The sequence below is a fragment of the Silene latifolia genome, chromosome 6, assembly GCF_048544455.1.
Source record: "Silene latifolia isolate original U9 population chromosome 6, ASM4854445v1, whole genome shotgun sequence".
NCBI classification, from domain to species: Eukaryota; Viridiplantae; Streptophyta; class Magnoliopsida; order Caryophyllales; family Caryophyllaceae; genus Silene; species Silene latifolia.
The window spans coordinates 131673136-131745224 of record NC_133531.1 but is presented as its reverse complement, the minus strand read 5'-3'; the positions used below and the strand labels follow the sequence as shown (position 1 = coordinate 131745224).

The 72089-nt window shown below is 38.2% G+C and overlaps 1 protein-coding gene and 2 non-coding genes across 3 annotated transcripts; 1 reads left to right on the top strand and 2 right to left on the bottom strand.

The window, feature by feature from the left end:
* Window positions 1-26092: 26092 nt before the first annotated feature.
* Window positions 26093-27130, bottom strand: LOC141588695 (uncharacterized). Its single transcript, XM_074410124.1, has 2 exons — window positions 26783-27130; window positions 26093-26728 (listed from the first exon to the last, which is right to left on the bottom strand). Exons 1-2 carry the CDS (start codon window positions 27128-27130, stop codon window positions 26093-26095), a joined length of 984 nt encoding a protein of 327 aa, XP_074266225.1.
* A 16519-nt stretch (window positions 27131-43649) lies between these two features.
* Window positions 43650-43757, top strand: LOC141589526 (small nucleolar RNA R71). The gene has a single exon (XR_012520460.1). It is a non-coding gene; the product is annotated as a small nucleolar RNA R71 (small nucleolar RNA).
* A 17515-nt stretch (window positions 43758-61272) lies between these two features.
* On the bottom strand, window positions 61273-61379 carry LOC141588958 (small nucleolar RNA R71). The gene has a single exon (XR_012519923.1). It is a non-coding gene; the product is annotated as a small nucleolar RNA R71 (small nucleolar RNA).
* Between the last annotated feature and the right edge of the window lie 10710 nt (window positions 61380-72089).

The following is a 72089-nucleotide window of genomic DNA, read 5'->3' as shown; positions in this document are numbered from 1 at the left end:
CTTTTTTTTTTTTTTTTTTTTTTTTTTTTTTTTTTGATGAATAATAATTAAAGTACGAAACATGAAATAAAATGATACATATAATACAAATGTTATGATAGATCTCCTTTCCCACACTTGAATGGAACATTGTCCCTAATGTTTCAAAGGACACTAAAATAAATAAGAAGAAGATCATACCATAAAGAGTCAATGAGAACTGGAAGGACCCGCACGGTCGTGGGTCGCACTAGCACATGCTGCTCTCCTAGCTACCCTTGCTGCCTCTCGCTCTTGTATGCCAGCCAACATCTCTTTTGGTAAAGTAGAAATCTCACTAGGATAACGTTTCAAGTAGAACTCATGCAAAGATCGCTGATAAGCCAAGGACTCCAAAAGATGGTCGCCAATCTCCTCCATAGTATCATCGTGGCTCTCCAATCGATCCTCTAGCCTCCTCATCTGAGTACCTAACTGAACCAAACTAGCATCAACACTGTTTCTCCATCCATCCACTGTAGTACACCAACTAGAGAAACCACCCCAACCACCTCCCTCAGAATGAGTCGGTTCCCGTACCGACTCGGTCCACTGGTCCCCAGCCTCTCTGTCCTCACTAGCAAGTCTCTCATCCCTCTCAAGCATAGCTACATTCTCATCTCCATCATCCTCCGACCCAGACACAGTAGCTGGAATAGAACCATCCCGAGCAATGTAGAAATCGCTCGCTTTCGGACCAAATGGAAGAGGATCCCCCACAGGGCGAGGGAGTCTTAAGTAAGATATGCGGTCCGAACTATACAACAAAATGCCGCATGGTTGCCTCCTACTTTTGATACGAAACATGGAAGCACCACGGAGGCCATCCAAAGTAAAACTATAGTCCCCTACTACCTCCGAGTAAGAAGCAGATCTTTTGATATTGAAATGTTTGCATAACAGAGTAATCATACCCCCTTGAGAAATCTTCCCTGCAACCGCCTTTCTATTAGTAAGGCACGTATCAATAAACAAAGTAGCCCAATCCGGGATACCCTTTGCCTTAGGAATCATTGCCCATAAGTAACTCAACTCGGACATGTTAATCTTAGTGGGTTCACCATGGACCAAAAATGTCATAGATATAAAACGGTGCAACAATCGAAGACATGGGTTGGTAATCAAATTACTTAAGTGGCCTGCTTTCTTTTCTTTACCTGTAATGGCTTCCCAAAAGGTCTTCCATTGTGACTCAGTGAGCAAAGAAAATTCCCCATCAGGAGGTAGTCCGATGTGAAGGGCTGAACACAAATCATCTAAATCAAGCTCTCGTTCCTTCCCACCAAGTTTAAATGTAATCCCAGTCAACTCCCCATTCTCATCCATCCTTTTCTCCAAAGTTGCCAAGAACTCATAAGTGTAAACTTTGTAAGTAGGACAACATTTCTCTAATAAAGGTCGAAGCCCACCCTTGGTCATGAGTTTGTCCCTAATGTCATACAAACCTAAGTCTTTCAATGTGTCTACATCGAAAAACTTTGTAGTGAGTACCTTCCTTTGCTCAAGTTTCTTAAACCTTGTCAACTCTTCACTAGTCAAAGATTCCTTACCCGTAAACTCGGATGGTGTTGCCTTCTTACTAGGGGTCCGAGATGGAGGTGCTTTACGCTTCTTAGTCGTAGAAGTAGAAGCACCTGCCTGCCCTTTTCTTTTTCTAGCCATACCCAAGTAAAAGTAAACCAAATTTCTCCTAGACAATTCCACAAACACCTTCAAGGCACTATCAATACTTCCTCTAATGTCAAAGTTCAAGCCTTCTACTCTCCACTATAATCCCACAATATGCAATTAGAGAACAATGACACACCAAAGAGCATAATAAACTTCAAACAATGTACCCAACTCCAACTTATGCCAACAAAGTAAGCACACAAAGTTTACTAACAACAACAACAACTTTAGAAAACTAAAGTTAGGTTAAACAATGAAACGAATTCAAAGAAACCTGAATTTGAAGTTGAATTTAAGATGTAAACTTACCAACTTCTAATTCGTTATTGCAGGGGAAATAAATTACCGTCAATTCCGATTAAATTAGGGCAGATTTTTCGGTCCAAATAGAGAGGAAGGAACGACAGTGGTGCTGTGCTGCGTGTACTCCTGACGGGCAGGTGGTGGCCGGCCGTGGTGATTCTGGCCGGAGGTGATGGTGACGAGCAGGTGGTGTCGTCTGCTGGGTATCGTCGCTGCTGCTGCTGCTGTTCTGTCGTGTTTCTGTTTTTATTATTTCTATTTTTTTTTTTATTTTTTTTTTATTTTATGAAAAGGAAGTTTTTGTGTTGTGTGTGAGATAGGAAAAAGAGTAAAAAAAAGAAACATGAGGTTTGGGCGGATGGTAGGATAGCAGCCTGGGTGGTGGGCTTGTACGGGGATAGCCGCCCAAAATTCCATGAGGAGACTCGCCTATGAGATAGGCGTGTGTGTACTGTGCAACTTTTTTTTTTTTTTTTTGAATACCTCGCTAATGTCACTCAAATTCCCGACTTGGGATGGCAGCTCTCGACTCTCAACACTCCACAAATGTCATAGAATTTTCCGACCTGACAAAAAGAAAACACCATTAAAATAAAAAAATAAAAAAAACTAAGTTAAATTAACGAAATAGATTAACAGAAAATAAATAACTTGAAAGAATTAACTAAAATAAAAATAAAACCCGGGTTGCCTCCCGAAAGCGCTTTTGGTTATAGTCGTTTGCTCGACTTAGGGGCGAGATTTAGTCTTCATAAATAGGCTCGTAGAGAGTCAAACTCTCTACAGTCTCAACGTGAAACCCCTCGTAGTAAGGCTTTAACCGTTGACCATTCACCTTCAAAACCTTGTTAGTAGCCAAACTACGTATCTCAATAGCTCCATGAAATGCCACATCCGTAACTACATACGGTCCAACCCAACGCGACCTTAATTTACCCGAAAACAGCTTAAAACGGGATTGAAAAAGGAGCACTTTTTGACCAACAGTGAACTCCTTTCTAGATATCATTTTGTCATGTAGTAATCTCCTCTTTTCCTTGTAAATAGCCGCGTTCTCATCTGAGTCATTTCGTATTTCCTCAAGCTCTTGTAACTCCGATTTTCGACTTTCACCCGCTTCTATCATGCTTGTATTAAAACTCCACTGCCCAATAAGCTCGATGCTCCAACTCTACTGGCAAATGACACGGTTTACCAAACACTAATCGGTAAGGATACATTCCTATAGGCGTCTTATAAGCAGTACGGTATGCCCACAACGCATCTTCCAAGCGTTGACTCCATTCCTTACGATTGGGATTTACCGTCTTCTCTAAAATAGATTTTACCTCTCTATTAGACACCTCTGCTTGGCCGTTAGTCTGCGGGTGATAGGCCGTCGAAACCTTGTGGGTAACATGATACTTCTTCAGTAAAGCACCAACTGTTCTATTGCAAAAATGCGTCCCACGATCACTGATTATAGCTCTCGGAAATCCAAACCTAACAAATATGAAAGACTTGATAAAATCTGCAACCACTTTAGAATCATCAGTCTTAGTGGGTATTGCCTCTACCCACTTCGATACATAATCAACAGCAAGTAATATGTAAATAAATCCAGAAGAGTTAGGGAACGGTCCCATGAAATCAATCCCCCATACATCCAAAATTTCACAATATATAATGGGGGTTTGAGGCATTTCATTGCGTTGGGATATATTCCCCACTCTTTGACAGTTGTCACAAGACTTACAAAACCCATGAGCATCTCGAAACAGATGTGGCCAATAGAAACCACAATCGAGCACCTTCTTTGCTGTTCTCTTTGACCCAAAGTGGCCACCACATGCATGAGAGTTACAAAAAGTGAGAATAGAAGTCATCTCACTCTCAGAAACACACCGTCTAATAATCTGATCAGAGGAATGCTTCCATAAGTATGGATCATCCCACACATAATATTTCACGTCACTGCGAATCTTATCTTTCTGAGCTTTAGAAAACCAACTAGGAAACTTGTTAGAGACCAAATAGTTAACAATATTAGCATACCAAGGTTCGATAACACGTAAAGCAAATAAAGTTTCATCAGGAAAAACTCCCTTTAGCACCTCTAAACCTTGGTCATGGTCATCATTCCTTACCAACCGGCTCAAGTGGTCTGCAACCGCATTCTCTGCAATTTTCTTATCTTTCACCTCAATGTCGAACTCACTTAGGAGGATAATCCAGCGGATTAACCTCGGCTTGGCTTCCTTCTTCACCATCAAGTGGCGAAGTGCAGCGTAATCTGTATAAATAACAACTTTAGTACCAAGCAAGTAAGAACGAAATTTTTCTAAAGCAAACACAACAGCCAACATCTCTTTCTCAGTAGTAAAGTAGTTGCGTTGTGCATCATTAAGGGTCGTAGATGCATAATTAATAACATGGGAAACTCTCCCATTCTTTTGACCCAGGACCGCTCCAAGAGCATAATCGCTCGCATCACACATGATCTCAAAAGGAAGAGACCAATAAGGGGCCTGAATAATCGGAGCATTTGTAAGACGGGTTTTCAGCTGATCAAATGCCATCTTACAAGCCTCATTAAACACAAAGTCAATCTCCTTTTGCAGCAATTTGCATAATGGTTGTGCAATCTTGGAAAAATCCTTAATAAACCTTCTATAAAAACCTGCATGTCCAAGAAAGGAGCGAACTTCACGCACATTAGTAGGATAAGGTAAACTCTTAATTGTATCAATTTTAGCTTTATCTACCTCAATCCCCTTACCCGACACAACATGTCCCAGAACTATACCATGCTCAACCATGAAATGACACTTCTAAGAATTAAGCACAAGGTTAGTTTCAATACAACGCTTCAAAACAAGTGATAAATGATTTAAACATGCATCAAAAGAGTCACCATGCACAGTAAAATCATCCATGAATACCTCAATGAAATTTTCCATATACTCAGAGAAAATACTAATCATACAAATAAATGTTGCGGGTGCATTACACAACCCAAATGGCATGCGCCGATACGCGAATGTGCCAAAAGGGCATGTAAAAGTAGTCTTCTCCTGATCCTCAGGAGCAATAGCTATCTGAAAATAACCTGAATATCCATCCAAAAAGCAGTAGTATGCTTTTCTAACGAGTCTCTCTAACATCTGATCAATGAAGGGGAGGGGAAAATGGTCTTTCCTAGTTACCGTGTTCAGTCTACGGTAATCTATACACACCCTCCACCCATTCTGGACTCTAGTAGGTACTAAATCTCCGTCTTTATTCTCTACAACAGTGACTCCGCTTTTCTGAGAGACAACCTGAGTGGGGGTAACCCACTTGCTATCAAAAATAGGATAAATCATACCTACTTGGAGAAGTTTCCATACCTCCTTTTTCACAACATCCATCATAGGACGATTCAACCGCCGCTGCGGTTGCCTTACCGGTTTTACTTCATCCTCGAGCAGAATCCGATGCATGCAAGTTGATGGACTTATGCCTTTGATATCAGCAATAGTCCAACGTATAGCTTGTTTGTGCTCCTTCAACACCTCAAACAACCTCTCTTCTTGTTCCCGGTGAGCTTACTAGAGATAATTGCAGGCAATGTATCTCCCTCACTAAGAAACACATACTTCAAGTGATCAGGGAGTGGTTTCAATTCTACAACGGGTGCCTGCAAAATAGATGGTAACAAGGTTTCACTAGGCACAGTTAGTTTTAAAGGAGGTGGCTTTGTGTGCATGAATGACACCCCTGTCAACTCAGTAGCTCTTTCCTGCAGGTTAGTAGGTAATAAATCATCAAAATCATCTCCTACTATACCCTTCTCAATCACAACCTGGTACTCATCTGGATTGTCAAAATCAAAGGTATCCTGCACTAATGGCACAAACGTATCAATAAGACATAAAGAATGGTCATCAGTGGGGAATTTCATAGCATCAAAAATATTATACTCCACCACTTGACCATCAAACTCCATAATAAGAGAACCGCTAAAAACATCAATCTTAGTTTTTGCAGTTTTCATAAATGGTCTCCCTAACAGTATAGGGGGCAACATGTCTATCGTGCTCCATATCTAGCACATAAAAGTCCGCAGGGAAAGTCAATTTATCAACCATAACTAATACATCCTCAACTATTCCCTTTGGATAAACATTGGACCGATCCGCCAATTGAATGACAACATTTGTTTTACTCATAGGTCCAAGTTTTAATGTCTGATAAATGGAATGGTGTGGACATGGGCCATATCTCGGTCTGTGGATTTGGGCCACCTACCGATCTGCGGTCACGGGCCACCTGCACGCCAAGCCAATCTGTGGACATGCAGCGGTCTAGAAAGCCACGCTCAGTGGCGTAAAAATGCTTTCGACCGGATCGCTTTAGATCGGTCGGTTTCATCTCAGTAAAGGTCTCGAAATGATAAGAGATGTTCAGAGTCGCCACCAAGCATTTGTGGGATGCTTGGAACCCGTTCGAATCCACTTTATACCTAGGTCAACCAAGGCAAAAAGCGGTGTGTGGACATGGGCCACGTCTCGGTCTGTGGATTTGGGCCACCTACCAGTCCGTAGTCACGGGCCACCTGCACGCCAAGCCAATATGTGGACATGCAGCGGTCTTTTAAAAGCCACGCTCGGCGGCGTAAAAATGCTTTCGACCGGATCGCTTTAGATCGGTCGGTTTCGTCTCGGTAAAGGTCTCGAAACGATTAAAGATGTTCGGAGTCGCCACCAAGCATTTGTGGGATGCTTGGAACCCGTTCGAATCCACTTTATACCTAGGTCAATCAAGGTAAAAAGAGGTGCTTGACATAGGTACTAAAGATAAGGACTCGTCCCCCTTTAACATTCTATGCCAAAAATGACTCTCATGCGCCCTAGATAAGGCCATCCACTATCCAAAGGTTCTGAGTAAGGGGTGAGGGTATGTATTGGGAAGCCCTTTAATCGGACACCCAATCCCGCCCGCGTTAGCGGCCTCTACTGATCTATCGTGGTTGTTTAAGTGCAAAAGTTGATAAAACGGTGTAAATGCATGAATGCACATCCAAAAGTGTTAACCTAACATGTGAGCTTTCTAAGTCGGTTTGTTAATCCAAGTATCAAGTATAAGATGTCAAAGTTGGATTTAGATTGATTTGCATGTGAAAACGGAAATTAAACGTCCATTTTCCAAGTTCGGATTATGATGCTTAACACGATCCATTTATTTGAAAAAGGATGTCAAACGACAAAGTGTAAAAACGTAAGCTCATCAATCTGATCCGTCATGTATTTTGATTAACCGTAATCGGGATTGTCCTAGACAAGTGCCAAAATAGGACAGAACGATGCCAGGCAGCCCCATTGGGGTGCGAGCTTATTGGCGAGGGCAGGGCTCTGCCCAGGTTTTGAAAGATAGAAATAGACAGGCTCTTGAGGCGCGAGCCATGGGGTGAGCCAAGAGGTGCCTCCTAGTTGTTAAAATGGTTGTTTGAAATGCTTTTTTTGTAATGAATGATTTGTAAGTGTTGTTTGCATGACTCGGAATAATTACTATTATGTTAGTAATATTCGTTGTCGGACTTGCATGTTTGAAAAGCATAGTTTACAAATAGAAATGTAAAATGTTTGATTTGAACTAAATATGTTAAGTTCATTTATTTGTAATTAGTCAAGTTTGTCATCGTACTCGGATTAAACCGACATGGTATAAAGAACCAAGGATGATTATGGATTATGACTAATATGTTTACAAGTGTAAATAAAAGAGAAAAATGGTAAATAAAGAAAAGGGTGTTAAAATACCCATTAAAATGTAATTAACCAATAATATCACCGAGTCACAGAATAAACCGTCATGGTATAAAGAACCAAGGATGATTTTTATAATGGTCAAAATATGTTTATCATAAAAATGAATTAGAATGGTAAATAAAAGAATAGAAATTCCTTTAAAATGTAATTAACCAATTAATATCACCGAGTCACGGATTTAACCGTCATGGTATATGGAACCAAGGATGATTATGATTTATGGTTAAAAAGTTTGTCATAGAAATGGTTTGAAACATTTGAAACGGTAAAAACCGATTACAAATAAGAAACTAAATAAAGAGGAAAGACGAGAACAAACACAGATGAGTCTGACCTGGACACCTACATGAGGCGCGAGCTTCCCTGCATAGCAAGGAGCTCCTGTCTCAGGCCAAACCTCGGTTTTGGCTCGTCTAACCTATATTTGAATCGTGTTATGCATTGTTCATGCTTATAGACCCATAAAAACAGTAAATACATGAAATAAAGTGAGTTGTTTACACCCTCAAACTTACGTGTATTGATATTTTGCGACTAAGACGACTTTAAAGACAAGTTTTCTCGTAGCGACTACTCACGATCAAGAAGTTTAAAAGAGTACCTTAAAAAAGGATTTTGTTTTGAAAATGTGTTTGAAAATATTTTAATTAAAACATTTTGATTGATGTTGAGTTGGTCGAATGGGTCGGTCGAATGCACGGTGACGGTACCAAACAATATGTGTAAGGCTTGTGTTTACGATCGGTAGGTCGTAAATATGTGTCGATTTTGTGACTTAGGAAGTCGGGTCTAGAAGTTTAAGAGAGAGGTGAGGGGGCGGACACTCGCGTGAGGATTATGTTGTGTGAAGGTTGGTATTTATAGAGAAATTTGAGGAGGTAGGTCGGTTGTGTTTGCTTAGAGGCTAAGCAGACACCTGCTTTAGGCGCGAGCCACCCCGTGACTGAAAGGGGTGTATTGTCCCTTTCAATTTGGACGTGGCCAATTCTCCATCCATTATTGATTTGTGGTAATCAAATAGGATGTCGTGTAACAATATGTGCATCTAATAAGATGATTTTGGGTGTTACTTGAGGTAGGTGATTTGTATGCTTGACTCGGATTTGACCCGTGTGAGTCGGGATTTGAGTTTCGAGTCGGTTTTTGGCCTGGTGTCAGTTTTGACTCTAATTAGCGTCATTTTAATGGACTCGGGTTGACTCAGGTTGACTCGAGTTGCGGGTTTCTGAGTCGGTTTTGGGTCCGAAGACGGTTTTAACTCTAAATAGTGTTATTTTAATGCAAATGAAGTTAGAAAACTTTTGAAATCATTTTTCATATTCGAGTAGTGCATTAAACCATCTCATGTATAGCCAATCCACGCACACATATCAAAAACATGTTATAGTCCGATCATCATCGGGTGGTTTTTGAGAGGTGCAGATACTGGGTATCTACACGGTGTTTGACATAGGTACTAAAGATAAGGACTCGTCCCCCTTTTAGTATACTATGCCTAAAATGACTCTCGTACGCCCTGGATAAGGCCATCCACTATCCAAAGGTTTTGAGTAAGGGGTGAGGGTACGTATTGGGAAGCCTTTTAATCGGACACCCAATCCCACCCGCGTTAGCGACCTCTACTGATCGATCGTGGTTGTTTAAGTGCAAGAGTTGATAAAACGGTGTAAATGCATGAATGCACATCCAAAAGTTTAACCTAACATGTGAGAGCTTTCTATGTCGGTTGATTTAATCCAAGTATCAAGTATAAGATGTCAAGTTGGATTTAGATTGATTTGCATATGAAAACGAAAATTAAACATCCATTTACCAAATTCGGATTATGATGCTTAACACGATCCATTTATTTGAAAAAGGGTGTCAAATGACAAAGTGTAAAAACACGTAAACTTGTCAATCTGAACCGTCATGTATACGGATTAACCGTAATCGGGATCGTCCTAGACGTGCTAAAAACGAGGCAGAACAGCGCCAGGCAGCCCCTTTGGGGTGCGAGCCTATTGGCGAGGGAAGGGGCTCTGTCCTGGCTTTAAAATATGAAAACAGACACTACCTTGGGGCGCAAGCCATGAGCCGATCCAAGGGGCGTCTCCTGGTTGTTTAAAAGGTTGTTTAAAATCGTTTTTTATGATTAATGATTTGCAAGTGTGATTTGCATGACTCGGAATAATTACTATTATGTTAGTAATATTCGTTGTCGGATTTGCATATTTGAAAAGCATAATTTACATATAAAAATGTAAAATGTGTAAAAGGAAAATGTTTGATTTGAACTAATTATGTTAAGTTCAATTATTTGTAATTAGTCAAGGTTGCCATCGTACTCGGATTAAACCGACATGGTATAAATAACCAAGGATGATTATGAATTATGACTAATATGTTTGCAAATGTAAACAAATGAGAAAAATGGTAAATAAAAGAAAAGAGTGTTAAAATACCCATTAAAATGTAATTAACCAATAATATCATCGAGTCACGGAATAAACCGTCATGGTATAAAGAACCAAGGATGATTTTTGTAATGGTCAAAATATGTTTATCATAGAAATGAATTAAAATGGTAAATAAAAGAAAAGGATTTCCCTTAAAATGTAATTAACCAATTAATATCACCGAATCACGGATTAAACCATCATGGTATATGGAACCAAGGGTGATTATAATTTATGGTTAAAAAGCTTGTCATAAAAATGATTTGAAACATTTGAAATGGTAAAAACCGATTACAAATAAGAAATGAAATAAAGAGGAAAGACGAGAACAAACACGGATGAGTCTGACCTGGACACCCACAAGAGGCGCGAGCCTCCCTGCACAGCAAGGAGCTCCTGTCTCAGGCCAAAACTCGGTTTTGGCTCGTCTAACCTATATTTGAACCGTGTTATGCATTGTTCATGTTCATAAAGCTATGAAAACAGTAAGGACATAAAATAAGCGAGATATTTACACCCTCAAACTTACGTGTATTGATGTTTGCGTGGTAGACGACTTTAGAGACGATTTTCTCGTTGCGTGGTAGACGACTTTAGAGACGATTTAAAAGAGTGCCTTAAAAAAAGTTTTGGTTTTGAAAATATGTTAATTAATACATGTTGATTGATGATATGAGTTGGTCAAATGGGTCGGTCGAATGCACGGCGACGGTACCAAACAATATGTGTAAGGCTTGTGTTTACGATCGATAGGTCATAAACACGTGTCGATTTTGTGACTTAGGAAGTCGGGTCTAGAAGTTTAAGGGAGAAGGAGGGGGTGGACTGTCGCATGAATATTATGGTGTATGATGGTGGGTATTTATAGAGAAATGTGAGATGGTAGGTCGGTTGAGTTTGCTTGGAGGCTAAGGAGACACCCCATTGAGGCGCGAGCTACCTCGTGATACAATGGGGCGTACTGTCCCTTTCACAAATTTGGATTTTGCATTTGTTCTAACCAATGTTTTGTTGGTTGTGATTTGTGGTCTTTGAGGTTTGCTTAGCCATGTAAGATTCCTCTTGGGTGATATTTGGGGTAGGTATTTTGTGTCTTTGACTCGGGTTTGACCCGTGTGAGTCGGGATTTGAATTTCGAGTCGATTTTTGGCCCGATGTCGGTTTTGACTCTAATTTGGGTCATTTTAATGGGAATGACATGATGAAGATATTCATGGAATTATTTTCGACATTCGAGATTTGGGTTGACTCGGGTTGACTCGAGTTACGGGTTTCTGAGTCGGTTTTGGGTCCGAAGACGGCTTTAACTCTAAATAGGGTTATTTTAATGCAAATGAAGTTCGAAAACTTTTGAAATCATTTTTCATATCCGAGTAGTGCATTAAACCGTCTCATATATAGCCAATCCACGCACGCATATCAAAAATACGTTATAGTCCGATCATCATCGGGTGGTTTTTGGGAGGTGCAGATATTGGGTATCTACAGAGCCCCCACTTTGACTGAGGCTTGGACAGGGCGAAAGTCAAAAGTATGATCTCCAGGTCAATCGAAGATTACAACCTGAAGACCATTGCGACGTCGAGGCGACTGTAACACCCCCTCATACCAAGGTACCTTACCAAGGACTACCCTAGCATGAGAAGCCGTTACCATCTCGGTTGCCCGAGGTTAGTATATCAAAAGCAACAATCCAAAACAACTATATTAAAGTATAAAGAGTTTAACGATTACATTATCTCAAACCAACCCAAAATAAAAGTGTAAGGGCCTCAATACAACTGAAATCAGAGACAGCTAAACTCGTAATAGCGGAAGCTAGACTCGAAGTGATGACTCCCAATAACTGTCCCATAGCTAAACATCTGCATTACCTGTCATAATCGCTCACCATCCCCGAATGGATCATCGCAGGTTTTACAAAACAACAACACGGGGTTAGTACTATTTAATCAATATAAGACAACAAACAATACAACCACCTGATCATCCTCCATCCCCGGTCTCCCGATCTCACACAGTAACCGACTACACACCGAAGTGTGTAGCCCTGCCAGATTACCCATCGCAACAGGTAATCCTCGCCGCCAGTGGGTGACTGCAACCCATCCCTACCTAGTCCAGCTCATCAACGAGCGACTAACAATCTCTGTCCCTTAATGTGCACATCTCCTCCCGTGACGGGTTCCACGGAGGGCGAACTAGGGTGTGAAGCCACTCCCGGAAGTGACTCCACCATAATCACACACACAGCATCACAACTGTCACAACACCACAACCGTCACAACACAATCACACCAACACCGTCACCTAGGGCTGCACAAAAAGTGGTTTGAACCGGATAACCAGACCGGACCGGACCGGTCGTGACGGACCGGACCGTTAACCCTCCGGTCCGGTCTCCGGTCCAAACCGGTCTAAACTCGGAGAAACCCGGGCAAAGACCGGAAGACCGGAATAGGGAGGTGTCATGTTTTTGAAATTCTGAAACAATGAAAGGGAATATTCTAGAATTTTAGTATACAACGAGTCAACGACTCTTTGTGTTTGTGACTCTTCAAGTTGCCAAATTTATTAGGCTAGTTTTTCGGAAATAGGATTATTCATTATTTTCAATCCATAATTAAGAGATTTTAACCTAAATTCTCTCAAATCTTTAATTCTTTCCATCTTTTCAATTCCATAAACACTGTAGAGTATCCGGTCGTCTTTGTCTATTTAGATGCATATACCTCTTCGGCTCTTCCTCATTGTTAACTTGCTACTCTGCTTTAACCTTCAAGAATTAAGGATTAATCGATCAATCTCTACCCCAATTCAAAATTTTCTGAAATCTATTGCATGCAAACTGAAATACAAGAGTAAGAGAGTACAAACTGAACATATGTTGATAAGATTCATGATTAGTTCAATCAAATTGAACATATTTGATTGATTCCATTTGCTTCCGCTGCCGAATCAATTAAATAGGAAATGATGTATAACACTTCATATACTTTGAGTATGATGAATTGTTACAAAATCGAATTCAAGTAATAATTACCAAGTAGCCATATAGATTACCCTTAAGTGCTTGCAGAAGCATTAAGGATATAATGCAAAGTGTTTTTGATGCAATTTTGTGTAAGAGTGTTACACAAGTGACAATTGACAATTGAGATTGCGCATGGTTTCCGACAAAACCATAATCAAAACACATTAGGATGGTTAAGATACCATTGTGGCTATGTTATTTAAGAAATAGATTTTCTAGAATCGTTCTAGGCAATAAAAAACAATGAGAGATATTTATAACGGAAATTGAGTACACTTGCAATCATGAGATGTGCAAGAGGATGAGTCCCGCACACTGTGAAAACAGTGGGAGCTATTCTTAGGCTAGAGGGCCTATGTCTTGATTGGATCTCGACACGTACTCAGAAAGTTTTGTGATGCAAATGTATACATTACAAAGAAAAACGAGTATGTAGTAAGGTTGAGTAAGGTACAAGAAGTTGATAAAACCTACTAACCAAAGCCTTCTCATAGGCTAAACATGATTAGTCATGTCATTTCAATTGAATTGAAATGAACAACTACATACAAGATCAAACTAGATTATAGAATATGAAGTAGTAATCAGGCATTGACTATTCATATGTGATAATCACATTTGTCGTTCGAGTTTTTACTTTAAAAACTCCTTTTATACTTTGTTACATCCAAACGGGTTGTGGAGACAACATTGAACCCCGTTAAAGTGAACACGGATTAGCATTGTATTCGCCCATAGTCACTTGTATGAGGTGACGTCTCGAAGTGACTAGAGTGTGATGAGATTGATGGCAATTTCAAGTTCCATAGAGTCATGTGAGATGACTAGTCGATCACATAGGCAGACTGTTAGGAACACTTTGTCGGGCAGTGACCGCTTATAGAGTTCTGGCAAATTTATATAGCCTGGTCGTGGCGAGAGCTACTATAGTATTCTAATGAGTCGATTCTTTTGACTAAAGACTGTTCGCCTAAGGTGGCACAGTTTCAGATTAACTTTGATTTGTGTTACTACGACCTTCGTAAATGGGGTCAAATGGGCATATTTTGGTTTATGATGGCTGTGGCTAGTCGAAGGGAATAAGTGCGATAGGAATTGTCCCCCCTGTCAGGGTTAAAACAATATCTCAGGGCCACTCAAGGAGTAATGAACTGGAAATGCGTGGCCACGCTCGGAAGGTATCTATGATAGATAAATCCGGTCAATCAGTTATTCTCCAGATCGAGGAAACCACTCTCGATATGATCACTTTCAAGTACGACCCGAAATACACCTTGCATTGAGTGGGAGATAGTAATAGGACAAGAGAATTGGTGACGCACACTTGTCGAGGACAAGTGGGAGATTGTTGGAATATGTGTCCTCCGACAATAATGCGATCACAATTGTTGATCATAATGATCACATGTTTAAATCTCATTTTAAGAATACATGTGGGATGTAATATTTTTACAGTCAACTGGTCCACACATATCGGTAATGATTGGTGACTAGAGTTTGACATTATTTTGTCGTGCGGCGGTGGTGATCAGTTGATCCCCTTAGGTCATACCTATAGGGAAATACTCTTAATTGATTATTTAATTAATCGTATACCGATACGAGTTAATTAAATTGCTTAAAATTGACGGATGATTTTGTGAGTATAATTAACGTATCTTATTGTAATATGATTAAATGAGACACGGTCTAAGTAATCGAATTGTTTTATTACTTAGATGAAATTATTGTTTACAGAAACAATTGAAACGGAATGAATAAATTATTATAAATACATAATGTTGTAGTTTATAATTCGGAAACACTTTACGGTACAAGTAATTATGAATTACTAGGTTAATTATATAAGTGACATATTTTATTAATATGTTGATTTTTAATTGTTAAAAATACATTTGATATACCTAATGTCATGAAACATGTTTCATGTGACAAATTGACAACTTAATGTGTAAAATGGATTTTCCATTTTACATCATATGTGCCGAAATAAGAAAGGAGTATTAGGCTTATTATTGTGTTAATTTTTAGTGGAAAACACAATCATGAAAGCTAACTACTAGCCATGCACCCTATAGCTTTTGAGAAGAGCAACTATTGCATGCATAGGCTCCTCATAAAGCCCCCCCCCCAACCGGTTTTCCATGTGAGGAACCCATATGGTTTTCTCTATTATTATTCATTCATTTTAACAAAACATTTTCTAGTGTAAGAAAGGTTTTTATCTCTATCTTTTGTGAAAATCCTAGAGAAATAAAACTCCATCATCTATTCTCTCTAAAACCGAAATACATGAGAGAACAAAAATTATTTTGTGTCATATTTTAAGTAAAACTAATATTGTTACTAGATCTAAATAATATTGGTTATTATGAGTTTTCCTTGGGTATATGCTTTTGGGAGGGATTCTATACTTGAATCCTTGTTCTTCCATTTGGAGAGCTCAAGAACAAGTGAGTAGGAGAACTCACTTGTGCCCATATATCCGAAAATCATATGGTGAGATAACGATTTCTTCACTTATCTATTTTTAGTTTGCATGCATAAGATTTGTAATTAATTTTATGACTAAATTAATTTTGAAACATATATGAATATGTTGAGTAATGAGATATAGATTTCTAACACTATGACCCCATGACACCCTAGTGCTTTTAATCAATTGTTTACATCTCTTTTTAATCATCTTGCTTGTTTACTTTTTATTGCTATTTAGTTTAGTGATCTTCTCATCTCAACCCCAAATCGTGACACCCCTAGACACCGCTACGTACAATCGAAAATCCTACATCAACACCCGTCCCTTGGGATCCGACCTTTACTTGCCTCTTTACTAATAGTAGAATTGTTTGTGAAGTTATAAATATTGTTTTGGTCTAGGTGCTCCTAACGACAAGTAACCGAAAAGAAAATAAATCCCGACCACGTATTCGCATGTTTGCGAAACCAAACCAGATCGTAGTTCTGAGCTGGTTATTGAGGATTGAAAATTAGAAATGTTGTGAAAGGAGTATGCGGTTGTGCCCTTGTAATAGGACTGCCTACGTATTCGCCTGTTTTGCGAAATCAAACCAGATCGTAGTTCTGCGTGTGTGTGCAATGGGTTGCAAATTGAAGGCGTGAAAATTGAATGTTTGTGGGGGTGTGGTTGTGCCCTTTTAATTGGACTGCCTACGTATTCGCGTGTGTGCGAAATCAAACCAGATCGTAGTTCTGAATGTGTGTGCCTAAGCGAGTTGTTAGGACCTTAATGTGATTTTGAGGTGTATGGTTGTGTCCTTGAAGGACTGCCTACATATTCACGTGATGCGAAATCAAACCAGATCGTAGTTCTGAATGTGTGCCTAAGCGGGTTGTTAGGACCTTAAAATGTGTGGGTCACGACGGTAAAAGCCGTTTGGTGACTTGAAGATTGATTTGAGAGAATTCCTCCTTGATCATAAATCGAAGAGGTGTAATTTGTGAAAATGTTCCTTATCATGTGAGCAAACAAAAAAGTGGACTGTAAGGGTAGATTGGGTATGTCCCGTTCTTGGTAGCAAAGCATTCGAGGACTCTGTATCTGGGTCAGGGTGAAAATGGTTTCGACATTAGGGAATGTGGAGCTTGATAATAAAAGGTTTGTTCGACAGATAAAAATATGAAGTTGAGGGTCAAGACGGTGAATTCCGTTTGGTGACTCGAAAGTTGATTGGAGAGAAATACCTCTTGATCATGAATCGAAGAGGCATAGCTTGTGAAAATGTTTCTTGTTGTGTGAGCATACTAAAAATTGGACCCTAAGAAAGCAATGTTTTTTTTTGAAGACCCTGAATCTGAGTCAAGGTGAAAATGGCTTCGGCATTTTGGAATGTGAAGCTTGGTAAAAAAAAAAAGTTTGTTTGACAGATAAAAATCTGGAGTTTGTATTTTATGGTGTTTTGGCCGATGGGTTACGGCTTGTAGTGTGGTGCGGAATGGGGTCTCCGGCTTGATGTGGCCTGAGCACAAAATGGTTGGTAAATAACATGGGATCAGATTTCCATGTCTGGACCATAAAGGTTAAGGTGCGATATTATGAGCTTTAGGGGAATCCTCAGAAGCCTAGATAGGTCTCCTTGTAATAGTCTCTAGAAGGACTTAAGGGTGAAGCAATGTTGGTTATGATCTTGAGGGGAATTCCAAGGATCCTATATAGGTCTCCCTGTAGTAGTCTCTGGAAGGACTTAGGGGTGAAGGAGTTTTGGTTGAGGTTTTAGTGTTTAGTGTTTGGTGTTTTGGACTTGCCGGTCTGGGATTTGGTGTGTTGGACTCGTTGGTCCTGGCTTTGGACCTGTTTGTCCTGGACTTGGTGTTCTGGACTCATGGGTCCTGGGCTTTGGACCTGTTGGTCCTGTACTTGGTGTTTGGGTGTTGGACTCGTTGGTCCGAAGTTTGAAAGGAGACGGTTTTTTAATCCGTCATTTGAGTCTTTGTGAAGATAACGAATTTGAATTCCGTTATTTCATTTCCTTGAAAAGTGACTGTTTTGAATTTCGTCATTTGAAATTGTGGGAAAATGGCGAATTTAAATTTCACTATTTCGTTTTTTGGAATAGGATCGTTTTTAATTCCGTTGTTTGGAATTGTGGGAAAATAACAAATTTGAATTTCACTATTTCGTTTTTTTGATTGGGAAAGGACGGTTTTTAAATCCGTCGTTTGGAATTTGTGAAAGTAGCGAATTTGAATTTCGCTATTCGTTTTTGTTTGAAAGGACGGTTTTTGATTCCGTCGTTTGAAATTTCTGAGAGATAGCAAATTTGAATTTCACTATTCTATTTTTTATTTAGTTTTAGCCTTGGCTTTTGCTTTGGCTGTGAGCTTTGGCTTTGGGTGAATGGATATTGGCTTGGGCCTTTTGACTTTGGCCTTTCGCTTTTCTTTCGGATGAATGACCGTTGGCTTGGGTCTTTAATTTTGGCCTTTCGCTTTGGCTTTGAGTGAATGGATATTGGCTTGGGCCTTCGATTTGCTTTTGCTTTGGATATTTTGGTTTTTTGCCGTCCTTCGTTCGAGGAAGGTAGAGGTGCAGACGGGGATGTACCCGTTGGTGAGAGGTTGATACTTGGTGATGGGATGTTTTTGTGGGGAATGGACTTGCCTTCCGTCATTGATCATGAACAAGGAGATGTTCTGGTTTGTTATCTAGGTTCATCGTAGGATCCCTTTGATAGAAGCTCGTTCTAATGTGGGTGCTAATGAAAGGTTTCTATCGCCAGACATGGAATAGGTAAAGAAAATGGACACGGAGTTTCGAGTCCTCTGCTTACTCAGTACAGAAAGTCACTCGAGTGTTCTCACATTGAATTGGAACATATTGTTTGTTTTAAATCATTTCTCAAATCAATTCTCGTTGTCAACGGGAACTGGTAAAGGGGAGAATATATGATAGTAAAAAATTGTGCTTTTATTTAGATAAATAAGATGTTAGCACAGACTCGATGAATACATGTGACTCATGGGGACAGCCCCCAGTTGTCACTTAGGAATAAAAAGGACAGACGCTAGGATATATATGAGAAAGCCTAAGACTCGGACTCGGACTTAGACTCAATCGTAGATACGGACTCCTAATCATCACTTTCCCCCCCGAAGGTCTCCTTTGCAGCATCCAGCGGCTTGAATGTCTGGTCTTGAGCATTGACCCACTTGAGCACTTCACTCTCATTGTTGGGAATGATATGAGGACAATAGTCGATGAGGCTTTTATCTCCTTGCAGAAAGAGATGTTCATGAGGGTTGTTTTCATCACTTGGTTGGCATAGGGATGAAGCGATCAGTTCATGGTTGTCGATCATATTTTGAATAACATGTTTCAGTTTGAAGCATGTTTCAGTGTCATGACCTTTTCCTTGATGATATTGGCAATAGGCATTACCGTCCCAGAAACGTTTTTTCTTGCATTCAGACGGGTCCGGAGTGGGCCCGATTGGTTGTAGTTTCCCTTCAGTCATGAGCTTATGAAGAGTTGCGGCATAGGTTGTGTTTAGTTTGGTGAATGTCCTTTGAGAACGTTCAACCTTTCTGTTTGACTTGAGACATCCAGGGGGATTGTCTTGGCTGAGAGGTGCAACTATGATTTTGCCAGCTTCAATCATATCTTGAATGGCATGCTTGAGTTTGAAGCAGGTTTCGGTGTCATGGCCCTTTCCTTGATGGTATTGGCAATAGGCTTTGCTGTTCCATGAACGACCTCTTTTGTATTCAGGTTTGTCCGGAGTCGGACCAATAGGTTGCAGCATTCCTTCTGAAGCAAGTATCCCCAGAGCGGTGCCATATGCTATTCCCAAATCTGTGAATACCCTTTGATGTTTTCCAACGGTTCCCACATTTGTGTTTTTGGGGATGTTTTTGTGAGTTTTGTTTTTGTTTTTGACTTTGTCAATCCTGGGTGGAAACAAGATTTGCTCATTGTCAATGGACAGTTTTTGGGATGTTGATTGATATTTTGGAAGGGATTTTGGTGAGGCAATTTCATGTTCTTTGTTGGTAGGTTCGTGGATGTGGGAACCATCGGATGACTCCTCATTTTCAACAACTGTTGGTTGGTGAATGGAGGGTTGGTTTTCTCCTTGATGGCCAGGCTCATTTTCAGTACTACTAAACCTTTTCTCCAAATTAGCTACCCGAGTGTTCAAGTCGTCAATAGCCACTTGCAGCTTTGAGAATATGTTCTTGATGAAGACGGAAAGCATCATTATAGCGCTCTGTATGCCATCCTCATTAATTGCATGAATTTTCTCATCGTCAGGAGAGATGAGGTGAGAGCAGTCTAGGGAAGATTCCTGACTGTGTCCAATAGGGTTTTCTGAAGGGTTGTTTTTGTTGTTTGTTGAGGGAGGTAATGGTAATTCACCTTTTTCGATCATATCAAGGATGTCACCTTTCAGGGGGAGACACATTTCAGTGTCATGTCCGCGACCTTGGTTATATTGACAAAACCGTTTTCCGTCCCATCTACGTCCTCGCTTGTTTGGTAGAGGGTCTGGAGTTGGACCAATTGGTTTGAGCTTTCCTTGGGAGATTAGCCTTTCCAAGGCTATGTCATAAGGCATACCTAGATCAGGGAAGGATCTATGAGGTCGTCTGGTTTTGAAAGCCTTCCAACTAGGGTTGGTTTTGTCGTTGGCAAGTAGTCGGCTTTCAAGTAGCTTAACCCTTTGTTCAATATCAGAAGAGAAAAAATTTCCGGCTATCAGTTTGTCCTCAACTTGGGAGAGACGAGTGCTCAAGTTTTCCACGGTAGCTAGGAGTCGAAGGACCATGTTGTTGGTTTCGGCAGAAGTCATGGCGGATGCAGATTGATCAGCTTCTTGAGTTCCTGGTTGAAGAATGATGGCACCCAAGGGATTCCTATTGACATAACGATAGGCGTTATAACTTGTCTTGGTAAGAGATTGCACAAACAAAAGGCAGTTTTGTTGTGATGACGTAACGGTGTGACTAGGTTATGAGTTCATTAAAGATCGTGAATGACCACTTGTGTTTGAACTCTTGGTGCATGACTTTGAACTTAAACTCGAGCGTCAATTTTGGCATAGTGATGCCTAGACAGACGACTTCTGACGCAGTTTGGATGTGCGTTACTGGCGTGACGCCGTTGGACAAGACATGTACACAAACTTGACCTTTGACCCGTAATGTAGGGGAAAGATGGGTTTAATGCCCGAGAGGTTTTGACTCTCCTAACGCCATAATTGGAGATGTCTCGACAATTAAGCGACACGACCTAGACTAGAAGGTAGGTATTAACTTTGGCGGGGACTCGACGTTATCTAGACGACTTGACTTTAAATTGACTCGAGGCTGAATTGGAATGGTGGACTGAAATTTTCGAAAATAGAAATTTTCAAAAAGATTCATTTGTCACTTTATGGTCGGCTACCAAAGACTAGGGATTTCTAGAAGGTCGGCCAATTGAAAGGGTTGTCTTAAGTTTGTTTTCAAAAGTCGGTTTGAGTTGGAATTGCGGCGGCTCTGAAAACAATGTGTTGTTTTTGAAGACGGTTTTTGAAATTCCGAATCACGGATATGAAAATCGAGAATCGAAGAATTTGGAATCGTCATCACAATGGCCATGAGAACGGTTAAATTTGTTTTCAAGGATTTGAGATTGGGTTGAAAATTTGAAAACGGTTAAATTTGTTTTCAAAGATTTTGATTTTGAATTTGAAATTTGAAAACTGTTAAATTTGTTTTCAAATGATTTGAAATTGAATTGGAATTCGAAAACGGTTAAATTGGTTTTCAATTGATTTGAAATTTAATTGAACCTGAAAATGGTTTAATTGGTTTTCAAAGATTTGATATTGGATTTGAAATTTGAAAACGGTTAAATTTGTTTTCAAATGGTTTGATTTTGAATTGAAATTTGAAAACGGTTAAATTTGTTTTCAAAAGATTTCGAAATTGGATTTGAAATTTGAAAACGGTTAGATTTGCTTTCAAAAATTTGATTTTGAATTTGAAATTTGAAAACGGTTAGATTGGCTTTCAAATGGGTTGATTTTGAATTTGAAATTTGAAAACGGTTAGATTTGTTTTCAAATGAATTGATTTTTGATTGAAATTTGAAAGTGGATAAATTGACTTTCAAATGATTTGATTTTGAATGAAATTTTAAAACGGTTAGATTTGTTTTCAAATGATTTGATTTTGAATGAAATTTGAAAACGGTTAGATTTGTTTTCAAATGATTTGATTTTGAATGAAATTTGAAAACGACTAAATTGGCTATCAAATGATTTGATTTTTGATTGGAATTTGAAAGCGGTTAAAATCATTTTCAAGACTTGAAATTGGAAATTATGAGGATTGAATTCGTCATTACAATGGGTTAGAAAACCGTTTTAACCTCTGAAAAACGGTATACAAATCGAAAAGTGTGAGAATTGAAATCCTCATTACGACGGCTTAGAAAAGCCAAATTTTTTTTCGAAAACGATATTTGAAAGTTGGAAAGTTGCACGGGTTGAAATCATCATTACGACGGTTTGAAAAACGTTTTAATTTGAAAACTGATTTCGAATTTTGAAAATTCGAGGGTAGAATTCGTCATTACGACGACGTAAAAGGGTGCATTGAGAATGCAACGGTCGGTGAGAGACCGAGGTTTGAAATGGCCATTATGACGACGTAAAAGGGTACTTTGAAATGGTTTGTGAAATCAAAGTTTGAAATCGTCATTAAGACGGCATGAAAAGGTGCATTTGAAATGGCTATAAAAACCGGGTTTTGAAACGGCCATAACGGCGTAAAAAGGTGCTTTGAAACGGTTGTAAAAACTGGGTTTGAAAATCGTCATTACGATGGCATAAAAAGGTTTGTAACGGTCGGCGAAAGACCAAAGTTTGAAATGGCCATTATAAGGGCCGAAATATGTTTTTGAAACGGTTTTAGAAAACCGGTTTTGAAAGTCGTCATTAGGACGGCATAAAAAGGGTATGCAACGGTCGGCGAAAGACCGAGGTTTGAAACGGCCATTATAACGGCGCAAAAAGATGCTTTGAAACGGTTGTGAAAAACTTGGTTTGAAAATCGTCATTATGACGGCCTAAAAAGGTGTACAACGGTCAGCGAAAGACCGAGATTTGAAATGGCCATTATAACGGCGCAAAATGGTGTTTTGAAAGTTTGAAAATGACAAGGAAGGACTTATGATCACATAACACATAAGCACTCACAGTTCATTATATAATGCATGATGCTGACACGGGTTTTGGCTTAAAAGGATGGTTACACACCAAGCGATCAAACCCCGATTTGCGAGAGGGATACCAATCCAAACATAATGTGTAAGGAGGGTGCCCTAGCCTCGTGCACGAAGGTGATGAAAGCTCTTTGACGAAACATAAATGTGTAACGTCAACGGTATGCTTGACTCAATCGGGATTCGAAACGCGGGGATGAGAAAACTCACGCCGACGAGACGAGCCAACTGGTCGAAAAGGGTTAGGTTGTGGGACCGGACAAGGAACCTGACTTATGACCGTAATATCAATTAATGCACTTTAACCACGACCTCGTTCGAGTTTCACCTCTAAGGATCACAAAGACACAAGTGTCCTAGTTTCCCCAGCGGAGTCGCCAATCTGTAGACATGGGCCACATCTCGGTCTGTGGATTTGGGCCACCTACCGATCTGCGGTCATGGGCCACTTGCACGCCAAGCCAATCTGTGGACATGCAGCGGTCTAGAAAGCCACGCTCGGTGGCGTAAAAATGCTTTCGACCGGATCGCTTTAGATCGGTCGGTTTCGTCTCGGCAAAGGTCTCGAAACGATAAGAGATGTTCGGAGTCGCAACCAAGCATTTGTGGGATGCTTGGAACCCGTTCGAATACACTTTATACCTAGGTCAACCAAGGCAAAAAGCGGTGTTTGACATAGGTACTAAAGATAAGGACTTGTCTCCCTTTTAGCATACTATGCCTAAAATGACTCTTATACGCCCTAGATAAGGCCATCCACTATCCAAAGGTTCTGAGTAAGGGGTGAGGGTACGTATTGGGAAGCCCTTTATTCGGACACTCAATCCCACCCGCGTTAGCGGCCTCTACTGATTGATCATGGTTGTTTAAGTGCAAGAGTTGATAAAACGGTGTAAATGCATGAATGCACATCCAAAAGTTTAACCTAACATGTGAGAGCTTTCTATGTCGGTTGATTCAATCCAAGTATCAAGTATAAGATGTCAAGTTGGATTTAGATTGATTTGCATGTGAAAACGGAAATTAAACATCCATTTACCAAATTCGGATTATGATGCTTAACACGATCCATTTATTTGAAAAAGGTTGTCAAATGACAAAGTGTAAAAACACGTAAACTTGTCAATCTGAACCGTCATGTATACGGATTAACCGTAATCGGGATCGTCCTAGACAAGTGCTAAAAACGAGGCAGAACAGCGACAGGCAGCCCCTTTGGGGCGCGAGCCTATTGGCGAGGGAAGGGGCTCTACCCTGGTTTTAAAATATGAAAACAGACACTGCCTTGGGGCGCGAGCCATGAGCCGACCCAAGGGGCATCTCCTGGTTGTTTAAAATCGTTTTTTATGATTAATGATTTGCAAGTGTGATTTGCATGACTCGGAATAATTACTATTATGTTAGTAATATTTGTTGTCGGATTTGCATATTTGAAAAGCATAATTTACAAATAAAAATGTAAAATGTGTAAAAGGAAAATTTTTGATTTGAACTAATTATGTTAAGTTCAATTATTTGTAATTAGTCAAGGTTGTCATCGTAGTTGGATTAAACCAATATGGTATAAATAACCAAGTATGATTATGAATTATGACTAATATGTTTGCAAATGTAAACAAATGAGAAAAATGGTAAATAAAAGAAAAGAGTGTTAAAATACCCATTAAAATGTAATTAACCAATAATATCATCGAGTCACAGAATAAACCGTCATGGTATAAAGAACCAAGGATGATTTTTGTAATGGTCAAAATATGTTTATCATAGAAATGAATTAAAATGGTAAATAAAAGAAAAGGATTTCCTTTAAAATGTAATTAACCAATTAATATCACCGAATCACGGATTAAACCGTCATGGTATATGGAACCAAGGGTGATTATAATTTATGGTTAAAAAGCTTGTCATAAAAATGATTTGAAACATTTGAAATGGTAAAAACCGATTACAAATAAGAAATGAAATAAAGAGGAAAGACGAGAAGAAACACGGATGAGTCTGACCTGGACACCCACAAGAGGCGCGAGCCTCCCTGCATAGCAAGGAGCTTCTGTCTCAGGCCAAAACTTGGTTTTGGCTCGTCTAACCTATATTTGAATCGTGTTATGCATTGTTCATGTTCATAAAGCGATGAAAACAGTAAGGACATGAAATAAGCGAGATATTTACACCCTCAAACTTACGTGTATTGATGTTTGCGTGGTAGACGACTTAAGAGACGGTTTTCTCGTTGTGACTACTCGCGATCAAAGAAGTTTAAAAGAGTGCCTTAAAAAGGGATTTGGTTTTGAAAATATGTTTAAAACATGTTAATTAAAACATGTTGATTGATGAATTAAGTTGGTCAAATGGGTCGGACGAATGCACGACGAGGGTACCAAACAATACGATCGGTAGGTCGTAAACACGTGTCGATTTTTTGACTTAGGAAGTCGGGTCTAGAAGTTTAAGGGAGAAGGAGGGGGCGGACTCTCGCGTGAAGATTATGGTGTATGATGGTGGGTATTTATAGAGAAATGTGGGATGGTAGGTCGGTTGAGTTTGCTTGGAGGCTAAGGAGACACCCCATTGAGGCGCGAGCTACCTCGTGATACAATGGGGTGTATTGTCCCTTTCACAAATTTGGATTTTGCATTTGTTCTAACCAATGTTTTGTTGGTTGTGATTTGTGGTCTTTGAGGTTTGCTTAGCCGTGTAAGCTTCCTCTTGGGTGATATTTGGGGTAAGTATTTTGTGTCTTTGACTCGGGTTTGACCCATGTGAGTTGGGATTTATAATTTCGAGTCGATTTTTGGCCCGGTTTGACTCTAATTAGGGTCATTTTAATGGGAATGACATGATGAAGACATTCATGGCATTACTTTCGACATTCGAGATTTGGGTTGACTCGAGTTGCGGGTTTCTGAGTCGGTTTTGTGTCCGAAGAAGGTTTTAACTCTAAATAGGGTTATTTTAATGCAAATGAAGTTAGAAACTTTTGAAATCATTTTTCATATCCGAGTAGTGCATTAAACCATCTCATATATAGCCAATCCACGCACGCATATCAAAAACACGTTATAGTCCGATCATCATCGGGTGGTTTTTGGGAGGTGCAGATATTGGGTATCTACAAATGGGGAATCACATTAATAGAGGCACCCAAATCTAACATAGCATTATGAATTTTGGTGTCTCCAATAGTGCAAGGTATTGTGAACATTCCCGGGTCTCCACATTTAGTGGGCAATTTTTGTTGAAACATTGCCGAGACATGTTCACTTACCTTCACCTTTTTTACTCCCTTAAGCCTATTATTCCTCTTTATAGTACACAGTTCTTTTAAAAACTTTGCATATCGAGGAACACTTTTAAGTAACTCTAGAAGGGGAATATTTACCTCACATTTACAAAAGGTTTCGTAAACATCATTGTCATGCTCCTTCCTGCGAGTATCCTTTAATGCTTCGGGAAAAGGTGGTGTGGGCTCATAAATCTGGACCGGTGGATCCGTAGCAATCGAATTAGGCACCACAATATCTTCCTCAATCACTTGTGAACTCCCCTCTTCTATCACAATCTCCTCTTCCTCTTGGATTGCAACTGCTTTAGACTTAGCTTTAGGCTTCTCTACTTCTATTAACTGCCTTCCATTTCTCAAAGACACTGCACTCACATTCTTCCTCGGATTATCTACCGTTTGAGATGGTAGAGCACCCGACTGTTTAGCTTCCAACCGATTGACAGCAGTAGCCAGTTGACTCACCTGGTTTTCAAGATTCTTAAAATTTTACTTATTATCTGCTCTATCTTGAGTAACACTGAGAGTAAGGGCACAAATCATATCCTCCGTGGACATTGATGAGCTCGGTGCTGCTTGCTCAGCTGCTTGTTGTGGCACTTGTTGAGTAAATTGTTGTCCTTGTGGTTGCTGGAGAAACTGACCTCTAAGAGGTCCAGATGATGGACCGGCTTGCGAATTTCCCCAACAAAAGTTAAGGTGAGCCTTCCATCCTTCATTATAGGTCTTGGAATATGGATCCCATTTCCTGTTATTTATAGTACTCTCCCAGACACCATTCACCTCTTCTTGGCCACTTTCTCGCAAGTAAGGACACAATTCATTAGGGTGACCCTCAGTAGCACATATGCCACAAACAATAGCCATTTGTCTCCCAGATAACATGTCACGGAGAGTGGAAACAATATTATCAAGCTTTTCCTCTAAACCAGGACTAACACCCACATCATTTACTCCTCTTCGTGATGGTTTCCTCTCAAACTGTCTAGAGGTCTCAGCTAGCTCTGAATAACCTACCAAGCCTCATCTGGATTTTTGTTGGCTATATTTCCTCCACAAGCAGAGTGAATCATGCGACGGTCATCTTGGTTGAGTCCACCACAAAAATACATAATGAGATCCTGGTCAGAGTAACCATGATAAGGGCAACTAGCACAAAGCTTCTTAAATTTCTCAAGGTACTCATACATAGTTTCCCCGTCTTGCTGTTCAACATTATTAATGGCTCTTTTCAGTTGAGATGATCGAGAAGGAGGAAAATATTTCTCCAAGAATGCCTTCTTCATACCTACCCAAGTAGTGATACTTCCCGGTGGTAGATAGTTTAACCAGTCTCTCGCATTATCCTTCAAGTTGAAAGGAAATGCTCTCAATTTCAACTGCTCGTCAGTAATAGAAGGTGGCTTCATACCAGTGCACACAATATGAAAGTCTGAAAGATGCTTATTTGGATCCTCAATGCTCATCCCACTGAAACTTGGTAATTGATGTATCAAACCAGATTCCAGTTCAAAAGTAACCCCATCATCTAATGCTGGAAAAGTGATGCGCAATGGTTGAACGTTAAGATTTGGAGCTGTGAGCTCCCTTAATGTTCGAGTCTCCCTAGCCATATTCTCAGTAGTAACAGGAATTTCCGTAGTATCTGAATCAGAGTGTATATCCTTCTCGGAATCTGGGTGCTCAAAAACAACTAACGAACCTTCTCCAATTTGCCTTAACCTGAAAAGTGTGCGTTCAATCTCTGAGTCGTAAGGCTCGAGTGGTTGGTCAGAAGAACGAGTATTAGGCATAAACTAAAACAATAAAATAAAAGTCTATATTAAAGAAACACAAAAATTAACTATTGCCTTCCCCGGCAACGGCGCCAAAATTTAGTGAGCCGAAGTCGTATGCTCCCAAATATAGTATTTATAACACTTAAAACCTCTAACTAAATGATAGTATATGGTAATAAGGATCGATCCAGAGAAGGCGATGTAATTTATGTGAATTAAAGTATAGACAATAGGTAACCAAAATGGGGGGAATTTTAATCGATTGAGTAACTACACAAGAGATTAAATAAGCAGTTGAATGAAGAATAATAAATATGAATTTAGATGTTTTAAACGGTCTCGGGGTAAGAATTTCCACAAACTGATTATCAAATTGATCATAGACAAACAACTTTCAATTGACTCTTGAGCAAACTATCGTGGGAACAATTTCCCAATTCCTTTGTAATATTATTTGACTCGAAACGCGACAATCAAATAACCTAATTATCAAACAACCTAATACACACGATTAAGTTTAATTCAATAACAGCATGAACGAATAAGGAACGATAAAAGTGACGACCAATAAAACACGCGATTATTAGTTCGAATCACAAGTTTATTCTCTCTTTAACCTAGATATGATGAAACACATCCAATACAAAGGGTAAAAGATTGTTACTTTATCTAGCGAGGTTGAACAATTACGGATTCATTCACTAGAATAACAATAGATTGATAATTGTGAAGATTAATTAGCTACTTTAATCTAAACATTCAACAATCATAAAAGTGAGACAAAGAATTAACAATACTCAACAGAAAAGAGAAAGATGAATAATAGTCTCACAATTTCGATAAATCAATTGCTTCAAATCTTAATCCGAGATGGAAGGATTAGTTGCTCATGTCTTTCTTGCTAAGAAATTAATTAGGGTTCTTGTTCTAATGATAATAGCTAACACTCCAAGATAGGAAAACTAAGTAAAATAAATAAGTCCTCTTTATTCCAATAAATAACAAAACACGAGATTAAAGATCCGTCCGTCTTCAGTACTAGGTGGCTAGCCCAGTGTCAGGCGGCTCGCCCGCTGGGTGGGCTACTCTCCTACCGCTCTCCTCCTGGGTCTGATTTTATTGTTTTATGCGGCGACTCTCCTCGGCAATGGCGGCTCGCCTGGCTGCTCGCCCAATCCTTCATACACGCTTCTTGGGCTTCTTCTTCGGGCTAATCACACAAGCTTTATCTTAATTTCTCTTGTTCAAACCATCAAACTCCAACACTCCATATGGTCCATGAAATCACGCACTAAACCCGTCTTTTATCCAACCCAAGACAATCCTCCAACATCACAACACAAAGATAATTAGCGATCCAATTCCAACAATTTAACACTCCAAACTCACCTATATCGCCCTCTTTAACACCTATTAAACACACCATATCAATATGCATAAACTTCCTAAAACCAAAATAGACACTATTTCTAATGTCAAAAATTGAGGGAGTTCATGCATAAGGATGCTATGCATGAAACTACAATTGTCATTTTGGATTTTACATGTGAGAACAATAAAAGAAACACCTCAAAGGGACCGAGGTGTGAGTCCTCTAAATGATGTTAGGACTCAAAATCATGATCAAGATAAAAATTATGTGAAAAATAAGAGAAATAAACAAAGCTTAAAGGAGGTGTAGGAGACTCACAAAGTATTGTGGCATCCTCCCAAGAGCTTGCTTATCCTCAATCGTCGCTCATGGCAACGTCGCTATCATACCCATCATCATCACCAACTTCTTCACTAGCATTGTCATCATCATCTACCTCCATAGATCCGGAGGCTTCACCACTTTCACTTGAACTTCTATCTTCTTCTTCATCTTCTTCTTCTTCTTCTTCTTCTTCTTCTTCTTCTTCTTCTTCTTCTTCTTCTTCTTCTTCTTCTTCTTCTTCTTCTTCTTCTTCTTCTTCTTCTTCTTCTTCTTCTTCTTCTTCTTCTTCTTCTTCTTCTTCTTCTTCTTCTTCTTCTTCTTCTTCTTCTTCTTCTTCTTCTTCTTCTTCTTCTTCTTCTTCTTCTTCTTCTTCTTCTTCTTCTTCTTCTTCTTCTTCTTCTTCTTCTTCTTCTTCTTCTTCTTCTTCTTCTTCTTCTTCTTCTTCTTCTTCTTCTTCTTCTTCTTCTTCTTCTTCTTCTTCTTCTTCTTCTTCTCCTTCTTCTTCTTCTCCTTCTTCTCCTTCTCCTTCTTCTCCTTCTTCTTCTTCTCCTTCTCCTTCTTCTCCTTCTCCTTCTTCTCCTTCTTCTTCTTCTTCTTCTCCTTCTTCTTCTTCTTCTTCTTCTTCTTCTTCTTCTTCTTCTTCTTCTTCTTCTTCTTCTTCTTCTTCTTCTTCTTCTTCTTCTTCTTCTTCTTCATTCTCTTCATTGTTTCCTTCACCTTCTCGGCCACCACTCTCAACAACAACAACCTCCTCTTCACCCAAGCTAGCACCCCTAGAGGCACTAGGAAATAAAACTTCCCTATCCGCCCAACTAGACAAAGGACAAGATGGATCAAGAAGTCCTTGCCTAGCTAGATGTAAGAGAGGTGGATATTGTGCTCTATATGCGTTGACTCGATCCTCATGGGTGTCTTTATGCATTTCTTGCAACAAGAGAGTCAAGTAATCATTCCCCGCCTTAACATTTTCGGGTTGAAACTCATGGTAGGTGAATGGATAGGGTGGAGTGATAATAGAGGAGGAGGGCTCGGAACTGTCCTCCCCTTGGTGTTGTATGATCTAATCGGCTTCCTCAGAGAGTGGGAGAAGGTAGTGTGGCCTATGGACATTGAGTGGGTAAATTTTGTTCGGTAAAGTGAAGGTCTTGGCATCTTTTGTCAACCACTCGAATTTGTTGTCAAGAGTGTTATTCTTGAGCCATTTGAATTTGTGAACCATAGTGGCTAGATCTATGAGGTGGTCTCCCTTAACCGGTTTATATGTACCATCTTTGTTGAAGTCCCGGTTGAAGTGTTTTGCCAAATAAGTTACCAATCCTCCATTGACAATGAAAGTCGTGCCTTCCTTACCTTGGTCGACCTTAAGCCATCTCTCAATTAAAAGTTGAAGAATATTGTACCTTGTGGTGAACTCTTTACCAATATTCAAGGTTGACTCAAGATAGATGAAATCAAGCTTGGTGAAGTGGTTTGTTCCCTTTACAGTAATCAAAGTGTGCCCAACAACCTTATGCCACACCCTTATGCCCGGATGATGGACATAAAGGGCACGACAATCATGGTATGACGTAAACTTTATTCTGGTAATAGCCTTTCATAAGGGAGCGGGATCATATTTTGTTAAGGGTTTCTTCACATAGATCGAGTCATTGCTAAGGCCAAAAACTTTACCAAACTCGCCAAAAGACATTTTTTTATCAACATTCTCAAGGCGGAATTCAATGTTTGTTCGAGTCTCCACCTTCGTAACTTGCAATAAGCTTAAAAACTCCAAGTTGAGGGATGAGTAGGTCAACTCTTGCATATTAAACAAAGTAAGCAATCCCATGGACTCGAAGAAATTCTTGGTTTGTTCAAAGACACCTAATTTGGTCAAGGTCTCTTGGCATATAAACTTGGTGGGTAAAAAAGATTTCTTAGCAAGGGATACAAATTTCTTCCTATGAGCATCGGATGTGAAAATTACCTCCGGATAATCACGTAGTTGTTCAACAATCGGAGTAGAAGTAGTAGTTTCCACTATAGGAGAAGTAATCTCTTGAATCTCCATCCTTGCACTTTGAACCACCAAAGCCTTTGAAGCTTGTAGAGCTTGTTGCCTTTTTGAGAGCGTTTTCTTTGGAGGTGCTTTGCTTCAACCTTTTGTCCTAGCCATCTTCTCCTTGTATGTAGTAACACCCAAAGAGTTGCCTGAATTCCTCAAGTTTCAATAAGACCCAAATCGATTTAGGAAATTCGATTTTTGCCTTGTATCCTAAAAATCGATTCAATTGTTCAGTATTTTGGTGTTTTAATTATTTGTTGTTGACAAAGGAGTGATTTGTTTGAGTTTTGAGGGTGTTTGGAATTGATTTGGGTGAATTTGGTTTAGAAAATTGATTTTGATGGATGGAGGGATTGAGGGTTTTGGAGATGTGTTTGTGTTTTGAATGAGTAAAATGAATTAGGAAAGGTGGGGTTTTAATCCCGTTAATTTTGAATTCAGCAGGGGAGACGAGCAGGTCTGGGTCGGGACGCTCGGATTCTGCTTCAGCTTGTTTCAGAAAATAAAACCGTGCTGGACGAGCGTCTTCTGATGAAGACGAGCGTCTTTCTGAAGGGAGACGAGCAGATTCGCTAGAGGATGCTCAAATTCTCTGTCAAGATGAAATCCCAAATTTCAATGGCAGCAAGACGAGCAGATCCACTGTGAGACGAGCGTCTTGACTGAGACGAGCGGATTCTATATGGAGATGCTCGGATCTTCAGTCAGAACAAAATTTTCCTTTTCCAGCTCTCTCAAGATGAGCGCCTTCTTCCCAGGACGCTCAGATTTTCTGTCAGGACGAGCGGATCTGTGTCGGGCCACTCGGATTGTCCCTATACCTCACAGATTCAGTTCCACCCGTGGGTATTTCATAACCCGAGTCATTTACTCTTCATTCCTTTGGTCTTCATTGTGGGGGCACTACGAAGACTTGGATAGCCTAGGCAATTGCTATCCCCACATTATGTCGAAACACTACACATCAATAAACATATAAGTCCCTCCCTCACCAAGGCATAAAAATACAAATCCAAAATTCACAAAAATGCAATACAATAAGTAAAATGCAAGTTAAGGGGTTAAAATATTTACAAATGGTGGTTTAGGAAGGACTCCACCAAACTCTCATCCATGTATGAGATGTCAAGGGGCATAGCCAAGGTGTTTTTGATGTTGCTCAACGCCTTAAAGAAGTAGTCAAAAGCTTGTTCATTGTTATAATAAAGATCTTCAATAGACCTTTGCACATGTTATTCTTCATTATGGTCTTGGGTCATAGCGTTACCAATATAAGGATTGAATAACCCTTCAAACTCATCATCCCAAAGACCGCATACTTCATTAGCTTGCTTCCCAATAGAATCATGAGTTGATGGAAACAACTCCTCTTTCTTCTTGTCATCATGGCCAATGAGGCCTTCTTCATTACTTGTGATGGGCGAGCTTTTCAAGATGTCATTGTTGAAACTTTCTTGCTCTTTGGATGAAGCATCTTGAGATTTATCCACTTACTTCTTCCATATGGGTGGTGATTCATTACCCATAGCTTGTTCTTTGCATTGAGATGCCAAGTTCTTGCTGTCACTTTCTCGGCTATAATGATCAACCATGAAACACCGCTCATGTAGTCGGGGAGCTCTCATTGTCTTGTCAAGATTAAAAGTGATTGTTTCATCTCCCACTTCAAGGGTGAGCTCTCCATGTTTCACATCAATCACCGCTCCCGCGGCGTGCAAGAAAGGTCTTCCTAAGATGATAGGAATGTTGGAATCCTCCTCCATATCGACAATAACAAAGTCCACCGGGATGAAGAATTTGCCAATTCTCACGGGCACATCTTCCCATACTCCTAAAGGTTTCTTTGTTAATCGATCCGCCATTTGAAGCGTGATATTGGTGCACTTGAGCTCTCCCATTTCTAGCCTCTTGCATACCGAGTATGGCATGACACTTACACTTGCTCCAAGGTCATATAAAGCTTTGTTGATTGTAGTGTCACCAATAGTGCATGGAATAGAGAAGCTTTTTGGATCCTTAAGTTTTGGAGGTGAACTTCCTTGAAGAATAGCACTACTCACTTTAGTGAAAGCAATAGTCTCAAGCTTCCGGATGGATTTCTTCTTTGTAAGAATATCTTTCATGTACTTTACATAGGCCGGAACATGATTAATCAATTCGGTGAATGGGATTGAGACTTCCAAGTTCTTCACAATTTCCATAAACTTGCCAAGTTGCTCATCAAACTTAAGCTTAGCTTGACGACTTGGGAATGGAAGCCTAATCACAATAGGCTCTTTCTCTTTAGCCTTCTCTTCATTCTTCTTTGAAACTTCTTGAACGATGGGTTCTTCTTCCCTAGAGTTTTCCATAACTCTTTCCTTGTCACTAGCCTCCACAATGTCTTCCTCAATTTGCTTCTTTGGTCCTTCATATCTAGTACCACTCCTTAAATGGATGGCACTCACCGACTCATGTCTTGGAGGATTACCTTGATGTGGTAATTGCCCCTTTTGTCTTTGAGAACTAGAATATGCTAATTGAGACATTTGGGTTTCCAACATTTTGGCGTGGGCTAGGATGTTGTTGATGGTGATGTCCATTGCTTGACTATATTTATGCATTTGAGTGAAAAATTCTTGTTGGTTCTTTTGCATTTGGAGGACCGCTTTTTGAACATCAAAACCTTGGTCATTTGTTTGATTGTATGGAGGTTGGGTTTAATAGCTTTGGTTTTGATTGTAAAAGGGTCTTTGAGCTTGGTTTCTCATTGGATGTGGGGTGTATGTTGGTTGAGGGTTTTGGACATTTTGGCTTTTGTATGAGAGATTGGGATGGAATTTGGTGTTTTTATTGTAATAGTTGGAATAATGGGTGCCACACTTGTATGCGTGGAAAGCATTCACTTGTTCACTGAAGGAAATGTAGATTCATATACATACTAACATACTCATATATGTCGAAATTAATTTGTCATAAAATTAAATGTGGATTTTATGCATGCAAACAATATAAAAATAGAGGAGAAATCATGTCCTTACATTGATGATTTCGGTTTAATGGGCACAAGAGAGATCACCTTTCTCTCTTTTTCTTGAGCTTTCCCTTATGGAAGAACAAATATCCAAGTATAGGATCTCTCCTTAGGATTAATACCCAAAGCTTTCTCTTAATTTAATTAATATTACAAGAACTAGTATAATATTAATTAGTAGAAAATTGACCCAAAATTATTATAAACACTTAACAATTTCGGTTTAATGGAGAAGAATAAGGGAGCTTTTTATCTCTCTAGAAATCTTAAATTTTGGATTATGGAAAAGAATGAATGAATAATGACATTACATTATTGTATATGAGGTAAATTAAGAGGAAAAACAATTAGTCTTTCACTCTTAAAAAACCGGACCAAGGGGAGTGGGAGGAGAGCCAATGCATGCCCTCATTTGTCTTCACAATGTATTATAGGGTTGCATGGCTACTCTTGCTTTTAATCATTATGTTTACCACTTAAAATGTAAACACAATTTTAGCCTAATACTCCTCCAATTTTTCGGCACTTTTAGTTAATATGGATTCCATATTATTTTTGTCAATTGTCAATATGTCACATGTCACATGTCACATAAACTTGTTATGTATTTTGAACATATTAAAAATCAACGTATTAATAAAAATACGTCACATACAAAAATCGACTTAGTAATTTCATAATTACTTGTGCCAAAATATTTTACCAATTTATAAATCACAACAGATTGTATTTATAATAATTCATTCAATTCCGATCGTTTCTTTAAACAATAATTTCATCCGAGTAACGATACAATTCGATTACTCAGACCGTATCTCATTTAATCACATTTCAATTTGATACGTAAATTTTACTTCCAAAATCGTCCGTCAATTTTCAAGTAATTTAATTAACTCGTAACATTATACGATTAATTAAATTATCAATTAAGAGTGTTGCCCTATAGGTATGACCTAGGGGTCAATCGATCACCACCGTCGCACGACAGTAATGTCAAACTCTAGTCAGCCAATCATTACCGATATATGTTGACCAGTTGACAGTAACAATATTACTTCCCAATTGTATTCTTTACAATGAGATTTAAACATGTGATCATCATGATCAATAGTCGTGATCGCATTATTGTCGGAGGACACATATTCCAACAATCTCCCACTTGTCCTCGACAAGTGTCGTCGTCCAATTCTCTTGTCCTATTACTATCTCCCACTCAATGCAAGGTGTTTTTCAGGTCGTACTTGCAAGTGATCATATCGAGAGTGGTTTCCTCGATCCGGAGAATAACGATTGACCGGACTTATCTATCATAGATACTTTCCGAGCGTGGCCACGCATTTCGATTCATTACTCCTCGAGTGGCCCTGAGATATTGTTATAACCCTGACTAGGGGTGGACAATTCCTATCGCACTCATTCCCTTCGACTAGCCACAGCCATCATAACCCAAAATATGCCCATTTGACCCCATTTACGAAGGTCGTAGTAACACAAATCAAAGTTAATCTGAAACTGTGCCATCTTAGGCGAATAGTCTTTAGTTAAAAGAATCGACTCATTCGAATACTATAGTAGCTCTCACCACGACCAGGCTATATAAATTTGCCAGAACTCTATAAGCGGTCATTAGGCCCGACAAAATGTTCCTAACAGTCTGCCTATGTGATCGACTAGTCATCTCACATGACTCTATGGCACTTGAACTTGCCATCAATCGCATCACACTCTAGTCACTTCGAGACGTCACCTCATACAAGTAACTATGGGCAAATACAATGTTAATCCATGTTCACTTTAACGGGGTTCAATTGTCTTCACAACCCGTTTGGATATAACAATGTACAAGGTGAGTTAATAATAACTCAAACGACAAATGTCGGCATCACACTCGGGTAGTCAATATCATATTACAACCTTGTGATGTATATCGTAAGTGTAAACACTTATTGATTGCAATAGAAGTTTAACATCCCATGTGTCCATGTGTTCCAACTTCTTACACTTGCAATCTCCTTTACATTCATGTTCTCTTTCATAACATGAATCTTACCAAGTACACTTCAAGGTTCCCGACCTTGGTTTCGGTTCTTTAACTTGAAAGAACTTTCTTATCGACTATCACATAACGAACGAATTTGTGATGAATAATATAACTTGTACTGATCAAGTATTCCATCCACACACAATGCACTGGGTATATGTTTTGTAGAATCTTGTAACAATTGACAAGATTATTAGCTTAGTACTTCTCACAAGTCCTAGCTTAACTAGGAAAGATTATCTTGAATAACCTCTTATTCAACCAAGCATCTTTCCAAAAACTTCTCATTTCTCTTTCTAGGCTTGAAAGAATTGGGATTCTCATAAATCCTTACATGTGCTCGGACTTTCTATAATATGTGCAACCTCTTATCACATAATAGAGTATTCCGTCAAACACCGAAATCGCTCATCGGATTCTACTTGAGAATTCATGACGTTTCTATTATGGCTCACCAATCAATCATCATGCTCTTATGCATATGATTCATAATTGGACATGTACATGATTATTCTAATGGCGGAAACATTAGTTACTAATAATCATGAGATCAACCGTTCATAGGTTCAATGAACGACCATGACTGCTAATGGCAATTCCATTTTCATCTACATGAATAACCTATGTGAATGTTGATACGATGTGTATCTCTTAATACTAATCCAACATCCCTTGATGTAATTGGATTCATCATTGTCCATTTTCATCCAGAATTGAAAACTCAAAAGCTTCTTTATGAAAGAAGGTATTAGCTCGTCATTCTTTAATGAGTGATGAGTCGTAAATATTCAAAGGATGATAGCTCCCACTAAATTCCATGTCTTCACATGAGAATTTCCTAACTCCCACTCAATTCTACACATTTCGAAATTGACTTCTCAATCGAAATTTATCAAGAATTGAAATATAAATTGCATTGCCAAGTTATTAGGATAAAACCATATATGTTCCCATCATATCCTTTCAAAATACCTATTTTGAAGTGGTCTCATCACAACCTTACGTAAAGAGATTTTAAATCTCCAACACACTCATGTCATAATGATGTGTAGTAATGTCATTTTCAAATATAAACAATATTTAGAATACGTCCTTCGCAAATACCCTTTTGGAAGGAGGTTTAACCATTTCATAGTGAGGTTAAGCAATGACATTTGCGTGGTTAAAACTTTGGCCATTTGAAGATATCGGTATATCATTCTTTGCAACTCGATCATAACTAGTATGTTACTATGATTCATTTAGGCTCTTAAGTAAATCTCAAGGTTGAAACTATTGGTCAAATGTTTCATAAACTTAGTCAAAAACTTGTTAAGACTTTATATTAGTCATTTTTCTTCCAAAACTTTCTTTTGGTCTCCTCGTGTAGTTATCTTGAGAATATTCTCTTATGTTAACTACACTTGGTCTCTTTAGTCATATAGAACTAACTTGAGACCATAGATCTCATCTATTTCGCATACTATGTAAATAGATATACCTTCATTCAAATCATTCTTTCTTGTGTAGATCTTCATATACACAAGTACACAATTTTATCTTGCCTTGTGTGTTGTGTCCTCATTTTTCTCCCACTCTATCTTTAGAATAAATACACTAAACATTCAAAGATAGCATATGAGACACAAATTAATGATGTTGAAGTATAAGGAGAACTATCTCATGGATAGACTAATAGTTATTGATTTCATATGTGTACTTGGTGATTGACATACCTTCAAGAGAGTTCATAGACTCAAAATCTCTTTATAAATGATCATACACACGCCTTAAGCATGTGGACATATAATGAAACCCGTCATTATAATTGTCTATTAGATCACCTTTAAGTGAATAATCTTATGTTTCAAAACGCAAGCATTTAAAGATGAATTTTAGAACATAAAAGGATAAATGATAAAACGGGTGACTTGGGTTGCAAACCAAGTCACCATCATCCAAAATACAAACCATTATCCAAAATACTTTTCCATGTCGAACACGGAAACTTAAAGTTCTAAAGATTCAAAACATAAATTAAGTAAGACAATGAAAAGCAAAGCTCCATAAAAGCTATCCATAGCTTCTCCATGGTTTATCATGCTTGCTTTTCTTTTCCCTTGTCTTTGCTTGGTGGAGGCCCTATTTACAATAAAAGGGAGATACATTATCACAAATTTGCATCATAATACCATAGTTGAATTAGAAACATAAAAGAAGGATAGTCATTTACCTACTGGAGTGATCTTTCCAGCTTTGATATCACCAAGGTATTTGGAACAATTTCTTTTCCAATGTCCCATGCCATTACAATAATGGCATTTATCAAGAGGACCCTTCTTGATCTTTAAGGTGCTAGCTTCACAAGACTTAGCTTTGGTGAATGTGGGAGCTTGCTTTTTACTCTTTCTTCCACTCTTCTTGAATTTCCCCTTACTTTTAGTGCTTATGTTAAGCACATCCTTGGGAGGGTTCACATTTAACCCCATGTCCCTCTCGGCTTGCACAAGTAACTTGTGCAACTCCTCAAGAGACACATCCTTGTCTTGCATGTTGAAATTCACCCGGAATTGCACATATGCCTTGACTTTGGACAAGGAGTGTAGAATCCTATCTACGATGAGTTCTTTGGGGATTTCAACCTTTAGAATTTTCAAGGTCTCGACAAGCTCCATGAGTTTGAGCACATGAGGGCTAACCTTTTGGCCCTCTTTGAAGTCGAGATCAAAGAATGCCGCGGCCGCCTCATATTGGACGATCCGCGGAGTTTGTGAAAACATGGTCGCAAGTTTGGAGTAAATCTCATTAGCATTGCCCATTTTAAAGGCTCTCCTTTGGAGGTCCGCCTCCATCGCGAATATTAAGACATTTTTCATTGCGGCGGACTCCTTTTGGTAAGCCTCATATGCTTCCCTAGTGGCCGCGGTGGACCTAGTGGAGGGTTCGGGCGGAGAGGCCTTGGTAAGGTAACGAAGCTTGTCGTCACCTTCGGCGGCTAATTTGAGTTGGGCATCCCATTCGGAGAAATTTTACCCATTCTTTTCAAGTTTACATCGATCCATAAAGGATCGGAGCCAAGATGAACTAGCGAGAGGTGTAGCATTAGGAGTTGGTGTTGCCATTTGTTATGAAAAAGAAGTGGTCTACAAAACAAAATATAAGGAGTAAAACAATTGTCGTTTTAATAATACTCGTAAAAAATGTATGATTTAAACAAGTTTTATGCATTTTTCTAGTGACCTCTACCCAACTAGATAAATGATTCCAAGACCCAAATTCATATCGACTTAGGCACGGTGGGGCCGATACATCCTTTATCAATATAACTCGGTGGATTAACGTTTAATCGATTCTACTTTTAGAACTCTTGGTCGATAATATTACATTAACAATTATCTATAGCCCAAAACACATCGACAAGGGCACGGTGGGGCCGATACATCCCTTATCAAATACTTTTGTTGAGTTCAATCCAAATTTCGAATAAATGTGTCCATGATACAAACCCACATCAACTTGGGCACGGTAGGGCCGATTCATCCCTTATCAACATGAATTCGGTGGATAGACATTTATCACCCACTTCCCCTACGTAACAAGGTTTGTACCCCGGTGGGGCCGAGCGCACTCCCTCGCGAAATAGGTTTTCATGGTTTCTACTATTTGGTAAGGCTATGTCTTAATTAATTGTTTTAGCGAGAGGTCATGTCAATTTATTATCTATCACGTTTTAAGTGAACTAAAGCGGTGAACTACGATAATTTTAATTGACACGGTCGATAAACTCGATAAAATAAGGATGCATGTTTTAGTTATGGCGATTTAGCGATGCATGTGACATAAAATAAAATGCAAGCATAAAGATAAATAAATCCTAGTATGGCCTTTCCTAAAATAGAAAAACTATTTAACTATTACATATTCGGAAACCAACTCCATACATTTCGGGAAATACCAATTAAATCTAAGGCCATACTAAGTAAAATTACATAATTCAAAAATTACATAAATTAAAATTATGACAATCATAAAGAAAATGCAGCATTATAATATGTATGAACATGCTCAATCTTATGCTAAATCGCCTTTAATTAGCCAATATCGTATATTACTCGGTTTTTACGGATTTGCGTGATTTCAACATTTTTATAATCACAAAAAATACATAAACTCATATTTATGCATAAGTTAATTACCCTAACCTCTTAGGACTCAAAATTTAGTCTTCACTAATAATTTGACCATAATTAACCCATATTTTATAAAATTGTTCATAAATGGACCAAAAATTACAAAAATAAGCTATTAAACTTCAAATAAATCACAAAATTTCAAATAAATTCAAAATTTGAAATTTAAATTCATGAACATTCTGGAAAAGTACCATGACACTCATAATGTTCAAAATCTAAGGTTAAAAATTTCGAAATTTTCCGGAAAAACAATGTTGCGGTTTATCGATTTTTAATAAAATAATCATAAAAACATGGAAAAATTATTTTCATTAACTTTTCAATTTTAGATCTGAAAAATATAATAAAATGCAACATTAGACGTTTTTCTTAAGTCATAGATTATGTTTTATTAATTTTCCACAAATAATGTCACTATTTATGCTATTTTTCTTCAAAAATTCATAAATCATGCAAAAAGACTTCTTTATAGCCAATTATTTTACACACATCTTGTAAAATTGCATGTGACAACATATTAATTTTCTATGACCAGATTCGAAATTTAACTCATATTAACCTATTTTTCACCTAAATCCGAATTTAATAATGAAAAATTCATTTTTCGAGCATAACAAGTCCAAAAATTATGAAACTTTACAGGTTATCTCAAAATAATATATGTGACAACATATCCAAAATGCAATGAAAAATTCGAAGTATAGCTAATTTTAGACCAAAAATGACATTATTACTCATAAAATCACATTTAAATGCCATTATTGTAAATTATGAACAACAAAAATCCGAAAAATTAACCAAAATATCCTAAAACATTTTAGGACCAGAAATATTAACATGAATGGATTAATTTCATGATATCTCACAATAACACAAATTTTACAAGTTTTATTTGTTATTCTTATAACTCGGAAAAACTTTTAACCGATTTGCATGCAAACAACCGTGGCTCTTGATACCGATTGAAGGAAATGTAGATTCATATAGATACTAACATACTCATATATGTCAAAATTAATTTGTCATAAAATTAAATGTGGATTTTATGCATGCAAACAATATAAAAATAGAGGAGAAATCATGTCCTTACATTGATGATTTCGGTTTAATGGGCACAAGAGAGATCACCTTTCTCTCTTGTTTTTGAGCTTTCCCTTATGGAAGAACAAAGATCCAAGTATAGGATCTCTCCTTAGGATTAATACCCAAAACTTTCTCTTAATTTAATTAATATTACAAGAACTAGTATAATATTAATTAGTAGAAAATTGACCCAAAATTATTATAATCACTTAACAATTTCGGTTTAATGGAGAAGAATAAGGGAGCTTTTTATCTCTCTAGAAATCTTAAATTTTGGATTATGGAAAAGAATGAATGAATAATGACATTACATTATTGTATATGAGGTAAATTAAGAGGAAAAACAATTAGTCTTTCACTCTTAAAAAACCGGACCAAGGGGAGTGGGAGGAGAGCCAATGCATGCCCTCATTTGTCTTCACAATGTATTATAGGGTTGCATGGCTACTCTTGCTTTTAATCATTATGTTTACCACTTAAAATGTAAACACAATTTTAGCCTAATACTCCTCCAATTTTTCGGCACTTTTAGTTAATACGGATTCCATATTATTTTTGTCAATTGTCAATATGTCACATGTCACATGTCACATAAACTTGTTATGTATTTTGAACATATTAAAAATCAACGTATTAATAAAAATACGTCACATACAAAAATCGACTTAGTAATTTCATAATTACTTGTGCCAAAATATTTTACCAATTTATAAATCACAACAGATTGTATTTATAATAATTCATTCAATTCCGATCGTTTCTTTAAACAATAATTTCATCCGAGTAACGATACAATTCGATTACTCAGACCGTATCTCATTTAATCACATTTCAATTTGATACGTAAATTTTACTTCCAAAATCGTCCGTCAATTTTCAAGTAATTTAATTAACTCGTAACATTATACGATTAATTAAATTATCAATTAAGAGTGTTGCCCTATAGGTATGACCTAGGGGGTCAACTGATCACCACCGTCGCACGACAGTAATGTCAAACTCTAGTCAGCCAATCATTACCGATATATGTTGACTAGTTGACAGTAACAATATTACTTCCCAATTGTATTCTTTACAATGAGATTTAAACATGTGATCATCATGATCAATAGTCGTGATCGCATTATTGTCGGAGGACACATATTCCAACATTCACTTGATCCCCTACATTCACTTTGGTCATTACCCAAAGTTCCACAATTCTCACATACTCCACTTGGAATTGATGAAGATGCCACCATAGCATTAACATGTTGCTTGGGTGATTTGGAGGCTTCTTCAAGTTTAGCCATAGCCTTCTCAAACTTCAAATTAATGGTATCAATATGTGCACTAAGTTGAGCACCCAATTGAGTAATGGAGTCCACTTCATGCTTTCCTCCTCTAGTAGCCTTCCGAGGTCTACTATATTGTGAGTTACGGACCGCCATTTCCTCAATCTTGTTCCATGTTTGATTGCCATCAACTTCGGTAAACATACCATTTGATCCCATATTGAGAATGTTTCGGGAGTCTTCATATAGACCGTTCCGAAATTGTTGTACAAGGAACCACTCGCTAAGTACATGGTGTGGACAAGATTGACAAGTGTCCTTGAATCTCTCCCATGATTCATACAACGATTCCTCATCCCTTTGTTTGAACCCGGTGATTTGGGCTCTCAACATGTTAGTCTTTTCCGGAGGATAGAATTTCTTGTAAAAAGCAAGTGCCAATTTCTTCCAAGAGTCAATACAAGGAGTAGCCTTATCTAGGCTCTTCAACCATTGTTTCGCGGAACCAATCAAAGAAAAAGGAAATAAGACCCATCAGATTTGGTCTTGAGTAACTCCGGTTTGAAAAATCGCATCACAATAGTCACAAAAAGTCTTCATATGAGAATGAGGGTCTTCACTAGGCATCCCCCCAAATTGACTTCTCTCAACTAGTTGTATAAATGCGTATTTTGCAATGAAATTAACGGTTAAATGTTGTGGTGTAGGAGTACCATTTGGTAGGTTCTCCTTGGTTGGTACGGAATGTGATGAAAATTTAGGCATTGTGGGTTGATTTTGTGGTTGATTTTGTGTTGGGTTATCCTCTCCTTCTCTTGCAAAAGGGTTGGTAAACTCAATGTTTGGTTGAATGCCCACAATCTCGCCAATACCTCTCAAAGTATTTAGAGCAAGTCTTCTATTGTTGGTCAAAGTTCTTTCAATTTCAAGATCAATGGGTAACAAGTTACCTTGTGATCTCCTAGACACGCAAAATATCAAACAACTTGAAAACAATTAGAACAAACCTTGAGGAGTTTAACTTTCCCAAGATAAAGAAAGACACAACTAAAAACAATTAAAGAAAATCAAATCAAGTTAACACCGTCCCCGACAACAGCGCCATTTTTGGTTCGTCGGTTTTGTTACTCGTCGTCAAAAGTTACCTTGACAAAAACAATATTTATAACTTCACAAACTAATCTACTCTTAGTAAAGGAGTAAGTAAAGGTCGGATCCCAAGGGACGGGTATTGATGTAGGATTTTCAATTACAAATAGTTGTGTCTAAGGGTGTCACAATTTGGGTTGAGGTAAGAGGTCAACTAAACTAACCAACAATATAAAAGTAAGTAAATAGAGCAAGCAATATGATTAAAATGAGATGTAAACAATTGATTAAAAGGCACTAGGGTGTCATGGGTTGATAGGGGATACATGGGAGTTGATTATACAAACATGTTCTCAAATTATAAGCAAGCAATTATTGTTGTGATGGGATCGAGTTAGTGTATGTCTTACAATCCCTAGGAAGATTTGGGTCCCGGGGCCGAATCGATTAGATTGTACAACACCTACAACTCAACTTAATCCTCCCTATTCAACATTATGCATGGTCTAATGAGACTCAAGTTGGTTTATGTCTTACAAGTCTCATTGAAAAGATAAGTGATGGGTAAAAAATGCAAGGATTCATAGGCTCGCATTTCATCAAACATAACATGTGCATAAGTTAAAATCACAACAAGCAAGCAAATAAATTATGTGAACATATTAGATTAAGCATTAATCATTCCCAATGTTGGTTTCCCCTAATTACCAATTAACCCTAGCTAAGAGACTACTCACTCATTATCAAGTTTAACATGCCAACAAGGTTGTCAATCAAATTAAAAAGGTAAAACATGATGAATGAATGGAAATGATTAACAATAATTAAAGCAAGGATTAAGAGGATTATACCTGTGGAGATTCCACAATAATAATGCAAAGAATAATAGAAGTACTTGATGATTGATGGAAGGTTGTCAATCTCCTAATAAACCCAAATAATCTTCAATTACCCAAAATAAAGGATGAACAATAGAGAAATTAAGGAAAGATTAAGAAATGAGATTTGTATTAAGATTAAATTAAGAGTTGATTACAAGATTAAGAGAGTATTAAGACTTGATTGAGATAAGATTAAGATGGCCTGCTAATCTAGGTAGTACAAAGGGGTATTTATACTAGAGATTAGGTACAAAGATTAGGGTTTCTAAGGGCTTAAATGACTATTAAGACCCTTAATAAAAGTTGAGGAAGTCCTCCTCTCCGTTTTGGTAGTCTCCAGGAAATGCGCTCGTCCCGAGCGTCTAGGCAGCATGCACGGTGGGTTCTGCAAGGGAATCCGAGCGGATCAGGGGAGCGACGCTCAGATTGGTTGGCTTTAAGACGAGCGTTTTGGCATCGGGACGCTCGGATTGCTGGGCAGGGAGCCGCTCGAATTGGCAGGGAGCCGCTCGGATCCTGGGTCAGGCACTTCTCTTTTCTTCTTTCTTCAAAAATCCTCGGGGATCTTGTTGAGGATGCAAGGATCCTTTCATCATTGCCCAATCTACTTTATTATCTATATAGGCCTTCTAGTATCGTCTTCTCTTTGATGCTTGATCATTGAATTCGATCAATTTAGCTCCATTTTGTCATGAAAATGCAAGGTTTGCACTCCTTTCCTACCAAGGGATCAAAACCTCAAAGAATATGCAAAATGGGAAACTAAAGATAGTAAATGACCCAATTATGCACTAAAAAACATAGGAACGAGGCTAATTCGGGGACTAAATATGCTCAAATATGAGTCACATCAAGCAGCTAATCAGAATTTCTCCTCTATGAATCCTCCTCCTATAACATGTATACATTAAATTACTACCAACACTACACAAAACACCCCAAACCCCCAACATTATCAAATTAGAGTTTCAAAGAAACTCAACCAAACGCTATAAAAAATATGCAAGGAACTTACCCTTGACACGATGATCACAACGGCGTAAAGAACGAGTTGATCCGACGAACCTAGCCTTGGGGATTTGCCAACAACGCGACGAGAGAGAACTACGTAACTTCTTTTTCTTTTGAAAGGTTTAGAAAGGTGAAAAAGTGATTAAAGAAAATGACGGAAACCTTTTATATTAATCTCGCGTTATTAGCAAAACCCGTCAAAACAACCCCGTAAAACACACTTACTCGATCGAGTAAGTGAGTTACTCGATCGAGTCCCTGACTTACTCGATCGAGTACCCTACAGGCAGACTATTGTTTTGCGTAAAAAGCTACTTCTTCGACAGAGTAAGCCCCACTCTAAAGAGTAGCCATAGACATAGAAAACCTTAGTATTACAAAAATGGGACTGAGCTGGGACGGCATTGGGTGGAAGTTGTTGTGGGTAGTGAGGGGGCCTTAGTGATGCTCATGGGTGGTGGAATGGGTGGCTTTGTTGGTCGGATTTAGGCGTCAAAAGGGGGAGGCACGAGTTGTTGTTGTTGTTGCTGTTGTTTACTGTTGTTGCGTCGTGGTGGCGACACCACCATCATGGTGGTCGAGGGTTGGGTCCACCGTGATCAGGGGGACCACGGTGGTTGTAGGCGGCTGTGGCGGTGAAGGAGTGTCGTGTTGTTGTTGTTGTTGTTGTTGTTGTTGTTGTGGGTTGTTATTGTTGATGTCGTTAATTATTGTTGTTGGTGTAAGTTACTTAATTCATAATAGTAATCTAAAATGTATATATAAAAACCATTTTGTTTTAGATGACCAAGATCTATGTTGCATGAATTAGATATTTAGCCAAGAGAGGAGAGTAAAAATGTTCCTTACATTAGTAGCCTCGGAAAATATGGGCACAACAAGATTTCCTATCTTTATTGTTCTTGAGCTTACAATAATGGGATGATCCTCCAAGAAATCCAAATCTCCAATGTAGAAGAACTCCTTTAGATTGCACCCAAGAACTTGCCACAAATTAGTATAAGTAGTATTAACTAGATACTACAAATATAACCCTTACTAATATTACTAACACCCTTTTAGTAATTATATAAATATTAGATTTTGTTACTAACTATTAATAAGGATTACTAATAATAATATTTAAGAGAGAGGTTGGAGAGATTTTCCACACAAAAGTTGTGGAATAAAAATGAGCAACAATTACTCAATTAGTGTGTGTGTGTGGGGGGGGGGGTGTTCTAGAGGAAAGAAAGAGTGAACCTTGAGTGTTGTGAGCATGATTAAATTAATTAGCATAGATAAGAGAAAAAGTAATTAGGAAGAACAAAAGAATAAGAGGCATGGTTGAGAATAACTATTGTGTCAAGGATGCCCTCTTTCTTATCAATTTACACGGCACCCATAGACCAACACGAGTCCATTTTGATTTTATAATTTGTCTCGCAAATGTATATAAATCATTCATTTTTATCATCTTATATGATAAAAACGTATCCTAGTTATTTCCGTCTTACAAAACTCATTATACGTACTTGTACATATAATATGTACCAACACTAATCGCATTAGTCAGTTAGTACAATTTTATTAATTGTTAATAATAAAATTCGTCTCCATTAATTTATTATTAAATTATCGCATAATTAAATAATAATTTCCATCGGCCCGAGTTCGTAACTCGTTCTCTCTAAATTAATCGACCAACTTTTTAGTCAATTTATCAAGGGACTAATTAAACTGTATCACATACAATTAATTAGATATTTATTGGGGATCATTCCTTTAGGTGTGACCAAAAGGGATCAGTTGATCACCGCCGTCATTCGACAATAACGTCAAACTCTAGTCAGCCAACCATTATTTATTTACGTTAATCAACTGACATGGATTACATAAATATAAGTATCCCTATTATATTCCTGTAATCAGATTTAATTTGTATACGTACTCTTAGGCCTGGAATTTCGTACTACTGACAGGATAGAATTCTACCCTGGCCTGACGTTCAGGGCAGGTCCATCAGGGTAGTCTAAGTTTAGCACCAGTCGATGAGCCTAGACTCCCGCATCATCTTCAGGATCAAGTTCAACCCTGGCCTAACAATCAGGGTGTCAGGACGTCAAGCCATCATGGTGTCAGGGCGTCAGGCCATCAGGGTGTTAGGCTATCAGGGTATTAGGAGACAGGCACCAGGCCGGAGAGGACAACGGTCAAGTGTAAGGTCAACATTGACCTTACACTTGACCAAGTCATGAATAATTATATATAAGATTTCTACAACATAAATATGGTCATTAAGAGGAAGATTTGGTCATAAAGAAGCAGCATTAATAGGCATTAATGCGCAATAAAGACAGCAATTAAGGAGGAATATTCAGCATTAAGTACAAAGATTTGGCAGCCGTTCAACTAGAGCTTATATAAGGAACATTTGGGAAACACTTTGGAGATCATCATCACAGGACGAGATATACTTCAACATATACAACACACTCTCTACAAGATTACAAGCCACACAACACTTAGAGAAATATTACATACATAGATCTATTAGCATACTTATATTCTCCCAATTACATAGTGAAATCCTCTCCAGGCTTGGTGCCCGTGGTTTTTTTCCCATTCAAGGGTTTTCCACGTACAAATTCCTTTGTCTTATTATTTACTTTATTTGCATTGGTTTTATTATCATCGACCCTGCCTAGGTATGATCACGATAATAGCGAAATAGGATAATACTAGTTAACCCCCATACTATTCTACCCTGGTCATATTTTCAGCCTTGCGTAAAATATGGACAAAACAATTAGCGCTCCCCGTGGGGCAACTAGTTTATTAATCCTACAAAAATGTTCACAAGATATTTTCTTGTCACAAGTTTGAGAACCTTGAGAAAAATTGTTACAATGGTTTTTTACAACCCTCGTTTGGAACGAAGAAATGCTAGATCCGAGGGAAAAATTACTAAAACAAGTCAAAAGTCCTTCCAACGATCATAAGTGTTACAATCTCTGGTGTTGCCTAAGGAGAATTCAAGGGCATATTTGTCACCAAAGAAATTCAAAGATAAGTTTTTCCTTTACCTAATACATGTTTTGCAAAGTATAAGAAATATATCTTAAAATTTTGGTATTTGCTTTTATTCTATGGTGAATTTTCCTAATTATAATAATTTGATGTTTTTAGGAAATGAAACCTTGAACTTTGAAAATTCAAGCATGGCAGGGCAATCCAGTCCTGATCGTGATAGGCTTCAAAGTCAGTTCTGGACAGTATCAGGGCAGGCCCCAGCGTCATTACAAGTCTGACCAATCGGTTCAACCCTGAACGACTGTACAAAGCCTGAGATTAGACACAAGGAGATTTATATCACTCAGCGTGGTGCACCCTTAGTGGAAAGAGACTGAGGAAGGAATAAAGTGATCAATGTCAATGAAGAAAGAGTTATCAAAAATAATGTTTCTCGCTTAATTAAGCCTGACTGGCTTTAAAGATCCAATCAGGACAGGGTATGCTGACCGACAGTATGAAATGCACTAACACAAAAATAAATCATAAAAGGTATTTAAGTGTTATTACTGCACAAGTAAGTCGTATCCTTCACATAACTTTTAAATAAATATGTCATCATAGTACATATTCCAAGGTAGATATGAATTAAATATTTTTTTAGTAGTGACCATATTACACATGATAGTTTTTGGGCAGTCTTGATATGCCAGGGTCAGTCAAGCCTATCATGACCTGGCTGATCATGAAAAAATAAATCGACCAAGCCTGACCTGGTTGACTTTTTGAAGAATGAATTAACCTGTCATGACTAGCCTACCCTGATATGCTTAGATCTGTTATCATACTACTATTATGAATCCTTACATGATTACTAATTAACATTTCCTTATTATATATCAAGCATGTCTAATATGATATTAGAACCTTTGATCAATAGAATTTTTAATATTAAAATGTTACACACATTACATAACATGAACGTTTGGAGACATAATCTATCATGGCCTGCTAGTTAACATGGTTGTGATTTATAATTCATGTATATCATTTATAAGCTACTTGTGATATCCTTGTAAGATATTTCGGTCCTACCAAGTGCAACCTTATGTGACATGCGGTAAGTTTATGAGTTACATGCTGACCAAAGGAGACATAACCGTCAGCCCTGAACGGATTCAAGCAATACTGGAGTTCCAAATTACCAAAACCTGTCAGGGGCATCCAAAACTGACAGGGCGGATTCTGACCTGAACAAAAATCAGCCCTAGACTGTTATTTTGAAACCTTAAAGCCTTCCGAGTCAGGTAAGTTCCTTACCTAGCAATTACAGTACCCAGTTAGGGGCATATGTGTAGCATCATCCTGCATGGAAATAGATTAGGTATGAGTACCCTGACATGCATGTCCTAATAAGATCTCACTCCCCGATTCTCAGGCCCAAATTAGTAATTTTCTAAAAAAAAAAGAGATAAATATATACATATACATATATATATATATATATATATATATATATATATATATATATATATATATATATATATATATATATATATATATATATATATATATATGGCTTTGCTTGATCTCATTTTGATAAAATTGGAGTATATGCTGATGTTATCACCTATAGGCTCAATATTGATATATCTTTGAAGTCTGTGCGGCAGAAACAACACAAATCCGCCCCCTGAAAGAAATATAAACATCTACGAGGAAGTCAATAAACTCCTGAATACGAGGCAACATTTCCGAGGATTAGAAGCTATATTTATCATCGTCTCCATTTTTACTGGCCAAGCCAAGGAAAGGAAAACCCCCGCCGGTTTATCCCTCTCTCATTGATAATACTGTCAGTGCCTAGTGATGCCCGTCGTTGTGTGCACCAAAGATAAAATTTATAATACCTATTAAAACTAACAGAAGCTAGTGGTAACAGGGTCGAACCACAGGGAGGCGATGCAATTATTAATTGTCTATTTAAGTCTTAAGGTAACTATTGAGTGGGGGTTTGATTTGGATTGGTCTATAACTAATGACAATAAATAAAAAGTAAACTAAATAAACGGACGAAAACAGATATTAAAAGGGTGCAAGGATGGTCGATTCACTATAGTTTCGGGGGCAGAATACTAAGTAAGTCTAAAACAAACACGTGAGACGGGAAATTAAGAGATCCTCTCGGTCCACTCTCACAGGTAGCATCTTTCGATCTCGCTACAGGTCCCTAATATCACTAATACTAACTTTCGTCCTGAAAAGTGACTAAAAAGGCTAAATTAACTCATCTCTCGATCTTATTAAATTAGTCGTCTTAATTAGGTAGGCTATCTCCCTTCCCTATCTTTCGATCTTTATTGGGTCGGTCAATTCCTAGGCATTCAACTAGTCGCGTGCACTCGATTCGTCAAACATAGCAATTTAATTAATTAAAACGAAGGTAATCTCAGCGTGGCCAGTCGATCGACCAGGGAGCCCAGTCGATCGACCATGGCGCGATTAAGGTCACTTTTCTAATGCCGCCTACTCCTACGGATTCCCTACATCCTAGCACAGGATATTTAGCTACTCATGACTATGATGAAAACAACAACAAGATTAAAGAATAAAACTACTGAATTCATGCTCGAAATAATCAAATAAACAAATGACATAAAACGATAATTTTGGCTTCGGGAAACTAATCTAGCAATTCTATACTACGAATGAAAGCAATCAAACTGAATATTAAAACAGATGAATACCGTGTAGAGGGATTGCAGGACGAAGATCCAAAAACCGAATGCAAAAGTAAATTGAATTGGATATGAAATAATCTTTAAAACCCTAAATTACTGATGATAAAACTAGACTAAAGCTTGATAAAAACCGAATCATTATTCTGAATGCTAAAGCTACGTTATATAGGAATACAACGTAGTTCTTATTCCAAAACCTAACATATCATGGGCTTCTAACTTCTCGATCTTTATATTCACGTCAGAACTAGCGGCTTGGTCGATCAACCATAGTGACCGGCCGATCGACTGAATTATGCTGAACAGTAGCTTCTGGGGATCGTGCATCGGTCGATCGACCATATGGGGCAGTCGATCGACTGATGTAGCTGGTAGTCTGCTTCTAATTCTTCATAAAGTTGTCTTTTAGGCTTCGAAACGCGCACCAAGTTCATTTCTCGAGTCTCTTCTCCATGTCAAATGCAATGCAAGGTACTGGGGGACGGATTTAGCTCAATATCCACCCATTTCCGCATAAATCTGCAATATTACATAAAAATACGAAAGTAGACGAAATGGGGCAAATAGTAGCATAAACTACACAAATGAGCCCTGAAATGCGTGTAAAATGGGGTGTAAAACATCATATAAATGACACGCATCACCTAGTTAAAGTACAGGATGGTTAGCAACACCCTGTCTACCATGTAAGTAAAAATCTACTAGATACTGAAATGAGGTATGATTTACTTGAAAAATATGTTTTAGCTTTAATTATATCGTAAACCAAGTTGCGCCTTTATTTTGAGTCTCACACTATATTAGTTAAGACTAACCTACCCATAAAAGTTATCCTGCGAAAACCTGAACTGTCAAGCAGGGTGGCCAAATGGTCAATCCGGCTTAGCACCTATGATATCACTTTTGAACCCAGGACATCAATCAAATCACAGGCCTTAGCAGACTTTGTGGCTGATTTCAGCCCTAACCTGAAATTAGACCTGGCCAAGGCAGTTAACCAATTAGAAGATAAGACCTCAGACCAAGAATGGACCTTGTTCATATATGGGGCATCAAATGCCAGGGGGACAGGGTTAGGATTAGTGCTTAAATCGCCACAGGAAGACATGATAGCTTAGGCTGTAAGCTGTGAATTCAAAGCCACCAATGATAAGGCTGAGTATGAAGCCTTCATAGTAGGACTCAAGGTATCTCTAAACCTCGGTGTTCAAAACTTAAAGGTAAAACTGAGTCACTGTTAATTGTAAATCAAATAAAGGGAATTTATACGGCTAAGGATGCAAAAATGATTTCGTATTTAGAATATGCAAAAAACCTTACCGCTAAATTTGCTTTATTTGACATTGAACAAATACCTAGAGACCGAATAATCGGTGATGCCTTGCTAGCCCCGATTCGGACTTCATCCCTGTAATTTTTAAAAGGTATCTATTCTCGCATTTACTTGAACATGCCATTAGCAAGCTCGACAGTGAACCCACAATACTGACAATGATTCATAGACTAAGCCTTATTATGATTGGTTCCTGCGAGATATATTACCCTAGGGAAGGCATATGGCTAAGAGCATTTAGAATTATAGCTTCTACCTATTTTATCATCAATGATAATTTGTTTAAAAGATTTCAGGTCAGATCATACTTGAGATTTCTCATACCATATGAAGCAAAGCAAAGTTCTCAAGACTGGCTATATTGGTCAAACCTGAGGGATGACTGCCTGGACTACAACATGAAATGTGAAGCCTGCCACAAGCATGCTCCAACTATTCATCAACCGTCTAAGTTATTACATCCAATCTCTACACCCTAGCCATTTGTGAAGTAGGGGCATGGCTAACCTAAAGCAAATGGTCAAGCTGAATTAAATGAAAAGGTGGTCGTCAAAACAAAAAAATTGCCAGTCTGGCCAAACTCCTTATTCATTGGTTTAGTGTTGTGAATAAGTCATCCCTGCTAAAATCCATGTAGATATGGTTTGAATATTTTTGAAGCAAATATTAGCCTGACCCTAACAGATTGAAGAATCTTACATGCTACAAACACTGCAAGGAAACATGATTCTAATATCTTGGAATGTCATCCACCTAAAAGCACAATCATACTTGTGGTTATTTCTGCCCTGCATGTCCTAGGTAAAAATTCCAAACTTACTCATCTGAATGTGTGCTATGCCGTGCCTTTTCTGAAACATGTTACGTGAGAATATGCATTCTTTTCCTGCCTATGTGTTTGCATTTCACATGCTAGATGTTCTAACCAAATTTGTTTTACTTGAATCCTGAACAATTATACATGATAAATGTTTATATGCATAAATATTCAGGATTGAGGGCTACTCTATTGTATATCAAAAATATGAAAACAAAACTTTGCACTTAACTGTGCCTGACGAGTTGGTAACCACCACCAGATACAGTAAATGTCAGGACCAATCAGGCATGAAATAAAGCCTGACCTGACTAGGTTTACTGCCACGGATTACAACCGGCTGGACGCAGCAAGGCAGGTGCAAGGGTGTTCTCTCCCAACCACTTAGTCTAAATGCCCTCCTGACAGGCCGAATACCAAGCCCTCCAGCTAGGCAGGGGACATAAGCCCTCCTGACAGGCCGGTTTTCCCACCCCTTCAACCAACATGGCTAAAACCATACTTGGTTGAATTACTCACGACAGTTTAAATAACATGACAAGATCAAAAATGTCTTACAGGTTAACAAAGTAAAGATTTTGACAGGTCCTTAGAATTGGAAAAACAAAATTCACAGGTTTGAATAAAACAGGTTAACAAGTTTGAAGAAAACAGGTTTAACAGGCTAACAGGTTTAAAAAGAATGACCAGATTAAACAAAGCAAGCCTGAAAGACGATCTTTAGATCATCAATAAAACCCTCGTAGCAAAATGTATATCCATCCTATCAGGGATAACCTCCATGACTAGGACCAACAAAATATAAAATTGTCTTTACAAGGACATTCCCCCGGGGCAAATGTACAAAATGATTAATGATTCTATCAAGGACATTCTCCTTGTTGGATAAAATACCACTGTTTGACATTGCTGCGAATGACATCCCTCTTATCAGGGCTAGATACTAACACCGATCAGAAATTATACCTCACCTGGCCGAGCGCCATAATTCTCCTTTCTCAAGAAACATACTATCCTTCATCGACTCAGGATACTTTTCCAATATAATCCTTGTCTTACCCTGCCTTGTCGCAACAATGAACATTGACTCACATACTCCGCGAATACACTTGATGAAAAAGCAAACATTACTTATTCATATGGTGGGGCAAAGACAAGCCAGGTCAACTGTACGTAGGCTACATGACTGAATCATACGCACAAGGTAACATACTGAATATACCGAGTAGGAATGACAGGGGCATCAGTCAAATCAATTAGCTTATCAAGATCAGCTCTAGTATTGAAGACAGGCCAACCACCTGTGAACTTTCCTGCTTGACTTTTGCAAGCCTAGCATTCAAGTCCTCTATGCCGAAATTGACAATTCTGAGAAAAGAAAACCTTACTGCCAGAAGTTGAAACCCAAGCAGCCTTAACATGCTTAGGAACCTTGAGAAACCCCCGGCTTGAAAACAACGAAGAAAGCATTCCACCCTGCAGCAGAATGGCCACGACCTCTCCACAAGAGGAATTGCCAGGAAAGTAGTTACCCTCGCAGAAGGATACTTAATATTGCTCACCGAATCATCCACTACAAAGGGTACATCCTGTTAAATATTTCCTGCTTTCCTTTGTACTAACAAAATTTGTGCAGGACAAACAAAAGTTGAAGGGTACTTACCACCAACGCATGCATCATAATTGAGATACGCCAGGTCAGGCCCAACCAAGTTGGCCCTGATACATATAACCAGTCCACCCAAATGGGAGAATTTTCAGGAATCCATACGTCAGAATAAGCAGGAATGATCCGTTCATCCTTCAAAATTTTCTCAAACTCAGGTTTGAGACGATTGGGTAAAGAGTGTTGTTGGTCAAGAGCCTTCATCGACTTAAACTCAAATTTTTGTAGAAGATGGTGACCTTATCAACAGCTAGAGCAGGGGATGCATCTCCAAAAGTGATGGGTTGACTTCCAGAAGATTCAGGCTTATTTTCTGAAATATTTTCAGAGTTTGGGACGAAAGGTGTGACAAGAGCAACAACAACCCTGGTTGAATTTCTTTTTACAACCATAGTCAGATTTTCTGGAAATTTCTGGGAAAATAGACGAAGGTTGAAGATAAAGATCGAAGAAAGATTGGGATAATTATAGAGGAATTGATCAAGTTTTGATGGATAATAAAGCATGAATTGAAGAAATTATTTATAGACGGTAATGATTGGGATTTACTGTAACTAGCCGTTTTCTTAATGATAAAGCACGCTGAATCATCCTAGAGAAGTTATCCAAAGATGAAAAGAGAAGGTTATCTCCTCACTACTGGCCTAACCCAGCGATAATAAGGAGATAAGGGGCAATTGTTGGGCCTGGAATTTCGCACTACTGACAGGATATAATTCTACCTTGGCCTGACGTTCAGGGCAGGTCCGTCAGGGTAGACCAAGTTTAGCACCAGTCGATGAGCCTAGACTCCCGCATCATCTTCAGGATCAAGTTCAACCCTGGCCTAACAATCAGGGTGTCAGGACGTCAAGCCATCAGGGTGTCAGGGCGTCAGGCCATCAGGGTGTTAGGCTATCAGGGTATCAAGAGACAGGCACCAGGCCGGAGAGGACAACGGTCAAGTGTAAGGTCAACATTTGACCAAGTCATGGATAATTATATATAAGATTTCTACAACATAAATATGGTCATTAAGAGGAAGATTTGATCATAAAGAAGGAGCATTAATAGGCATTAATGCACAATAAATACAACAATGAAGGACGAATATTCAGCATTAAGTACAAAGATTTGGCAGCCGTTCAGCTAGAACTTATATAAGGAACATTTGGGAAACACTTTGGAGATCATCATCACAGGACGAGATATACTTCAACATATACAACACACTCTCTACAAGATTACAAGCCACACAACACTTAGAGAAATATTACATACATAGATCTATTAGCATACTTATATTCTCCCAATTACATAGTAAAATCCTTTCCTGGCTTGGTGCCCGTGGTTTTTTCCCATTAAAGGGTTTTCCACGTACAAATTACTTTGTCTTATTATTTAGTTTATTTGCATTGCTTTTATTATCATCGACCCTGCCTAGGTATGATCACGATAATAGCGAAATAGGATAATACTAGTTAACCCCCATACTATTCTACCCTGGTCATATTTCCAGCCTTGCGTAAAATATGGACAAAACACGTACTATTGTGGAGGACACTAACTCCAACAATTTCCCACTTGTCCGATACATGGCGTGCGTTACCAATTCTCTTATCCGTTTTAATCTCCCACTCAATGCAAGGTGTCTTTCAGGTCGCACTTGCACATGAACATATTGTGAGTGGTTTTATTGATCGGGAGTGTGACTGCAAGACCGGAAAAATCTACCATAGATTACTTCCGAGCGTGGCCACGCATTTCCAGTCACAACTCCTTGAGTGGCCCTAAGATATTGAAACCCAACGTGGGTGAACAATTCATGTATGCCCTATCTATCTTCGCTCAATACAGATCACCATGGCCCAGTACATGCCCTTGGGCCTCCTTTCACGGCACGACTTAGGACTAAAACCAAGGTCACTCGAAAACTGCACTGACTCAGATAATAGTCTCCAGTCAAAAGAATTGACTCATAGAAATATCATAGAAGTCCCAGCCACGATCATGCGTCTTTAATAGAACTAAGGGACTCTATAAATGGTCCCTGTCCAACAAAGTGTCATACAGTCTGCCTATGTAATCGACCAGTCATCTCTATGACCTCATGGTATAGAACCAACCATCGGCCGACTTACAATCTAGTCACTCTGAGACGTCACCTCATTAAGTGACTAGGGAAAAAATACAAAGTTCATCTTTTTCACTTGAATAGGGTTCATGTTGTCATATAGCCTATTCATATAAATAGAGTATTGAAATTTAATCATATTAAAATAAAGAATTCATAAATGAAAACTTAAATAATGAGTGTGATTATCATATATATAAAATTGATACTATATCCAATTATTACATATCCATATTCTAAAGAAATTCTGGTAATCGTCTCAATCCCAATGCGATGACATGACCATCATGCTTAGCCTTCGATAAAGGCTTCGTTAAAGGATCAACAATATTATCGTCTGTCCCAACCTTACAAATGTCAATTTCCTTCCTTTCCACGTAATCTCTTATTACATGATATTTCATTTCTATGTGTCTGGATTTATTACTAGATTTGGGCTCTTTAGCTTGAAAGATAGCCCCACTATTATCACAATACAGAGTGATATGGTCTTCGGCAGTAGGGACTACTCCTAGTCCTTCCATGAATTGCCGAATCCAAAAATCTTCCTTTGCACCTTCAGGCGCTTCTAGGTACTCAGTTTCTGTTGTAGAATCCTTAGTGACGCTTTGCTTGAAACTCTTCCAACTAAAAGCTCCTCCATTACACATAAAGAGATAGCCGTATTGGGATTTCAAATAATCCCGATCGGTTTGGAAACTAGCGTCCGTGTAACCTCTTACACTCAACTCAGTTTCTCCTCCAAACACTAAGAACGAATCCTTAGTCCTTCTCAAGTACTTAACGATGTTCTTCACGACTATCCAGTGACTCTCACATGACTTGGCTTGGTAACGACTCGTCATGCTCAAAGCATACGCGACGTCGGGACGAGTGCAAATCATAGCATACATGATAGACCCAACAACGGAAGCACATGGGATGGTCTTCATGTGTTCAATTACCGAGGTGTAGAGGGAGATTGTGACTTGCTCAAAGTGATCCCTTGACCCATAAGAAGAAGGCCTCTCTTGGAGTCCTTCATATTAAATCGATCAAGAATCTTATCAACATGAACTTCTTGACTCAATGCTAGTATCCTCTTGGACCTATCCCTATAGATCCGGATACCCAAAATGCATTGTACCTCTCCCAAGTCCTACATCTTGAAATGATTCCCTAGCCACTCCTTAATAGAAGTGAACGTTGGTACATCATTCCTGATGAGCAATATGTCATCCACATATAAGATAAGGAAAACAACTTTACTCCCACTAAACTTCATTTATAAACAAGGTTCCTCAACACTTAGTGTAAAACCATATTATTCAATAACATGTGATGAGTCATAATTATATGCATATTTATGTCCCCCCTTAATTACTTTTGATACGGTTTTTGTGCTAGTTTATATTAATTACATGTCTTTTATGTTAGAATGTCGATACTTCTGCTATTTGATGTTTAATACCGGATTGATGCATTTGAGGAACAAAGGAACGAAATGGGCATCGCGGAGTGGGCATGAAGGAATACACGAAGCATGGCACGGGAATCCATAAGAATGATGGAAGAGAAGTTAAGAAGACAACACGAAGGAAGGAGCTGAAAAGGGATCCTCGATCCACTGGAGCTGGGCTCGATCGAGGAAGTTGGTGACTCAATCGAGTAAGACCAAGCTCGATTGAGGATCCACTTAATTCCATAATTTCTGCAATTTTTCTTAAGTCGGTTATGTTTTACTATAAATATTTAAATTCTACCCTAAGTTAAAAGGCCTTTTGGACACCTTATTTTTTCCGTAGTTTCGTACAACTTCTGTAAAACTCTCTTAGAATACTCTTAGTTTTGTTTGTTTATTATTCGCTTCGGATCTATTGCCTTTATTTATGGTACTCTTTAATCTTTCCTCAATTATTAGTATTATTGAATTGTTATTCATCTTCTATTGTTCATCATGTTTTTTATTATTCTTATTGTTGTTATTTCCTTTATCACGAGTAGCTAAATCTATTATCTATGGTGAAAGAGGATCTAGGTTGTTAGAAAAATGGTTATTAATGAAACTATTGTTAAATTGCTTTCTATTGTTGTTCAATTATTGTTCTACTTCTAATTCATTACTTATCAGAATTGATTAATTATTCTCGTATAAACTAGGATTTTCACCTACTGGGTTAAGACTGGTATAGCCCAAGATAATTGAATTAGACCTACTTAATAATAGCAATCACATGTTAAGTTTAGATCCAAAGAGACATATTAGAATCGACAGATCATATGACTTTCAACAATATAATTTGCTTAATTAATGAATTAAACCTTACCCTTGGATGACTACCTAGTGAACCTGATCCCTAGACTCTTTAATATTATTGTTATTCATCCTTTATTTACTTTGCAATTAGCTGTTCGAAATCAAACCAATCAAAATCCCCATAAATTGTTACCTTTAAGACGAACTTAAATATAAACAAACTAGATTAATTACCTCGCCTCCCTATGGATTCGACACTTTCTTGCCACTAGCTACCAGTTAGTAGTAATTTAGGATTTATTTTGATAGGCCAACGACTGAAAATAACCTTATCAAATTTGGCGCCGTTGCTCGGGAGGGCAACAATTTTCTTGTTTGTTTATTTTTGTCTTTTGTCTATGAGAGTATCGGTTTCTTGAGACAGTTTGATCTTTTCTTGTTGTTTTCATGTATGCCCAGGTCTAACAGGTTAGAGATTATACCTTTTGATCCCGAGCCAGAGAAGACTTTTCGGCAGAGACGAAAATTTCAAAGAGAAGTAAGTCAGGTGGAAGACTTGAGTACACTTGACTACGAGCGGTATACGTTTGCAGAAGATTCGTCCTTTAAAGAGGACACACTTATTTCTGCACCCATGGTTTCTACAACATCAAAGATGCCGACCATAGCATGTCATTCCGAATCCACAGTTGATTCTATTCCTAAAGGTTTTAAGCTCCCTACCACTGATAAGGGGACTTTTGAGATCAAACCATCATATATAAGCCTAGTAGAGAGGAATTTATTTGGAGGAAAAGTTGGAGAAGACCCCGCCAAGCACATGGAGAAATTTGTTACATATTGCTGTTCTATTCCTTTGACAGCTGAGGTGACTCAAGATCAAGTCAAACAAACTTTATTTCATTTCTCTTTAAGAGATGATGCAGCTGAGTGGCTTCGTGACTTGGATATGGAGACCGATTCGATCACTAACTGGACTTCATTAGCTCTTGCATTCTACAAGAGGTATTTTCCACCATATAAGACTAATGCTCTTAGAAGCCAAATTACATGTTTTAAGCAAGGTCCTACTAAGGTTATTAATGAAGCATGGGTTCGTTTCAAGAGGCTAGTTTGATCCGTTCCTCATCATGGCTTCCAAATTTGGTTCCTTTGCAACCAATTTTACAACGGGTTGTATGATGATCATAGAGCCTTGCTTGATTCAGCTCCCAATAGAAGATTCCAGGATAATACTAATGACGGTAATGCATGGAAGTTGATTGATCAGATAGCTACTCACACAGCTGAGTAAGGTAACCCAGAGGAAGTAAGAGAGGAAGTGGTTCAGATAACGCTATTGTGGCACAGCTAGAGGCCTTAACGACTCAAATAATAGAATTAAGGATATCTCAGTCTTTGGGTAAGGAAGAGATGGTTCACATGGTTCAATAATAGGTGTTATGTGATAGATGTGGGATAGATGTCCACACTGCGGCTAAGTGTATGAGTACCATTGAACAAGTTCATGTTTTCCAATCTTTCAAGCAAGGTACTCCATATGTTAACTTCTTCCCTGAAAAGAGTCAGAATGCTTATGCTCAAGCTCCACAACAAAGTGCTTATATTATTCCTTCAAATTGTGGTAATCAACCACAAGGAAACTTTGTTCGGCAAAATCAAGGAGGTTTTCAACATATGCAACCTCCTCCTCAAGCGTCAAGTAATGAGATGGCCGAGATGAAAACTCATTTGCAACAAAGTTTAATGATTCAACAAAAGAAAATGGCTCAGATCTCCGAACTCATGGCTATAATAAGATGTTGGATACTCAAGTTGCTCAAATGGCGGCTCAAAATCCTTCAAAATAGTCCGACAATCTTCCTCCTCAAGGTAAACAGGCACATGAGCAAGTTAATGCGATTTCTTTGAGGTGCGGTACTACCTATCAAAGTCCGGGCGTGCTCATTGATGAAGATGAGGCTTCTTACATGCATCCTAAGGGATTGAGTAACTTAGAATTGAGTGATGACGAGAAAGAATTAAGCAAATATAAAACACAGGATAAGCAAAAAATTGAAAAAGCGAGAACTGCAGAGGATCCTAGATCGAGCCCAACTAGGCTTGATCGAGGAACCAAGCTGTTCGATCGAGTACACCATGGGCTCGATCGAGGCACCCCCCTGATGGTGATTTTTCACGTGTTTCGGCTACGACATTGGAAAAAAATAGGATCCTCGATCAAGTGACCACTGGACTTTATCAAGGACACTCTGTAACTGACAATAATATTTCGAAACGGTCTATTAAATCAAGAGAATCCGATCCAATCAAAATTCAACTACCTTTTCCTCTACGATTGTAGAAATCTTAACTTGAACGACAATTTGGGAGGTTCCTGGAGGTAATAAAGAATCTTCAAGTGACAGTATGATTTACTGAATTGGTAACTCAAGTGTCGGCGTATGAAAAGTTTTTGAAAGAGATCTTATCAAAGAAGCAGTCTTTTGATGAAGTTGAGACGATGACATTCACTTAAGAGTGCGCGGCCGCATTAAAAGCTAACTCACCACCAAAGCTTATGGATCCAGAGAGTTCTTATATTCCTTGTCATATTGGTAGTGTAGCTATTGATAAAGCCCTTTGCGATTTAGAGGCTAGTGTTAGTGTCATCCCATATTCAATATGTAAAAAGTCAAATATGGGTCAATTACGTATCACTAATATGACCTTGCAAATAGCTGATAGATGTTTAAACAAACCTATGGGTGTCTTAAAGGATGTGCCAGTTAGAGTAGGGAAGTATTTCATTCCAGTTGACTTTATCGTTATGGATATGGCTAAGGACTCTCATGTCCCTATTATTCTAGGTAGAGCATTCCTCCACACTGGAGTAGCACTCATAAATGTTATTGATGGTAGTTTGACACTAAGAGTGGGGGATGATACTGTTAAATATGTTCTTTATAACACTATAAAGCGTCCCTATTCAGTAGCTTCTTGTTATATGCTTCATGCTCTTTCTCCTATTATTGATGATTCCTTTGCTTATTGTTTTGACAGGAATCTGTGGACATGGGCCACGTCTCGGTCTGTGGATTTGGGGCCACCTACCGGTCCGTAGTCGCGGGCCACCTGCACGCCAGGCCAATCTGTGAACATGCAGCGGTCTTTTGAAAGCCACGCTCGGCGGCGTAAAAATGCTTTCGACCGGATCGTTTTACCTCGGTCGGTTTCCTCTCGGTAAGGGTCTCGAAACGATTAGAGATGTTCGGAGTCGCCACCAAACATTTGTGGAATGCTTGGAACCCATTCGAATTCCACTTTATACCTCGGTCAAATCGAAGCACAAATCAGCGTTTGACATAGGTACTAAAGATAAGGAAATCGTCTCTCTTTAGCATCCTATCTCTAGAATGACTCTCGTACGCCCTAGATAAGGTCGTCCACTATCCAAAGTTTTTGAGTAAGAGGTGAAGGTATGTATTGGGAAGCCCTTTAATCAGACGCCCAATCCCGCCGGCGGTAGCGGCCTCTACTGATCGATCTTGGTTGGTTGAATGCAAAAGTTGATAAAACGGTTTAAATGCATGAATGCGCATCCAATAATTTAAACCTAACATGTAAGGGCTTTCTAAGTCGGTTGATTTAATCCAAGTATCAAGTATAAGATGTCGAGTTGGATTAATGGTTGATTTGCATGCAAGACGGAAATAAAACATCCATTTACCGTATTAGGTTTAGGGTGCATAACATGATCCATTCGTCTTAGTAAAGCGTCTTGTAAATACGATTTCGAATAAACAAATAGTCATCTGATCCGTCCTATATCCAGGCTAACCGGAGTCGGGATCGTCCTAGACTAATCTTTGAAAGGGAATGGCCCCACTACAGACGGCTACATGAGGCACGAGCCAGCCGGCGGTGTAAAGGGGCCTCCCCTGGTTCTGAAAATGAGAAAGAAAAAGCCTGCTTGAGGCGTGGGTCAGCCTACGGTTATATACCGTGTTCTAATCTTTTGAAAACGTTATGAAACATATTGAAAAATGGGTGTTTGAACCCGATTTGGTTTGAAAGGGTCGTTTAGACCGCGTTTGTTGATTTGAAGAACCAGACTCGAATAAACATCATTATTTTGATAATATTCGGTGTCGGGTTCAACTTGACAAGCTTGACATGAATATTTTGAAAATAATTATGAACTAAATGTTTTAAGTTCATTTGAATATAATTAGTCGATACTCATCATCGTACCCGGGTTAAAATCCGGCATGGTATGTAGAAACAAGGATGACTTTGTGTTGGTGACTAATATGTTTATTTTGAAAAATGTAAAGAAATGAAATAAAAGGCTTTAAAATACCTCCCAAAAATGTAAAGAAATGAAACAAAAGGTTTTAAATACCTTTTAAATGTCGTTAACCAAGGGTAAAAAATGTTTTTTGGTTAAAACAAATGAAATAAAAAGGGTTTGAAAATATTTGTAATGGTAAAAACCGATTACAAATATGAAAATGAATTAAAGGGGAAAGATGAGAACAAACACGGTTGATCACTGACCTGGACACCCCATTTAGGCGCGGGCAAGCCGGCGAACCAAGGGGCTTCTGTCTTAGGCCAAAAATCAGTTTTGGCTCGTTTATCCCATGTTTTGGTTCATGTTATGCATGTTTTAGCATGTTAAAGTCATGAAACAAATGAAAACATGATAAAAGAAGGTTTTTTACACCCTCATACTTACATGTTTGGTTATGGCGAGTGACCGACGTAAGTGTAACAACTCGTTTGGTCGGAAAAGACTCGGTTTAAAACCGTTTTGGTAAGTAAAAAGAGTGTTTTAAGTTTAGTGACGGTGTAGTGGTCGAAGTGGTCGGTCAAGTGATTTAATGCACGATGACGGTACCAAACAATGTGTCAGGCTTGTATTTCGATCGGTAGGTCGTAAATACGCGTCGAATTGTGACTTAAGAAGCCAAGTCGAGAATTTTAAGGGAGAAAAGAGGGGGCAGACACTCGCGTCTGTCTCAAATGGGGGGCATTTGAGGGGTATTTATAGGGAAATGAGTGGTTGTGTGAGTTTTGAGCGACGTTGCCACCTGGGCTACTAAAAGAGGCGCGAGCCACGTTGCGGGTCTTCGAGGTGTGTTGTCTGTTTCACAAAAATGCAATCATGATTTGTTCTATCCTAAGTTTTGTAGTCATATGTGATGCGTGTCTTAAATATGATGTTTTACACCCCATTTTACACGCATTTCAGAGCTCATATATGTAGTTTATGCTACTATTCTCCCTATTTCCGTCTACTTTCGTGTTTTTGTATAATATTTCAGAAATGTGAAGAATCCAGCGGAAATCGAGCCGAATCTGTCCCTAAGTACCTTGCATTGCATTTGACGTGAAGTATTTACTCAAGAAACGAGCTTGGTGCGCATTTCGAGGCCTGAAAGACAAGTTTATGAAGAATTTAGAAGGGGACTACTAGCTACAGTGGTCGATCGACTAGTGCCTATGGTCGATCGACCAGAGCGCGATTTCCAGAAGCTATTGTTTAGCGCATCTCAGTCGATCGACCGTTGCCTATGGTCGATCGACCAAACCGTGGTATTTTAGGTTTAGGAATAAGAGTTACGGAATATTCTTATATAACGTAACCCTTTTCTATTCTGGAATTCATTCAGTTTTGGAGGGATTCATTCAGATTTTAAGCATAAAAATAATTAGGGTTCATAATTATTCAATACAATTTATTTTCATTGTTGCTTTCGGATTATTCTTTTTGCTTTCTACTGGTAATTTACGTTCTTTAATTTCAGTTTTATCTTTATTCATTCGTAGATTAGAATTGCTAGTTTAGAATTCCCAAAGCCATATTATCGTTTTATGTTATTCATTTGTTTAGTTAATTTAATTATGAATTCGTATGCTTTATTAGTTAATTTTATTGTTATTTTCATCACGAGTATGAGTAGCTAAATACCCTGTGCTAAAATGTAGAGGATCTGTAGGTTAGACGGCTTAATTTCAGGTGAACTGTTTCGGGCTCTGGTCGATCGACTGGGTTAGTTGGTCGATCGACTGGAGCCATGTTAGATTACTTCGACTTAATTAATTTAATTGCTATATTTGATGAATCGAGTGCACGCGACTAGATGAATGCTTAGGAATTGACCGACCCGATAAGATCGAAAGATAGGGAAGGGAGATAGACTACCTAATTAAGACGACTAAATTAATAAGATCGAGAGATAAGTTAATTTAGATTTTGAGTTTCATTAATCGAGAACGAAAGTTAGTATTAGTGAGACTAGGGACCCGTAGCTTAGGCCGAAAGGTTGCTACCTGTTAAATTGGACCGAGAGGACTTTTTATTTTTCCCGTCTATCATGCTTAAGACAGTTTACCTAGAATTGCCGCCGTCGAAACTACAGTGAACCGACCATCTTAGCATCTTTTTTAATATTTGATTTCATCCATTTATTTAGTTTACTTTTAATTTCATTGCCTTTAGTTATAGAACAATTCAAAACAAACCCCCACATATTTGTTACTTTAGACTTAAATAAGACAACTATTAATTGCATCGCCTCTCTGTGGTTCGACCCTGACTGCCACTAGCTATAGTAGTAGTTTGGATTTATAAATATTATTTTTGGTGCACACAACGACAGGCATCAAATTTTGGCGCCGTTGCCGGGGAGGCAATCGTTTAAATTTTTAGTTGTTTTTATTTTTTTAGTCTTTCTCTTAGTTTAAGGGACATCTGTTCCTTAAACTATTCTCATATTCAGCTTGTAGTTTCCTCTTATGCGCAGGTCACAGGGTGGTGAATTGCGACCATTAGATCCTGAGATCGAAAGGACTTTGCGCGAGTTGAGACGATCGTTTAGAGTATTGCCGACAGAGGACGAGCTGTTTGAGGAGGACCCACCTTCGTCACCTATTTCTACTTCTTCAGCTGAGACCGTCACATCTCCAGACATGGCTGAAGAGGCAAGTATAGTTGATCACTCTCAAATACAAATGAGACTCTCTATAAGGGATTCGCATTACCAGGGACGGATAGAAAATTCGAGCCGAAACCGTCTTATATTAACTTGGTTGAGAGAAACCAATTTGGGGGAGCTGCAAATGAAGATGCGGCAAAACATATGGAGACATTCATTGACTCATCATTGCTCCATACCCCCACCAAAGTGTGACCCAGACCAGGTGAAGGAGACGATGTTCATATTCTCACTTCGTGATGTCAGCAAGGAATGGTACCGAGATCCGGATCGAGCCGCTAACGGGTTATCGATCGAATTCGGCTGGCCCTAGCATTCTACAAGAAATATTTCTCTGCCTCGAAGACCAATGCGATTAGAGCTCAGATCACGAGCTTTAAACAGGGTCTTGATGAGAATTTTCATGAGGCATGGGTCCGTTTCAAGAAGTCAAAAGCGAACTATTCTCGCACCATGGATTCGAGCAATGGAGCCTATGCAATCAGTTTTATAATGGGCTTTATGACGATCAGAGGGCTATCCTGGATGCTGCAGCTAATGGCAGATTCCAGGAGAATGTTGCAGAAACTAAAGGGTGGAAAATCATTGATGATATGGCCACCCATAAAGCTGAGCATGGAAATTCCAGGGGAAATCAAAGGAGAGCTGCTGAATCCCCTTCTATAGCTGCATTAGAGGCTCTTACGGCTAGATTTGATAAGTATGAGCTAGGAAGAGGATCTCAAAAGGGAGGTATTTACCAAGTTAATGTTGTTTCAGACGGTCCCTTTATATGCAAAAGATGTGGAGCTGAGGGACATGTTTCGGATTTTTGTCCTAGTTCGACTGAAGTATGTGCTGCCTTTCAACATTATAGGCAGACTGGTACATATCCCAATCCCTCTAATGTCCACCCCAATTTGAGGTGGACCAACCAGAATGTCCTTAATCTGGGTCCACAGCAGCAGCAGCAGCAGAATTATGTTCCCCCTCATAAGCAGCAGCCGCCATATGAAAAGCCTCCGTATATCCCTTAGCAGTAGCAGCTGTCCAAAGTTCCGATTTTATTGAGTTGAAAAATTTGTTGCTGAAGGAGTCTCAAGCTAGAGAGGCCGGGATGAAAATGCTGGAGAGCCAAATTGCTCAACTGGCTAGCAAGAGTGCAACTCGAGCTCCGGGCCATTTACCATCGCAACCGGATAAAAAAGAGACTCTTGATGCGATCACTTTGAGGAGTGGCTCCACCCTTGAGGGCCCCCTATGGTCGAGGATGTCACTGAAAAAGAAGGGGCGGAACCGAGCAAGAGAAAGGCCAGAACGAACAGTAGCACGAAAAAGACGTTTAGCAGGTATATCAGGTGATCGACTGACATACCCGGTCGATCGACCAGTCTGCGCAACAGTACAGCTTCTGGTTCTAAGGAAGTCAGTCGATCGACTGACATACATGGTCGATCGACTGAAAACGCTGCTGATGTTGAGTCTTTTCGTCCTCCAATGCCAGATAATTTGAGGGACCACTTATTTCGGGGTACTACGACTCCGAAACTATTGAGGCAAGACCCAAACGCTGATGGGTCAGTCCCGGTTCCAAAGTATGACCGGTGACGATTAATGGTTCATTTTTGAGACAGTCTAAAGAAGGGTCAAGCTACAACAAGGACAAGGTAGTGGATTTTCAGCCTAAATCCACCGATGCCGGTATGAGAGACTTAGAGGAGAGGGCTAAGTTGCTTCTTTCAGCCCCTTATCCAGAGAGATTGGTGCCGACAAAGGAACAGGTATCATTTAACAAATTTGAAAATGTTATTCGTAGTTTAAATGTGCAAGTTCCTTTCTTAGAATTGGTTAACCAAGTGCCTGCTTACAAGAAATTTATGAAGCAACTTTTGTCTAAAAAGAAGTCACTTGGTATTGTTGGGAAATGTGTCCTCAACAATAGTGCGATCACATGATTTAAATATCATTATTAAAATCTCATTTTAAGAATACATGTGGGATGTAATATTTTACTATCAACTGGTCAACATATATCGGTAATGATTGGCTGACTAGAGTTTGACATTACTGTCGTGCGACGGTGGTGATCAGTTGATCCCCTTAGGTCATACCTATAGGGGAAATACTCTTAATTGATTATTTAATTAATCGTATACTGATACGAATTAATTAAATTACTTAAAATTGACGGATGATTTTGTGAGTATAATTTACGTATCTTATTGTAAATGTGATTAAATAAGACACGGTCTAATTAATCGAATTATTTTATTACTTGGATGAAATTATTGTTTACAGAAACAATTGAATCGGAATGAATAAATTATTATAAATACAGAATGTTGTGGTTTATAATTTGGAAACATTTATGGTACAAGTAATTACGAATTACTAGTCGATTTTGTAAATGACATATTTTATGAGTATGTTGATTTTTAATATGTTAAAAATACATTACATTGTGACATGTCATGTAACATGTCACATGTGACAAATTTGACAAATGACAAAAATAAAATGGATTCTCCATTTTATGTCTAAAAACCGAAAATGAGAAGGGAGTGTAAGAGATGTATTGTGTTTTTATCTTGAGTGGAAAACACAATTATCATATCTAATTAGTAGCCTTGCACACCTACCTTTTAGAGAAGAGCAAAATTGAAATGCATTGGGCATTCTACCAAAGGCAAAATTTCGGCCACTCCACAAGAAAGGAGAAGTGAGCTTTTCTCTTTGATTATTCATTCAATCTTCCCATCTAATTTTCTAGTGTAAGAAAATTCATAAAATGCTCTCTACAATCTTATGAGATTTCTAGAGAAATAAACTCACAAAATTACTATCTCTTGGACCGAAATTCCAAGAGTAAAAATCATTGATTTTGTGTCAATTTTATTGTAAAACCATTATTATTACTAGATCTAAATAGTATTGGTTTATTAAGATGTATTCCTTGGGTATATGCTTTTGGGAGGGATTCTACTATTGAATCCTTGTTCTTCCATTTGGAAAGCTCAAGAACAAAAGAAAAGGAGATTTCTTTTGTGCCCATAAAACCGAAAACAACAATGTAAGAACATGATTTCTTCTCTATTTGTTTCAATGTTTGCATGCATAAAATCCATTTTAATTTTATGACAAATTATTTAGACATATAAGAGTATGTTAAGTATGTATATGAATCTACATTTCCTTCAATCGGTATCATGAGCCACGGTTGTTTGCATGCAAATCGGTTAAAAGTTTTTCCGAGTTATAAGAATAACAAATAAAACTTGTAAAATTTGTGTTATTATGAGATATCACGAAATAAATCCATGCATGTTAATATTTCTGGTCCTAAAATGTTTTAGGATATTTTGGTTACTTTTACGGATTTTTATTGTTCATATTTCTCTATAATGACATTTAAATGTGATTTTATGAGTAAAAATGTCATTTTTGGTCGAAAATTAGCTATACTTCGAATTTTAAGTTGATTTTTGGATATGTTGTTACATATATTATTTTGAGATAACCTGTAAATTTTCATAATTTGTGGACTTGTTATGCTCGAAAAATGAATTTTTCATCATTAAATTCGGATTTAAGAGTAAAATAGGTTAATATGAGTTAAATTTCGAATCTGGTCATAGAAAATTAATATGTTGTCACATGCAATTTTACAAGATGTGTGTAAAATAATTGGCTATAAAGAAGTCTTTTAGCATGATTTATGAATTTTTGAAGAAAAATACCATAAATAGTGACATTATTGGTGAAAATTAATATAACATAATCTATGACTTAGGAAAAACGTTTAATGTTGCATTTTATTATCTTTTTCAGATCTAAAATTGAAAATTTAATGAAAATAATTTTTCCATGTTTTTATGATTATTTTATTAAAAATCGATAAACCGCAACATTGGTTTTCCGGTAAAGTTTCGAAATTTTTAACCTAAGATTTTGAACATTATGAGTGTCATGGAATTTTTCCAGAATGTTCATGAATTTAAATTTCAAAATTTGAATTTATTTGAAATTTTTAGATTTATTTGAAGTTTAATAGCTTATTTTTGTAATTTTTGGTCCAATTATGAACAATTTTGTAAATAAAAGTTAATTATGGTCAAATTACTAGTGGAGACTATATTTTGAGTCCTAAAAGGTTAGGGTAATTAACTTATGCATAAATATGAGTTTATGCATTTTTGTGATTATAAAATGTTGAAATCACGCAAATCCGTAAAAACCGAGTAATATACGATATTGGCTAATTAAAGGCGATTTAGCATAAAATTGAGCATGTTCATACATATTATAATGCTGCATTTTTCTTTAGATTGTCATAATTTTAATTTATGTAATTTTGAATTATGTAATTTTACTTAGTATGGCCTTAGATTTTAATTGGTATTTCCCGAAATGTATGGGAATATCGATTCGGTTGTAATTTATTGTGATCTCGTATCACCGTTTTGTAATTTAATAGATTTATTTTATTTTAGTTACAAATGTATAATAGGAAATTATGTAATTTATTATGTAATTTTATTCATTCCGGAGTTCCCAAAGACGGATTTCTTCAAGAATGGCGATACATAAAGACGGTGTTACCTTGAGATACGTGCCACAACCAAAGTTCAAGGGACCAATGGAGTTGGTTTCCGAATATGTAATAGTTAAATAGTTTTTCTATTTTAGGAAAGGCCATACTAGGATTTATTTATCTTTATGCTTGCATTTTATTTTATGTCACATGCATCGCTAAATCGCCATAACTAAACATGCATTGTCTTCTTTTATCGAGTTTATCGACCGTGTCAATTAGAATTATCGTAGTTCACCGCTTTAGTTCACTTAAAACGTGATAGATAATAAATTGACATGACCTCTCGCTAAA

Coding starts and splice junctions, on each gene's coding strand:
- LOC141588695 (XM_074410124.1), bottom strand. CDS start 27,130: ATGGCTATTGTTTGTGGCATATGTGCTACTGAGGGTCACCCTAATGAA. Junction 26,729..26,782: donor TTTGTGCCCTTACTCTCAGT/GTTACTCAAGAT, acceptor CTTGAAAACCAG/GTGAGTCAACTGGCTACTGC.